This window comes from Hakea prostrata, chromosome 8 (genome assembly GCF_041222555.1).
Source record: "Hakea prostrata isolate BN-2017 chromosome 8, UWA_Hpros_2, whole genome shotgun sequence".
Classification (NCBI taxonomy): Eukaryota; Viridiplantae; Streptophyta; class Magnoliopsida; order Proteales; family Proteaceae; genus Hakea; species Hakea prostrata.
The window spans coordinates 17,858,400-17,930,488 of record NC_142607.1 but is presented as its reverse complement, the minus strand read 5'-3'; the positions used below and the strand labels follow the sequence as shown (position 1 = coordinate 17,930,488).

Genomic DNA, 72,089 nt, shown 5'->3' with positions numbered 1-72,089 from the left:
ATGTAAAACTAAATCAATGAAAGGAAAAGTTCTACATCTTTTACCTTAGTGATGTTCTGTAATGGATCTAGACACTGGAAGTGTCTCTTTGAGTTCATTTTCCCTTCTTTCAGCTTGTGAACTCTATAGGTTATTTCCACGCTTCCAAATCGGCAAACCACAGTGATGGAGATTCATGATTAGCTTGGAGAATTCATAGAGCATAGGAGAGTATTCTAAATCAGTGTGTTTCTATTTGGTTTGCCATCCTTTATTTATAATGTTTTCCCTCAACTCTAATTCCTTAATTAGGGTTTTTCTTAGACTCATCTAAGAGAGGGAAATTAATATTTAGAGTTTTGCTTAGACTCAACTAAATAGAATGGTAGTCATCTTAGACTACATAACCGTCTTGCCACCACCTATGGCGCAAATTGTAGTGGGACCCACCCACTATTATTAACATCACCCACTCGCCACAAGGTGGCGGAGTTATCCAAATGCTCTCATCAACTCTAATCCTTTCAATGCAGAAATGTAAGGTGCGACCTAAGAGAGGTATATAGGGTAGGAGTGCTATATCAAGTCTCCATCTAACCAACATAGCACATCACTCAAAAATTATCTCATTATACCCTAAACAATTCAATTATACCCAGTTCCACACTCTCGATCCCTCATAGTGAGCAATGTGAACTATTCTCATATGATGTACTCATGACTTTGTCAAATGACAAGTCGCTCGAGCAATGAGTCACATCAATGATGGGTATAGAATGAAAAGTTTTCCCATAGCCCTCATGCCATTTGGATTATCCCCAACTACTTTCCCAGTCTTGCCCTGCGAGACCGCATCATCCATGATCCTAAGGAACGAGCTAAACTAGCATCATTGGGTGTCCTCTTCGTGGCATAGTCTAAAGTAAAGGGTACAAGTAGGATCAACAAAATGTGATCTTGATGGCTTACATAGTGACAAAGTAGGGATCCATTCAATCACTCTCATCATTAGTCGACTTCAGCACATGCAACAAACATGCGTGCTATGGCGTAACTCTCACTGATATGGGCATGTCACAAAGAAAAAAACGCCATACGAATCTTGGTTCAGTCGCTACTTAAAGCACCTAACTTGATTCTTCTACAATCAGTCAGACAATGACCAGTTATAAAAGATTCACATTCGGCTACAATCCAGGCAACACAAAAATTTGATTATTCTATGTTTGATCATTGAGGTCTCCTCTTAGTTCCAACTAAGGCGTCTGACATTGGTTTGAAAGCCCCCTAAAGCCTTGCAAACCCTTAGGCTCATCTTGCTCGCTATCTACAAGCGCCAAGGTGAATTACCCGTGTGAGTGGGTCAATTCAATGCCTGGTGACATCTTTATAAAATATACTAACTCTCTTATCATAAACATGCGTCAAATATGCACGTAAAAAATGATTTCATTATGTCCAAAAGAAGATGTCATTAAAAAAAAAAAATCATCCACGTCTAAGACCCATACTCCTAACATGTGCAGAAAACACATCCCTTGGTATAGGCTTAGTCAATGGGTCAGCCATCATGTTGGATGTGGAGATGTGCTTTAAAACAACTTCTCCCTTCGCAATCATATCTTGGATAAAATGGTAGCAGATCTCTATGTGTTTGGCTTTTCCATGGAACTTAGCATCTTTAGAAAAAAGCCAAAGCTGTTGTACTACCAGTGTGTAGGAGCACCACATCATCTGCATGTGAGAATATGACTTCTCAATAATCTTCTAAGCCAAGTTGTCTCTTGAACAATAGTTGAGTATGCAACATACTCAGCCTCCATTGTGGACAAAGCAATGCATGTTTGCTTCTAGCTACTCCAAGTAATAGCTCCACCTCCAAGGACAAAAACATAACCTGAGGTAGACTTTCGCTCGTCCTGATCACTACCATAGTCAGCATCATTGTAACATCTCAACCTCAAATCTAAACCACTATATGTGAGCATGAGATTTGTCATTGTTGTATTATTTTTAATATAATAAAATAATAAATGTTTCATTTAAAATTGGATTTATAAGTGCGGAAACTTTCCTTTGTTTATTTTAGGAAAATGTGTTATATAGTCCCACATTGGAAACCGAGATGTCGGAATTCAAGTTAATTAATAGGTACTGCCTATTAACTTTGATTTAATATCAAAAGACATGCCAATGCGTGTGCAGTGTACGAGCGAGGACGGTGTACCGTCCGAGCGCACGCGCGGCGTGGGTAGTGGGCTGTTTAGGCGTTTTTGGCGCACGCACTTAGCACTTAGCACTTAGCACGCTTCGAGTGAGATCAGATCTGAACCGTCTATTTTGGTCAACGGCAGATCTAGGGCGATGGAAGTAGATCTATAAATGTCATCTTGATGGTTAAATCTGGACCGTTAGATCGTGCGGCCGAACGATCCAACGGCTCAGATCCGAACGTTGGCATTTGTATCCCTACAGAGAGGTGCACCCATACGAACAGAGTCATGAACTGTTCAGTAGAGGCACCTCAATGCCTATAAATCCCCTCTAGTTTCTCAACAGCAGTAGAGAAGAAAATCCGAAGTTTTCTCTGTTCAGAGTTTTGTCTGTGCTTTGCAAAACTCGGGAAACAACCTTGAGTTTGGGCTTCTTTGTATCCTGGGAGACGGTTCGCTGGTACCTCATAGCACCTTCCGTGAGGGGCGAATTACGTCTTAAGGACAACGACATAGTAACGTGCCTAGAAGCTTCAGCTGTCATACTGTTATCTCGTGCTCCTGATTACATTAGGTTTTATTTTTCCAACAGTCATCCCATGAAGGTAATGAAAAATCCTTTTTACTGCTTGACAATGGGTAAGTCCTCGGTTACTCTGGTAACGACTAACCATCCAAATAGCATAGTAGATATCAGAGCTCGTGCATATCATCGCATACATCAGACTACCAACCGTAGAAACATAGGGTACTCTTGACAATTGATTTTTTTCTTATTTATTCTTAGGGCATTTATCTAGGCTCAGTCTGCACGTTTTGTCCATTGGTGTGTCAATGGGCTTAGAATTTTGCATGTGGAATCATTCAAGGACTTTCTCTATGTAAGTTTGTTGAGACAAACCAAGAAAATTATTTGAGCGATTCCTCACTCTCTTGATGCCTTACACAAAGTTGGCTTCGCCCATGTCCTTCATCTCAAATGTGAAGGACAACCACTCTTTAATGGCGACAATCATGTCAATGTTATTCCCTGCTAAAAGGATATCATCGACATATAAAGAGAGAACTAAGAATCCTTTCTTGGACCGTTTTATATACACACAATGATCTTCTTTAATCACATCAAAGCCATTCGAAGTTACAGCATGATGAAATCTAAAATACCATTGTTTGGACGCTTGTTTGAGGCCATATATGGAACGTTTAAGGCGGCAAACTTTGCGCTCAGGTCCCTTGGACTCAAAACCCACTGGTTGATCCATATAGATCTTTTTGTCCAGTTCTTCGTTAAGAAATGTCGTTTTAACGTCCATTTGAAAGAGTTATAGACCTAGTCTTGCCACAATGGATAATATAAGACAAATGGATGTTATCCTCACCACATGGGGAGAATGTCTCATCATAGTTCACACCCTCTCTTTGGGTGTAGCCTTTCATCACAAGTTGTGCCTTATATTTGTCAATTGATCCATCGGCCTTACGCTTAACTTTAAGAACCCATTTGTTCCCAATAGTTTTGCAATTAGGTGGAGGATCAACTAACTCTCAGACTTGGTTCTTTTCCATAGAACTCAACTCATCTTTTATAGCAGCCAACCATTTGTCCTTAGCATGTGATGATAGCGCTTCCTTTAGGGATGCAGGCTCCTCCTCATCAGGTAAGGCACACAAAAGGGCTTCCCTTTCAATCTTAAATCGACGACGAGGAATATGTCCTCTCGTGGTTCTATGTGCATGGAGATCACATTGGTTTATGAGCATGTCCCCACCAAGTACACTCCCACTAGGTTCACAGTCTACATTCGTGCTCCCACTTGGTGCACTATGACTAATATCTTCTCTAGCGACTAAAGGATGTGTTCTATCCCCACCCTCGCCAAGAGGATTTGGTATGTTGTGATCCTCCTCTATCTCATAGAGGTCAAGATCTCTATGCGCATCAAATAAACTAGGGTAATCTGCTTCTAAAAATTTGACATCTCATGACTCAATCTCAGTCATACCTCCACTAGGGTGTTCCCCGTACATAACGTATACCTTAGAGCTATTAGGATACCTCACAAATATGCAATTCTTAGTCCTAGGTCCTAACTTCCCATACTTATGGGAAAGGTGTGAACATACCCAACACAACCCCATAGTTGTAAATGTCCTAGAGTAGGTTTTGTACCTTTCCATAGCTCATAGGGTGTAGATGTAGAATCTGGATCCTCACCCCGCGGGCCGGGCCCGCGGACCACACACGGGGCCCACGGGAAAATTTAATTTTTTTTTTTGTGTTTTTCCAAAAAGTGTTTTCACCGTGGGCCCCACTGCTTTGTGTGGTCAAAAACCGTCCGGGGAGCTGATCCGGACTCGTAGATGTATTGATTGAGATGGTACTCTATTCAAGATATAGACTGCAATCTAAAGTGCATCTCCCAATTAGAGGGCATCTCCCCAAAAACTAATTGGGAGATTTGCTTGCACCATCATGGACCTAACCATGTCCAATAGAGTTCTATTCCTTCTTTTTGCTAAACCATTTTGTTGCGGAGTATTAGGAATAGTTAATTGTCTCACAATTCCTTTTTCTTCACACAATTCTTTAAATTGTTCAGATAAATATTTGCGTCCACGGTCAGTTTGCAGAATTTTTAAATTCCTGCCTAATTGATTCTCAACCTCTATCACAAAACGTTTGAAGCAATTTAATGCTTCATGACGGTGAACGATCAAATAAACGTAACCATATCGCGAATGATCATCTATAAAGGTGATAAAATAGGAGGCTCCATGTCTTGCTTTAACATTCATGGGTCCACAGATGTCAGAATGTACTAACTCTAATGGTTGAGTTGATTTGGGTGCCTTTCCAAAAGGCTTCCGATGAGCCTTTCTAGCCAGACAAAGTTCACATATGGGCAGGTCTACTTTAGCGAGTGAACCTAAAAGGCCGACTATAGCTAACCGTGACATCCTGTCCTTCCCAATGTGACCTAATCTAGAATGTCATTTTACAGATTCTATATTACTGTCAATAATTAAAGAAGAAGAATTAGAGATAACTGGAATCAAATCTAAGTTAAAAAATCCATTGTCAAGAATGCAGTGGCCCTTTATGGCCACTTCAAATAACAAATCCAAAGCATTGTTGGAAAAATTCAAAAGATATCCAAAACTTAAAAGTGTTGAAACCGAAACTAAATTATGCATTATGTCTGGTGCATAGAGTACATCATGGAGGATCAACGTGCGGCTTGCTCGTTCGTAAGCTAAGTTGGACTAATTCAATGCCAAATGTTGGCGCCATTTCCCATGTAGATTCTATGCATTCCCAATAACACTTTGCAATAATTTATGAAACTGTCTCTTTCCCGTGTGACGTTCGTGGTTGCTCCTGTATCAACAATCCAATCTGATTGTGTTAAGGCAACCAAAACATGTGTACTCACAAAGGTACAAAGAAAAGATAAAGATGGTACCTTCTTTGACTCAGAGCAATCATGAGCAAAATGTCCCTTCTTTTGGCAGTTGTAGCACGTTACTTGGACATGTCTTTCTTACACCCACACTTTCCACGTTTCTATTTGACCATTCCCTCCTTAGGTGCCGAGTTTCTGGTACCCTCCGATTCCCTCTCTTAAGTCCTTTACGTTTGGGTCATTTGTCCTTATGTGTACTTGCCTGAGCAACAAGAGCAGTTGTGCAAGTCGCCTCTAGGCACTCCGCTTCCATCTCAAGGTGTTGAGCTAGATCAACATATGTCTTGATGCTCTCAAGGTGAGCAAGTACTTATTTCATTGGTGCTCAGGAATCAGGTGGGGTCCTAATCAAGGCCTGCATTTGTTGCTCATCAGAAAGGTCATGTCCAGCATCTTTTAATTTACGAACCATTTCCTTGATAGTTCTGATGTGCTCAGTCATTTTATGCTTGGGGTCCATTCGGTACATCTCAAACTTGACGATCATACCTGGTTGTCTGGTTGTGGATGTACCACCAAAAGCACGCTTCAGCTCATCCTACATGGACTTAACTATAGGAAAAATCTTATATTCCCCTTGTAGGTCATCTTGTATGACACTTAGCATGGAGAATCGTGCACTTCGGTCTTTCTTAACCCAAGCATCATACATATCCTTATCTCTACGAGACTGGGTAGTCTCTCTTCCTAGGGGAGGATTGGTCGATTTAGTCATTTCTGTGCTAATATGCTCTAGGCTATCTTGGTCATTAAGGTAGTACTGGATTTTCCATTGCTCCTTCTCAAAGTTCTCATGACCAAGAAGTTTCTCACCTATGAGTAGGTCAACAATCACATTTTTAGAGGTCATCTATACTACATCTAGAATGCGAAAAAGACATAGTTAGTATATTTTTCACCACTCATTGGAATTTTTTCAAATTAATTATTCTTAATCCATACTATGGTGTCAATCATCTAACACTGTTCGATGTCAAATCCCATGCACTAATTATGTATTGAGAACAATTAATTTAAATTATTCCAGTAAAGTATACAGCAGAGGAATGGGCATCTCCAATCACATAATTGCACCATAGATATGGGTGCACAGAGGTCCCACTAGAGGAACCCAAAGTTTGGTACTTCTAATGACACATTGAATCAGTATAAGATTGTGATGTGTAGTGTGGTGGCAACCCTATTACATGGCTTCCAAAAAATAATTAAAATTTTCAACCCTTTAGTTACATTTCAAAGAATCCTACTACAATACTACTAGGATGTACCACAGTTTGCATCACTCTTAAATACTAACTCTAGCGAACATACATAAAATGTGTCATTATGGTAACACCAAATAGGATCTCTTCCATGAATAAATAATAAAAAAAGAATTATGATCTATTTTGGAAGAGATTGATTTTGCATCCACCAAATGGAGCGAATCAAAGGTGTAAACTGTCATGGGAAGGTTCCATTGCTAATTAATTTTTTTTGCATAATCATCATAGCAAAGAATGTTAAAATAATATAACAAACATGTCAATAAAGCTAATGATCACAAAAATTGCACAAAAACAAATTTTATGCAAAACAGAGAAATATGCAATCATAAATAACTCCAAGTTAATATCTTTCTAATTCAGAGACTAAACATGGTGCTAGAAGAACTCTATTAGTTCTCCCTTTTCTTTTAATAAAAAAAAATGTTAAGCACACAAAGCAGCGATCATCAAGAACTCCCCCTTTTTCTATAATCTTAAGAAATTTCTACTTGAAGGAAAAGAAAAGAAACTCTCTCATTCAATTTCATACCAAAGATTGGCTAGAGGCCAGACAATTGGTTAAGGATTAAATCTGACACTCATTCATGTCAATGGGGAAAATAAAACTCATGGTTTTCATCTTAAATCAATCAACACCCATGAAACTAGCCATTGCCCCAGCAACCTTAACCCCAACTTGGCTCTGATACCAATGTAAAACTAAATCAATAAAAGGAAGAATTCTAGATCCTTTACCTTATTGATGTTCTGCAATAGATCTACACATTGAAGGTCCCTCTTTGCGTTCCCTTTCTCATCTTTCAGCTTGTGAACTCTATATGTTATTTCCACGCTTTTAAATTGGTGAACCACAGTGATGGAGGTTCAGGATTAGCTTGGAAAATTTGTAGAGCATAAGAGAGTATTCTAAATCAGTGTGTTTCTGTTTAATTTTCCATCCCTCTATTTATAATGTTTTCCCTCAACCCTAATTCTTTAATTAGGATTTTTCTTAGACTCATCCAATAGAGGGAAATTTATATTTAGAGTCTTGTTTAGATTCAATTAAATAGAGGGGTAGTCATCTTAGATTACATACTGTCTTGCCGCCACCTATGACGCAAATTGTAGTGGGACCCACCCACTACTATTAACACTTCATTTTAGAATCTATCGTTTTCTTTCTCTCTTTCTCCCAAGCTTTCTCCCTCAAAGAAAACCAGAAGAGGTACGTTCGCTTCTTTCATGTGTCAATCTATCCATCTATCCAATTAATTTTTCTTTCCGAATCCAATTCATATTTATTCATTTAATATACTCTCATCCTTGATCAGTTGCACACAAAAATGAATTCAAACGGAAACCATGATGGATCATGTTTTAGACTTCAAGAAGATCAAGAAAAAGTACGTAGTGTCTTCTTTTCTTCCGTTTTGATATATTGTTTTCCCTCCCTCGATGTTTGTTATTGTTTTTGATAAGTCAGTTTCCATCGTCAGTTTCTTTGTCTTTTGGTTTGATAACTTCATATTAGGACCTTGCCAAGTTGTGCTAAGGTTGCTTTAGGTCCGCCTAGATTCAGGCTCGAATCGGAGTGCTTGTTGGTTACGGTATAAGAAAATATTAATGGCACCGTATACACAAGTTTGGACTTTTGCAAGTGTTTGATCTTACAAGTGGTATTAGAGTTAGGAACTCACAAGTTCGAATCCCCATTGGTGTTATTTGGGGGGATTTTTAGCTTTGGATCTGGGGAATTGTTAGGATCTCGTGCTAAGGTTGCCTATAATGAGAGTGCTTGCTAGCTATGACATAAGGAATGGGGGATGGGGGAATTGTAGGGACCTTATGCTATGGTTGCCTCGAACCAAAGTATTTATTGGCTATGTATAAGAAATGGGGGATGGGAGGATTGTTGGGACCTAGCCTATTCTAAGGTTGCCCTAGAGGTCTGCCCACATCCAAGTTCAAACCAGAGTGAAACCTTATTATTGTCTTAAAACTATTGCTGCAGTTAGTAAGAAAATACAACTAGAGTTTAAGTGGTTCGATTGATTAGAGTTTCAACTAGATCCATTCGGTAGGGAAGTTGGTGGTGTTTTACCTTATTCAGACCAAGGAAGTATCAATACATGCCACTAATGGGGAGATATAGTTGGGTTCCTTTCTGTTTGTTGGGTTCGAGTCTTGTGTATCACTTAAGTGTAGGTTATTGTAGATATGGTTTACAAGAATTGTGTAGATGGAGTTTACAAAGTTCACACATGGTTAGTGTTTTGGGGGTAATGGGGCATCTCTCTTAAGGAATTTATCAAGCTCCATAATGTATGATATGGGCATAAATCATTCCTTAGGGTTTAAAGTCGATTGCTACAAAACTCCACTGCAATGAGAGAGAGAAAGAGAGAGGAGTTGTTGTTTCATGTATATTGTTGTATTTCTTACATTGAGATGTATTATTGTTAACAAGTTTTCTTTTTGTGGTCAGATAAACTGGGATGTCATAATCGCCAGTGGAACACTAGCACCTGACCTTCTCCCTGAACTACAATGTGTTGATGGATTTCCTTTTCAACCCTATGAGTTAGATCTTGCATTACAATATTTGGTTGATCAACAACAATTACATTCTGTTGCAAAACAACAAATGGGGGAATTACTAGATGATAATAGAGCCTTTAGTGAGTGGTTAGAGAATGCAATATTGGAGTAGCCAGCTACTCCAAATAGTAAAGAAGATGCAGAGGACTTATTGACACCTGACATGGACTTGGAAAAGCAAACATTTGTTGAGGCAGTTGCCCCCTCAATTGGGAACCCAAAATTTTCACACAATGAGAAACTAATGTAAGATATAGAACTTCCACTAAGGTGCTATTTGATCCCACCCCAAAAGATCTCCTTCTAGATTATCTGGGTAATAAAGAAAGTGGCATAAATATTCCTACGAACATGGTAGAAAATTTTCATCTCTACAACGTTGAGCTATGGTTACTACCAAGTGCATACTTGTGTCCATTTCTTGCTTCTCATCATTTAGTTTTAAAATTTTCTTCCTAAAATTGATCAATAACATTGCTTTAATCCAGTTATGTGAAATAGATTGATTCTAACTTTTCATGTTTTTTTCTTCTTCCTATTAATAGGGGCTGATTTACTGGTTGCTAGGGTGAAAAAATCCCTTTATTTCTTTGCCACCCTGAGAAAAGTTCACGAAAAAGGTCAATATCACTTCGTGCCGTCACAAAACAAAATGGATTTTGGAGGTCGAGCAATGATGATAAATGTGTCAAAGACAAACTACAAAGTCGGAAGACAATAGGGAATTCAAAGCAGTTGACATATCATCAGTATGTCGATAGTGCCAATCCCACATCTAAAGGACGCAAAAAAATTGATTGGATAATGCATGAGTATCGAAAAACAAAGGTAAAAATTTGCATTCTTAATCTCATGCCAAGAAAATATAGATACAACATGTCTTTTTGGCTGATGTATCAGATTCTAACTAAATATGCATGTGATGTTGTGTATCAGGCTTCGAAAATGGCAGTATGCGAGATTAAAAGACTGAGAAAAGCTAGTTCTTCAAAATATGGCCTTGATACTCTGATAGTTTGACTATAAAAGTCATGATCCATCAACCACCCTCATTTTCTATGAAAATCTTGTACACAAATTCAAAAGAAATAAAGCAAAATAGAGAGCACTCTTCCCCGTGGATGTAGGTTGGTCACATCGATCAACTAAACCATGTAAAATCTTGTGTCTTTTGTCTCTCTTTCTTTTTTCTTCTTTTTCTCCTTAGGTTCCAATGCTCTACCTTGATTAAAACATTAACACTTCCTTAAAAATGATACTCAGCCAGATTTAGATTAATAGTCATGGCCTAGAATGGTGTGGATTATCACATTTCCCAAGCATCACTAATCTGAATTTTTAGATGGTGTACTAAGCTTTAATGCATTGGTCTAGCATACACAAAATGGTATCCAATTAGACTGGAATTAGTGGTGGAACATAAAAGTGGCTAAGTTTTTATATGTGTATTTTATTTTATGTTTAGCCCTGTCAATTAACTAGGGTCGTATCTCATTATTGATATGGGAAAATATATGATTAGCCCACAGGTGAAGGAAATCTTGGAGTGATTTCTAGTAAACGTGGCATATCATATGATTAGCCCAACACATCATATCGCTTGTTGCAGGAACGGGTTACATATTCTTCTCTTAAAACCTTTCACCAAATGTTTAAGAAAGGGAAGTCCCCACTATAATTAACATCAGATATTTTCCCCCACTTCTTTGGAAATCTGCTTTTATTTTCCCTTTCTGCATATCGTGTATATCTAATCTACAGTTTTTAATAAATTCACTCATGGTAGAAAGTAACGTATTAAAATCCCTCTTGCACCATCATTTGTGAAGACAGGGAAACTTTGAAAAGAGAAAAGCATTAACAACAAGCCATAGTGTAAATCCTAAACAATGAAACAGAACTGTTGTGGTCCTCAATTGGGAGGTGAGCCAATGGATATTCCAAACTTAAGATTAAATGTTATAATATAATCTTGAATGAGGGAAAGAAAATGACTTATAACAACCGCAAAACTGATGCAAAGTTGATGACAGTTGTATAAAACAAATAAAACTAGACTATCAACATTACAAAGAAAATTGCTTGAGGTAATGATCGGTGATGAGAGAATAGCTAAAACAAAGAGGTCAGCCCACACTAACTCGTCTGTGAACACAAGTTGTTCAGTACATTGTGTGTGTGTGTGTGTGTGTGTGTGCACGTAAAGGAATGAAGAAGACGATGAGTGAATAGGTGTAGGGGGTATTTGAGTAATTGAAGCTGTAAATTTAAAATGAGGTGTTGGGGGTATTTAAGTAGTTTAATATTAAGAGGGTATTTGAGTAATTACACGTTCCAGATATGAATTGAGGGTAAAATGGTCATTATACCATATTGAGGGTAATATGGACATTTCACACTTGACTTAATAGAATGTTGGATGGAAAGTCATGAGCGTGCAACTTGTAATTTCAAGAGTGCAATTTGTAATTTAAGGCACTAAAGCATGCAACCTAGAATTTAGGCCTCACTAAAGCGTACAATTTGTAATTTACTCAAATACTTAGATGAAAATCTAAAAACTTTTAGGTAGCATTTTATATTTTATTAATAACATCCGCCCCCTTCTAAGTTCCATAGCTACAAAATGTTTTAAAAATTCTTGTAGCAAAAAAAAAGAAACACTAAATAATCCAATTATATGTTTAGAAGAAAAGCTAGTTTTCATATTACCAACTGTGGCTTAAAGAGAGGGAATATATTCTTTTCCTCAATGGCAAAACTTCTTCAAAAGTTAAGAGTTTTGATGAGTTCGCCTTATGCTCCGTATTCTCTGAGAGTCCATTAGTAAGAAGTCCATCAGTTACCTTTTCTTTAGGTATTTTTTTTATTTGCTCCCCCATTTAAGGGTTGATAATAGGATGAAGCACAAGATTAATTTAATAAATTAATATTAGGAAGTTATTTTGATTATTGTATTTTGGGACTTAATAAAGACTAACTGAGACTATTGGTTGTGGTATATATAATTTAAACCATTTAAGGAAGCCAACAAGAATTTTGACCCAACTTAAGTAAAATATTTATAAAAAACTACTCTTAATTAAAAAAAGTAAAAAAAAAAAAAGAAAGGAAAAAACAAGTTTATAAGTTAGAGTAGTATGATTCCAACATAATTGACATTGTGGACAAGCACACACATGAAGATCCCTCCTAATTTGCATGAGGGGACCATGGTCCCCCTCCCTGGGGAAGCTTCACCCCCGGAGTTTGAAGACAATTCTTTTATGTAGTCTTATCGTAGCAATATTTACTGAGACAAAAACTATTTCAATATCTTGACCTTAAATTACAATCCGACCACTGTACCAAAACTTGCCCCTACCAAGCACTTTGATCTCTTCCGTACAAAATGCCAATTGCAAATTTGAGATAAGATGTAATAAGATCTCTATAAGTGGCAAGTAATTTTTCTTTTTATTTATCTATTTATTTATTTTTATCTGAGGTTTATTTGGGCCAGCTTATGTGCACATTGACTATATCCTCAGGAGAGCTTTCATTTAATTAATATAGGCAATGCTTTGCCTCTGGCCCCAAGGGAATTCAAACTTTGACTTCCTATGTGGAAGCATTGGTCTTTTACCAACTGAGCCACCTCTCAAAGTTGAGTGGCAAAGAATTTCATATCATACTATCATACTACTTTTATAAAAGTATGAACTCATTGGACACGTCTAACATTTCGTTTCCCTCCAATACCCCCATTGTATTCAAGCAATTAGACATTTATATTAGTAATAAATAATGTCTATAATGGTCAATTAAAATCCTTGAAATTATTTGAATCACTTTAATTGTCAATTTTTCCCCTTCTTGTTTTTCAAATAAAATCATTAACAGTCAAAGAAATATGAAGAGTTTCTCCCAAAAACTAAGAAATATTAATTGAGGAAGAAGAAACTGTATTAAAAACATTTAATCAAAATCACGCATTTTAAAGACAAACTAATTCCAACTTTAGTTGTTATTAACAGGTTCACTTATGCATAGGTTATTCAACTTCCATGGCCACGATGATTGATAAATACCTCGTGCATTTGCACGTGACACTTTTACTACAAGGGACACTGTTACATTTCGTTTCTTTCTAATACCCTTTTGTATTCAATCAATTAGACATTTGCATTAATAATAAATGATGTTTATAATGGTCAATTAAAATCTTGAAATTATTTGAATCAATTTTCTCCCTTTCTCATTTTTCAAAGAAACCATTAACAACCAAAGGAATGTGAAGAGTTTTTCCAAACCAAAAAACCGATAAATGTTTATTGAGGAAGAAGAAACTGAATTAAAAATATTTAATCAAAATCACGCATTTAAAAGATAAATTTATTCTAAATTCCAAACATTAGCTGTTGTTGACAAGTTCACTTATGCATAGGCCATTCAACTTCCATGGTTAATACATGATAATTGATAAATACCTCGTGCATTTGCACATGACACTTTTTTTATATTTATATATATATATATATATATATATATATATATATATATATATATATATATATATATATATATATATATATATATATAGAGAGAGAGAGAGAGAGAGAGAGAGAGAGAGAGAGAGAGAGAGAAATTGTTTATTCAACTACCAATATATGCAAAGATCCCAACTACCAATATATGCAAAGATCCAGTCCTTTATGAATGGTACTTAGAATTTTATCCGGTTCATTTCTGACAAGAAAATAGACCATTCATTTCCTTATGAATAAAAAACTTTTTACCTTCTAAATATCAATCATTTGATCTGATAAATGAACACATGTCTCTCATTCATGAGGAAACGAATGGTCTATTTTGTTGTCAGCAATGGACTGGACCCACCCTTCCCCTCCCTACAAAAAAATAAAAAATGAAGAAGAGGAAATCGCCAACCTTTTCCTGAATTCCACGCTTCCATGATGCCTGTGCTTTTCTTTTTTCTCCTTACCCTCTCCATTCTGAATTTGCCTGTCAAACTATTTTTTTCTCTATTATCTCTCCGTTTCTGTACAACCCAGTCAACATCATCTCCTCTCGCTTCACTTTTTTCTCTTTATATCACAATATTCTTTCTCCCTCCTCTCACTTCTTTCATACCATCTGCAACTAAGCAACTACCCTCTTAGAACCCATTACTAAACTCAGACTTCAACTGATACTGAAGCTAACTGGTTAGCCAAAAATGTGGATGACGAGCTGCAACGATGGTAGTAATGGATTCAACATGCATTTTCTGATTCCTTCAACAGCAGGAAACTAATTAGTCCTCTCCTGCCAAGGCCTACTTCTAATACCAATCTCCTCCCATATTTAGGTAATTTTAATTTCTCCAGCTTGAGGTTGTTTCTGAGCCTGGGTCTTTGATTTTGATTTATGTTTTTAAACTGTATCCTGTCGCAGCAGCAACCATTACTGAGCAAAGCAAGAGAGAGTTCGATATTGCACAACTTGTGAATAGAAGATGGATCCCTACACCTGAGCAGTAAAGGGCCTTAAGAAGATTTGTATCAGCTGATCAAATCAAACAAATCACTGCACAGCTTCGTCGTTTTGGTAACATTGAAGGCAAGAATGTGTTTTACTGATCATTTCAGAATAAGAAGGCAAGAGAAAGACAGAAACGCCGTCGTGGTTTGGAATCTCTTCCTGCTATTGATCAGCAACAACAACAGCACCATGAAAGAAAGATTCAGGTACCTATGATTTCATATACCCAGATGGAATATACTCATACAATCTGAGTTGGGGGCTTACAAGAACTTGTTTTCTAAATTCAGAAACGGTTTCCCTGGTTTTTTTTTTTTTTTTTAATTTGTTGTTTATGAAAAGCTTTTCTCTGTGCAGGTTCAATTAAGTAGGAGTGTGGGCTATGAAGTAAAACAAAACAGGAACTGGGTTCTCCTACAAGCTGCAGTACATTTGCAGAGGTATCCTCCTATGTATCTCCATTGTGCGTAACTCTTTTAGCTAGAAAAAAGAGAAATCTAAAAGTAATTATACTTTTTATAGAGCTAATATAAGACTGACTAAAGTTCACAAGGTAGGTTATATGAAAACATGAGAAGGAGGGAACACAGAGAGAGTAAAGTAAACAAAGGCTTCGTATGTTAATGTTGGGAAACTAAAAGGGCTTAAAAGCTGCACTCCTTCCTTTCTGTCGGGCCTGTTGTTATGAAACTGAGCCGTGGCTTTGGACTTTTGTGCCTAGTTTTAATTAATTCACTCTTCCTTCTTAGCTTCTTTAATTTTTCTTTCTTGTGTCTCAAGAATCTGTACTATTGCAAAGAGCTGCCCTAGCAGAAAGTAGAGCAGATAGATGGGTTCAGGTTCAGTTTGCAGAAACCCATGCCACGTGTTATATGATGCCTTTTATCTCGTTCTCCTCCTCGCTCTACTACAGCTACAACAAACCCACAGCTCATGATTACCGAAGAGAGTCTCCGGGAAAACCTTGAGATCAGTTATAAAAACAATGAGGAATTGTGGAGATTCTAACACACTTCAGCTCTTCCCTCTGCATAGCAGTTTGGTGATGGTGTAAAGGAAGCCAAGCTAAATGAATAGAGACTTCACTCCACACCATTTTTTTGAGTTCCTTCCTATGAAGAGTTTTATAAGGAGAATAACTTAGTATACCTTACCCATTTGTCATAATGCATGTGAGAGACAAGATGATGGGTCTGGTTTAGATTTTGTGCATAAAGAACTTAGAACACCAAAATAAATATTAGGGACTAGCATAAAAAAAAAGCTTCTATTTTTAATTTTAGTTCCATAAGTATAATATTTTGTGGAATCAGTTGCAGTGGTTCAAACTGGAACCCTACCACTGGGACTGTTCTGCCCCTTTTTATATATTATATCTGAATAAATTAGACCAAACTAGATGCTTAATCTACCATGATCAAGAGTAGCTCAAACCATAGTGTGATCTTGGTGTAGCCAGTCGGTGGAGGAAACCCTAACTTCCCCCCCCCCCCTCCTTAGGAAACCCTCATTGTAAAAATTTTGTCCACTAGTATATAGCATTCACTTAACTTAATGTGAACATGTAGAAGATCTTTACAAGACATCATGAATTCAGATAAGAAGGTACCCATCAACCTAATTAACCCACTTTCATATCGCATATGTGCATGATATTTCAATTTCTGAATCTTTAGTGGTAGATGAAGAAGTTACTTATCATCACAAGCACCAAGTACCTTATATATGTCAAGCTTGTGTAACTGGTCTAAAGGAAGTTACTTTTCTTGAGTACTATTTATCTGAGATTGCACGGAAGGGAGAGATCCAAATTTCCCATTTGTTTCTAGGGATTTGGTTCTTTCTTCAGTATAGTGTTAACCAGTTAGAAAGAAGAAGACAAGAACAAGAAGAAGAAGAAGAAAATAAATAAATTGACTTGAGAGGATTCAGATAGAGTGTAGAGGGAGAAAAAGTGAAATGGTACTGTTGGGTATTGCCTTTTTTAGGGTTGATAGTTGGGAAGGACCAAAGGTGGGGTCATTGTTTCAGTCTGAGTAAGAAAGCTGCTTGGAGGTGGAAGGAGCTGATGATGTTGTTGTCTTATTGGGGACATAAGAGTGGAAGTGCCGACGAATGAAACAGACCCAACCAAGCTTTTTCTGGAGCGATTAATGTTGAACACTAAAACACTAAGATCTCATAAGATTATGGTCAGTTTTCTAGCAACCTGCAACACCAAATCTCGATCCCACCATTCTTTTCTTCCTCTGGTCAGTTTTTAGCAACCTGCAACACCCAATTCAAACCCGATCTCCCACCATTCTTTTCTTTCTCTTTCTTCAACCTTCTCTTCCACTTGTTGCTTTCCTTTGTCCTCTTAATAATATTACACAGACATTTAGGTTTGAGAACTTGAGAGAGAAAAGGTAAAGAGATCACCACTCTATTTCAAGTTCCAGATGACTTTCAATTGACATGTAGACACCCACAGAGAAAGAAAAGCTCAGTAAGGACCAGTTACTCTTTCCAGGCCTCCATGATGACTCATATCTTCAAAAAAAAGCTTAAAATTTTACCAAATGCCCACACAAATAAAAATAAACAGAGGGTATAAAAAACAGTTTTCCTTCATGAATTGATGCAGCTATCCAATCAAATCACACCTGACATATCCTAGTTTCAAATTCTTTAGAACAGCTAGCCTTTGTCTTTAATAATTGGGGTTTGCCTCATTTGGGAGGTCTCACATAAATTAAAAGGAAATAAAATATCAGAGAATGATATGTGATTTGCAGGAGGAGGAATAAGGAGGATGAGTTGACAGAGGTGAGAGACAACCAGAGAAGAAGAGCTGAGAATCTACAACAACAAAAATTGACCACACCTAAATATACATTTTCATCAAGAGCCTTCATTGGACCGGTACACAGGATGTTTCAGAAACCACAACAAAACCCTAATATCAATCGTTTCTGATTCTTCTGAAGCTTTCAACATATTAACTAAGTATTCAATTTATATACGGAAAGAAATATAAACTAGAACTTGAACCCTAATATCCCTTCTCTTTAATCAGAAATTATTCTGAAACCATACTTACGTTAATTCATCTAACAGTTAATAACCCTAATACCCAAGTCCCAAGAACAATCTAGGGTCGTTTCTCATCCAGAGTACCATGCATGGCGATGATAATCCTGCAAATCTGAAAAGTCATCGATCTGGTTTAGCTGCTGTGCATAACATGGGGGAGGAAAGTAGCAAGGCTTGTTGATCATGGTCATCTCATCAACCGTTGGAAACTTGGAATTATAACACATCTGATTAGAGATTGGAGCTACCATAGCAGAAGGATGATAAGGAATATTACCAGTACTGGATGTACCATAACAATTTCCCATGCCATTCATACCGTTGATCATAAGAGATGAATCCAAAGGATAACAGGGTTGGTGGTGGCAATGGTTCATCATCTGCATCTGCATCTGCATGTTGTGATCCATCGTAGAACTACTACTGTAAGAATCTCTGTAAGGAGCAGCAGAAAGAGGAAGTGAGAGAGGACTGTTTTGATTCAGTGGAGGAACAGAGTATTCTATCAACCCAGCAACATCATCATCCAACACATAGTCGAGGTAGTTCCCTCCTTCGTCGAGATCAATTATAGCATTCAACCCAGTAAAATCATCATCCAACACAAAGTCGTGGTTCCCTCCTCTATTGATATTAATCATAGCATTCAACCCAGTAACAGCATCATCCGACACATAGTAGTTGTGGTTCCCTCCTTCGTCGAGATCAATCCTAGCCTTCACAAATTCCATCTTTGAATCCAATGATGCAGCAAGGTTCTTGAGCTGATCAGTAGAAAGATTGTTTAGACGATCGTCCCAGGTAGGATACTTTGTCTTAATATTTTGTTGTCGCAGCTCTGTCAACTCCCTTCCGAGCTTCTTGATTTGGTCTTCGAAGAATTCTGGAACACCAATGTGACGATTAATCCCTCTTCCATCAGTAGCTGTGCAGTTCCTATTCCTGAATTGATCGATGATGTGAAGAACATCTTCCCTTTTCTCCGGCCAAGTCTCTGCTTCTTCGTTCAAACCAGTACCTTTCATGGGGTATACGATCAAACATGCATCAACACCACAAAGTGTAGAAAACTCGTAAGTTTTCTTTATCAAACCCTTCTTTCTCTTTAGAAAAGTAATGTTGCGTGATCTTTCCTTCCCAATCAATTCATACTTCACCTTTGCACGACCCATCCTTCAGCGACTTCAAGTACTTTTCGATCTCTATGAATTTGTATGTTCCTTCAGCGACTTCAAGTACTGTTCGATCTCTATGAATTTGTATGTTCAGATTTCCTTCTATTTTAACCTTTTTCTCAAAGATTTTTCTGTTAGAGATTCTCTATGAATTTGAATCGATTGTGTTAGCGATTCTGTAATGTATCGATTGTGTTTTTGTATTCTTTTTGGAGAAGTATTAAGACAACCGTTTGAGATTTTAGGATTCAAAATTATTATTTTATTTTAATACTGTATTTTTGAAATTTGAAATTTGAAATTTGAAATTTGAAATTATTCCGGAGGTAGTTTTTAGGGTATTTTAATCCGACATATTTACTCATAAGGCCAATAAATTTACTTTATTAGATTTGTTTTCTTATTTCTGTAGAATTTTAAGACATAAAAGAAACTGAAAAAAAAATTACAAAACGGTCTCTTTCCTTCTTTTTCTTTATTTTGTTAAATTTTTATCATGGGTGGTTTCCAAAGATGGGCGAGTGATGAGTGACTTCTGGGAGTGTGAGGTGAAATATATGGTTTTAAGAATATGTGTAGGGTAAAATGGTAATTGTCATTTGTTTTAGTACAAGCTGAGGGTATTATAGTCATTTCATATCTGACATTAACATCCATGTGATTAAATTAGTTTTAACTAAACTCAAATGTAATTTTAGCAATTAAAGGCACCAGACCCAATTTTAAACCCTACTAAAGGGGAGTCCGGATCAGCGATCCCGTTGTGCTCCCCGACCCTTCCTGACCACAAAGATCAGTGGGGCCCACAGTGAAAAACACTTTTTGGAAAAAATTTAAAAAAAAAAAAACTTTTTTCCACCAGTGGGACCCATTGGTTTTTGTGGTCAGTAAGCTATGAGGGAGCACTCTGTACTTCTCCGATGGGGAGATGATCCGAATTCGCTAAAGGGACCCTAATCTAGGCCGCGACAATTTTTTGGAAACTACACGCTCATCTTTGTCTCGTGCAATTGGACCAAGTGCATTTGGGTGGCAGGATCGTTGGGTCAAAGAACCAAACATCTAACCCATGAATTATTAATTTAGAACATGTGTAGTGAGGTGTTAAAAAACACGAGTTTGGACAAAAAAAACAAAGCGGTGGTTCTTTTCATTTTCATACTTCATTATAGCATATTACTTTGTTTGAGTAGAATAGAATAAAACTTGCTTAACAAATGAAAGAACTAAACCCTATAGATTACTTTTCAATAGAAATACACGAGTAAATGACCTAGAGGGCCTGTTTGGTTACATGAATCTAAGATTTGAATATCTGAATTCACAAATGGAAGATTTATACCCATTTGGTTGTGTGAATTCCTGGATTCATGAAATCTAGAGATTCTCTTTTTTACACTAAAAACGTGAATCTGCAGATTTGTGGGTATGAGGTGAAATCCAAATATTTCACCCTTATTATAAAAGCGTTAAACATTTGAACCATGACTCCATAAATATTTTTTCAGAATGAATCTACAAATTTCATTCCAAAGATTCAAGCTAACCAAGCAGTTAATTTTATGAACTATGTCTCCATAGATTTGAAATCTCTAGATTTTTTAAATCTCCAGACTTAAGTAACCATGGAGATGTTGGTATGAGTCCCTATTTGCTTGATATTTCAGCAATTTGCTTACCGACGTTATTATGTGCAAGGGTATATAATGAACTTCCAAGGAGTGCAGGATGGAATGTGGGGATGACTTAGATTGTGTTATCTTGAAGCTAGACAAGTCTTACATGGTGAAATGGTGGAGGCTAGTTTGCTGGTGATAAGCAAGGGACTAAAACAAGCCAAAGCAAACCACATTGCTATCCTAGGCTCTCCAGGGTCTCCACCCATCTTTAGATTAGATGTGTCTCAATTTAGTAGTAAATATTTTGAAGCGTTGTTCTTTCTTCCCTAGGGTTTCTTTTAGTTATATTCCTAGAAGTGGTAATGGCTATGCTGATTTCCTTGCTAAAGGTGTTTGTAGGTTATCTCTAGATAGATCCTGGTGGAGTATACCACATTTGTTTATTGTGGATTCTTCCCATTTGTATAGGTCTTTTGACTTTAACTCTTTCATTTAATTTAATCGTTACTTGTTTGTTTTGGTCAAAAAAAAAAAAAAACCACATTGCTATCCAGGAGATTTGGTGTAACGAGGACATACTCCAATATCTACATAAGCCACAACAAACTTGGCCCTTGATAATAACACTAGTTTTAGTTTCTATTTTGCTGGATGTCTATGGAACTATATTTTGTAACTTTAAACCTCCAACACTGAAGGATTACTATACAAACTTAGCAGATCTAGATATAACAGACGGTACAAACAATAGTGGTAACCGTAACTCTCTCTAATTAAGTTTATTTCTACTTTTTTTTAGGGGGAAAAAAGAGAGAGACCCTAATGTATATTTTTCAAGGAAAATTAATAGTTAAAGACGAAAATCAAACACTAAAGAGAGTTAAACAAAGGAAGATTGCTAAATGCTTAAATTTCAAACAGCTGATTATCATTAATAAAATGGTAAAAAGCTTGTCTTCATTCTACATTTATACCCATTTAGGACAACATGTCTCAGAAATTTTTTTACGTTCATACTCATTTAGGACAATCTGTTTAAAAAAAAAATTTATTGGAATTCCGCCTAAATTGATAATAACTCATCTATATCCATCCAAACATAATGCTATGCAGATATAACGGAGTCCGGATCAGCACATATAATGGAGTCCGGATCAGCACCCCGTTAGGGGAGCGCTTTGTGCTTCCCGATGGGTTTTCCACCACAAAAACATGTGGGACCCACAGGGTAAAAATCATAAAACATAAAAATAAAAATGAAAACATCACCAATCCCTGTGGGTCCCACATGTTTTTGTGGTGGAAAACCCGTCAGGGAGCACAGAGTGCTTCCCTCACGGGGTGCAAATCTGGACTCTATCCAATACGAATCTTACGTTTGCACAAGAGTATCTACTACAAACCAACCATTTTAGACTCAAAACTTCACATATGCATTGATATTTCATACTAGACTCATTCTTAAGGGATCACTGTTTTGTCACAATGCTGAAAAGATTATAGTAAAAGCACTCAAGTCTCTTCTCATTTCAAGCAGTTCATGATATTGAAGAACAGTTAGCAGTTCATACGCCAGAGCATTTGCAGTAACGCAGCCAACAAATATCAACAATAGATCCCAAGACCAACAAATGGCTTCAGAAAATTCGTTCGCCAATGGTGGTCCTTGTTGACCATTGCTTCCACTATGATCTTTTTCTGTTTCTGTTTTTTTGATGCCTTCTGGGTCTTTTATTTTTTCAGTAGCAATGCATCCTAACATTCTGAAGAAAAACTTAATAGAGAAATTCAATTCAATTCAATTTAACTTGAAGCCAAGATTTATCATACAAGGATATAACAAGTTCAAACAATCCAATTTACATTTCCGAATGCAAGATTCACACCTCTAGGAGGACATCTATTTAATGATAACTTGGCAATTGAACTGCACAATAATCCTGCAAGGAAAAGGTGCATCTGATGTTGCCTCCATGAACCATCATTTTGAAGATCTAAACCATTCAAGGAGTATAAAGGGGCTTTGGTTCCACTTTTCTTCTGATCCTGATATAAGGAATGACAAAGTACACATCAGGACACAAGATATAAGGCCTCAATTCAAAACCTTTTTTTTTTAAAAGAAAAAAGGAAAAAAGAGAGAGCTTGAAGATCTAGAAAATAATTAAGGTTCAAATAGATCTTGAGGCTAGAAAATGATTAGGCAAGTAAGCTCAAGAAAATTCTGCGGTTCTATATGTGACACATTAGAAATTCCCAACAAAGAAGACATCAGCATGTCCAATTACTGTCTGGTGGGTATAGGTGTAAAGACGAGTAATAGTATCTGAACTGCCATTCCAGGAATCCCATGTCTAGGAAGGAGCGAAAGGTGTTCTTTTAATCTTTCAAACAACAAAAGATGATTTTTATATTGGCACAAAGTTGGAGGAGTTGATCATAACTTACCAATTGTCATGTACCCATTTGCAGCCTTCAGTTTCAACAATATGCAGGCTCAACGCATGTCTCGACTTTGGGGATTGGTTCTCAAAGCTGAAACCCATAGTAGGGAATGAGTAAGAAATATATAATTACTTCAACTAGGCAGATGCCAGAATTAGGTATTTATAGCAGGTAACCTTTGATGTATAAGGTCACCATGGATGACAACCAATGACCCGGCTTTCACTTCAATAGCTACAAAATCTTTCTGATCAAAGGCTGGGGATGGGCGATCAAAGTGAACACCCTCCTCATTTCTAAAGAACCTTCTCACCAGGCCATCTGACAAAGTTCACATACAAGAATGTAAAAAATGAGCTTGAAAAGTTAAACATTTAAAAGAGGGGGAAAAAAAGTTAAACAAGTTAAGTAGAGGGGGGAAGCTACTCTTATGAGATCCTGGAATGGCCCAAAGGCAACCATTCACAATGGTTGCATCCTCCAGAGCCAACCACAATCCAGTGCAAGAAGGAGGATCCGTATAAAGAAATGAGTTATCCTGGTGTGGCACTACTTCTCCCCCAATACCTGGTTGCTGCAAATGATATACACATAGGTTACTTCAAAACCATAACACTGATAAAATAATATTTAAGCACATTAGTTTTTCCCATTATATAATAGGAATGACCAACTAAAGAACTTCCATGTTCCAAAGCAATGCATGAACAGAAATTCATAGATGAAAAGTTAAGTGGTCAAACTGATGGGCATTTATGACAGATTCATCAATATTTCTAACTTACAACTATTCACAGAGACGACATAAATTACCTCGTATACATCATGTACACATCAGCATATTCCATCATATTCTTTATCAAGTCATATATCTAGAACATTTGATTATAGAAACACTCAAAGGATGCAAGGGAGACAAGACGGAAGATTCAATGGTAGGTAACAACTCAATTCAACCTTCCCAAAGTAATGGAGTCAGCAAATCTAGTGAAACTACAATATTCAAACACAAACTTCCATGAGGTTTGTAAGTTTGTAAATATTATCACAAGTTACAAGTGCTCGGATGGCTTAGCGCTACCTAGAAGCTACACCTAGCCGCCCAGGCATCTATTTGTAATTATGGCTTCCATTTATTTACTCCTTACCTTATTAAAGTGGTATCTAATCATTTGTTTTGTACTTTTTTTTTCCCATTTTGAGGGTTTCCAGGGGCCAGGGGGGGGGGGGGAGACAAACTTGTTTGTCCTAAGATATGCATGTCTTTCCTTGCCATTTCTCAGAACATTAGTTTTCTATTAATGTTTGCTATTTGTGCTAAACATACAACTTCTCCATACTGGTGCAGTCAAAACACATCACTCCTTTATACTGGTGTAGTCAAAGGCCTTTCTAGTTCATTCAACATGTTTATACCACCTCAAACGACCTTTCTAAAGTTATCATGTGTCAGAAATACTCCTAAATTACTTCCAAAATATTTCACAAACAAGGATATGCAGGGTTGAACCATTCTAAATTATCCAACATCAACATGAATAAAGAGAGAATAGAGAGGGTATGCTATAATATCTTACAAAAACAAACCAAGCATATTTGTTCTATGCCATGCTGTAATACTACTTCAAGCACATAGATGAAATACATGAACTCACCTTAAATATGTACATAGATTGAATGATCACGGGTCTCTTATAACCCAATGATAAAAACAAACTTGATATTTTCTCTGAGCAACAGAATTTGGAAAATACCGGATCAATCTCATGTAGAGCTGCATGAATACCACAATAATTTGAGTTTAAGTCTGTAACAAATTATCCCAAAGTAAAAAGCACTCACCAGAAAATATTCCACTACAGCCTGTAAATCCATATCGATCAAGTAGGGATAAAAAAGTCTATTATGCATAACAGGTAAATCCTAGTTCTAAGGCTTAAGAAACAAAATTTTTGCATGCAAACCATGGCCAACTTTGTTAATAGAGAGCTGTTTTGGCTGCTTCAGGTTTCCATCATCATCAAATGCTTTCTCTGCACCAGATGTACAAATACCATGGCAACAAAATAAGCATGTAAACCTCCAAAATATTATAAGGCATTGGTAATAGAATACATAATAAAGAAATATAAGTCACATAAGTAACAAATTTAGAATTTACAGAACGCATGTAAAGCTTTAAGCCATGAGAATGTGTGAACGAAGGAGGAAAAAGAGAGGATGAATTTTAAAGAAGAAAAGAAGGAAACTAATGGCATTAGCGTTTGGCATAGCTTTGTCATCGGCTCTGTTGTTTTCGGTTTATAGATCTTTTTGTTCTGCATCTTTTTTTTCTTTCCTGCTTCTTATTAGTCAAGATCTTTCTTTTGCCTACCATTTTTTGTTTGCTTTCCTTATGTTAGTTGATACCATCTATCACCAGTATTTCACATCATATTCCTTATATCAGACCTGCTATTAGCATCTTTTACATGTCATCAGCTTTTATGTTTTCTGCTCTGCCTTTATTAGTTGATAGCATATAAACATCAGTTTTGTCTGCTCCTACTACCTGCTTTGTTTTCTCCATTGCCTATCTTTGTTCGCTATTTTGTTTTTCCGTCCTGATTTTCTGGTTCTGTTGGACTGTGATTGTGCTTAGCTCCTCTCACCTTGAGATTTCTTTTTTAATGTTGTCTCATTGGAGTGTATTTCTGATAGCTGCTCTCTAGTTCCCTTCTATGCTTCTATTCTTTTGGTTCTTTCTAATGTTCTTTAGCTGCATTTCTTCCACATCATTCATCAATACACGTTTGCTATGTGCCTGGCAATTGTGTCTCTTGTCCATTCTCTGGATGAAAACTCCTTGGCATGATTTAATTCCTAACATCTCCACAAGATGGCCTAGCTCTCATCTGTTATTTTTGGATTTGTTCCTCGCAAATTAAATGTTTGAGGCCCAACAACCTGCTGGTAGGGCTTCAAATTTGTTTCTCTCCAGTCTACGGCGCCTAAATCATCCCCCTTGTCTTTCTCTTGTTTTTTTTTGGTTCATTGTGTTTCTCTTGTACTACCTGCTCCTTGCTGGGAACTTTTCCAATCATCTATCTTATCTTAATAAATCACCCTACTGTTTTGCCCAGACAGGAAAAGAGGGAATTTGACTTCAATTTGATTATTAACCAAGCATCAACAAGCATTTCCAGGAAACTCAGAAATACAAATCCAAGTAACTTAAATAGAAGAAATCTCCAGTAAATAACGCATGCCCCACAAATCAAATGAAAGTATATCATCATAAAATTTATCGAACAATGAGAGCGTTCCAATTCCAAACAAGAAATTTCCTATCCAACTCACAACAAATAATGGAGTAGCATAAGGAGCCGTACCATCGAAAAGAAAAAAATCTTCTCTGCGCTCTCGTAAAAGTAATCATTGGTCAACTTCTTCTGAGACGAAGAAAAACGAAACCAAATACTTACAAGATTTGAGGATTTAGGTTTACTGCTTTTCTATATTTTCAAACTAATATCTATTGTCACCCTTGTGTTACCTGGTTTTTGGGAGAGAAAATAGAGACGGAGGAGCAGTCAAACTCATTAAGTAACTGGTCCATCTGCTTCCTCATGCCATCAATTTCTTCAGGATTGGAAAACGAGTCAATGACCAGAAATCCTGAACCATTTTCAAAATTTCAATTTCGTTTAAACTGCTAGCAATAAATTTTAAAAACAAAAATTACTCTCTAGATTTTTAGGCGAAAGGGTTTCACCAGTTGAAGCTCGATTCTACCTTGAGAATGGAAAGCTTCAAGTGGTCAACGTTTACTACCTAGATTGAGGATCGAGGATGAATCAGTGTAATAAGTAGTAGTGAGTCACCTTCAAAAGCAATCTAAATTTTAAACCCGTCTCCTGCGTGGCGGCTCAGGACACACCTGTGTGGTCAATTACCTCTGTGTTTGGTTCTGAATTTCAGGCCTCGCTTGTTTGGTACATAAATATGGGTAAGAAAAATAAACATAGGACCCACTTGAAATGGTGGTAGTAGAATAGAAAAAGAGAAATCAAGTATGCGATTTGGTAATGTTTCCGTTCTAGAAGACTGGTTCTTTTATAAAACTCACTTTTACATGTTTCCATACTAAAAGACAGTATTTTGTTTGAAAATTAGCGTTTGATAAAATTGTTCTAGGAATAGAAAAAGAACAACTATAGAACATGATGTTAGTTTAATAAATTTGTTATGAAAAATATGTTTCTATCATAAAAATTCACTTTTAATACTAAAAAATAATACTCGATCATGCTCCACTCATAAGACCTCTATGGAAGGATTAAGGAGTGGAATAACTCTCTTCTCTCAGGCCGAAGGAAGGGTTGTATTGGTCAAGTCTGTGGCAGGGTCCTTATCTACATATGCAGCATCACACATTCACACTTCTCACTTCCCAAGTCCCATCATGAGGAAGTCAAGAAGATTATGGCAAGATGTATCTAGGGCCAATTTGAAGATGAGAGGAAAATCTATTGGGTTTCTTGGTATAGGCTATGCAAAGCCATGGATCGAGGTGGGCTTGGTTTAAGAGACCCCTCTCTTCATAACCAATCACTACTGGGCAAAGTGGCATGGCGACTTTGGATTGAACCCAATTTTTTATGGGCCAAGTTCATTAAGGCCATATAATTTCCTAGGTGTGATTTCCTTCAAGCCAAGGTAGGTAATGCTCCCTCTCGGACTTTGAAAAGTCTATCGATGGAAGGAAGGTTCTTCTTGATGGGTGGAATGCAGCTCTCCCCCTCAGCTTGCTGCTTTATTGATTCCTGAAGGAATTCCAGATCTGGAAAATATCCTAAATCTGGTTATATGCAACAACAACAACAACAACAACAATAAGCCCTGTCCCAACTAAATCTGGTTATATGCAATCTTCCAAATATAGAAAGTATCCTACAACAAAAAAAACATAATTTATCTACTTAAAAATTGCTTGATAATCATGCTACAAGCAAAAAAGGAAACAAATAAAATTGATAGAATAGAAAGCACATGTGAAAGACATGTCATCAAAGACTGTAAGACTGTGGGTCATAAGCCATGTGCACACCCACAGTTATGACCCCAACTTGTTAACAAAAACCAACTGTGATTCTTGGTTTTTAGTGCATTGACACTACAATTCCTGGTCAACATCTTATCCTTTAGCTTTTGGTTTTTTATTACTAACCTAATTTTAATCCTTCATCTGATCAATTGTGGCTTCTGGTGACCTGTTTTCTATCACTTATTTTTTATTTTTTATAATTCAGATGAGAAAAGCATAAGAACACCTGGGGTTGAAGGTCCTCCAACACCAAAAATCTTCAAAAGGTGTGAACATCGGCTCTTTTTTTGCATTTTAGAAGTAATGGAACATATTTTAACTCCATATGTCATTTAAGCTTGGAAAATCTGAAATTGGATAGCTTTTGTGGCACTTTTAAATGCGATTGGAATCATTGGTTCAGCTGTGCTCGGTGCATTATATGCATCGGCAGTTCGGCACGAAGAAGGAAGCTACTAAAGCAACAATTGCATCTGTATAACCTCTCCTCAACTCCATATTGAAGATGTCATATGTTCTTGTAATCAAGGAAGAAAATTCGACCGAAACAGGAATTTCGACCTTGCAAAAGGCCGAAATTTCGACGTTTCGGTCGAAATTTCGATCGAAATTGGACACTTTTTCTGAAAATTGGAACTTCAATTTCGAGCCTCATATGGACTCAAAATGATTTAGATTCTTGTATACTACCTATTTCAAGCATAATAAACACAATGGAACTAGTATTTTGTAAAAAACAAAACTAATGAAAATTTATCATTCAAGTATACTAACAAATGACTGGTTCCGAAAAGTGCAAAATGTATTGCATACATGCATAGAATCAACAACATACATGAATTGTTTGGTAGAATGGTTACATATACAACAAGTCAACAAAATAAAATGACCGACTAGATCAAGTGATGGTGTCTCAAATATATTAAGCTAAAGCCTATATATCATATATACATAAAATAAAAATACATAATTTTAGAAAATAATTATTAAAATAAAAAAATGAAAAAATAGTAGCAAATAATAAAAAGATAAGTTTAATAAAACACAATTATAGATCATAGTCCTAGGCTAAACATATATTAATTTCAAGGCAATACAAGATCATTTAAGGCATGAACAAAACAAAAATAAAAAAAGGGGAAGTTTGGAACTGTTGGGTGTGGCTCATGCTTCATATTCTATTGTTGCTGGAGTTTCCTTTGTAGCTGTTGTGGCTTAGGAGGTGTTTGGAGGCAAAAAATGAGCAAAAGTGGTGTTTGAAGGCAAAGGAGTAGTGAAAATTAGGTGAAAATGGGATAGAAATAAAAAAAAGCTAAGGAAAAACAAGTTGGAATGCTGATATGTCGAAATTTTGGTCGAAATGGTCGAAATGGTCGAAATTTCGGTCAATACAAAACGATATGGATACATTTCGTGCCTACTACTACATTTCGTTTCGATTTGGATTTTTGCAGGCATTTCGGTCGAAATTTCGACCATTTCGATCGAAATTTTCTTCCATGCTTGTAATTGTCATTCTTACGAATTTAGAATTCTCATACGTGTCACCAGATGCTTCATCATAATGGATAAGGTGATTATAATACTTTGCATGGTTTTGAAATGCAGCGAAATGCCAGAATGAGTAAAAAAGAAGAAACCATGGAATCGCTGAAGAACAGTGCTGAAAGAATGCTAGTGAACGAAAAAGAAGAACGAGTGAAATAAATAAAAAGGCAGAGGAAGAACAGCAGCTATTGATAGATGAACTAGCTTAAAAAAAGGGGGGTTAACAAGCTTACAGAAAGACCTACAAAGTGAGAAAAGGTTAGTCAAGGAGCTCAAAGACCAGATGGATAGACTTCAAACTGACCTCAGGAATGCTGCTGAGGACAAGAAGTTGCTTGAAGCTAACCTAAAGGAGAAGTTGTACTCAATTGAAATCTTGCAGGAAAGGATAAACTTGCTATCTCTGGAAATGAAAAAAAATGAAGATAATTTAAAAAATCTCAGTTCTTCACTTGCAGAGAAGGAGATGGAATGTAAGAACTTGGATTCTATCCGGAAGCAAGCCAAGGCTGACTCAGCAGAATCAAATCAAGAAATGAAAGCTGTCAAAGATCAACTATTTAGGACTCAAAGAGAACTAGAATTAAAGAACTCTGCTATGGATGATCTGGATGAATAAGTTCCTTAATTACTGAAAGAGATGACAAGAGGAGAAAAATTGATGCTCTTCAGCAGGATTATAACAATCTCAAGTTGTCTTCTGAACAGAAGGCTGCCTCAGATGCTGAACTCTTGGAGAAAATGGAGCAGGAACTTCATCAGCACAAAGAGAAGCTTGAGCTTGCTTTTAACGAGGCTTCGCTTCAAGCTTCAAGGCTTCAAGGCTTCAATTGCCAGTTTGATCCAAGAAAGAGAGGCATTGGAGAGATTGCTGGAGACTGAAGCCAGCAATGTAAAAAACCTGACACATGAGCTTCAAATCACACAGGAAACTCTTGGGAGTGTCAAGAGTTGAGGTATCTAACATGTCAAAAGAATTGAAACAGTCAAAAAAGTTATGTGAAGAGTTCTCATCTGAAGTTTCCAAGGTTAGGTCTGAATTCACCAATGCGCAGGACTCATTAAAGAAAAGCTTGGATAAGGCGAGGTCAAATGCAAGTGTTGTCAGGTGAGCTTCCATCAATTTCCAAAGAATTTTTCTGCTCAAAAAATCCATCCGATGGGATCATGGCCATCAAACTTCGGGAAATCCACGCAAGCTGCTCTGGTTTGGAATGTATGGTGACTTGAGGAGGCGCTGGAAGCTGCTGGTGGAGTGCCTAATATACCTCTGTTGTCAGCCTTGATAGATCCTTGGTTTGCTCTAGCCTCCATTGCTGTCAATTTAGCCATGATCTCTGCAAGAATGAGTCGCTACTCTGTCAGGTTATTTCGTTGCTCAAACAAGGTGTCCTTCTGCTCTGCCATGGCGTCTTGTATAGAGCCAATCTGGGAGGCGTGATCAGTGGATGCGTGACACAGTTGACAAAGTAGTTCTTCAGCTTGGCGTGCACGAGTTCCTTCGTCCATGGAGATCCGGCAGGTCGGACCAATGATAGAACAGAGGAAATTTCTAGATGAAGATAAGAAGAAATGGGAAAGTAGCAGAGACAGAAGAAAGGTTAGAGATAAGACTAAGACTAGGACTGTTCCAAGTACAATATTTTGTTCCAATCTGGGAGGCGTAATTTTTGTTCCAAGTACAATATTTTGTGGAAACAGTTGCAGTGGTTCAAACTGGAATCCTACCACTAGGACTGTCCTGCCCCTTTTTATATATTATATCTGAATAAATAAGACCAATAAACTAGATGCTTAATCTACCATGATCAACAGTAGCTCAAACCTTAGAGTGACTTGGTGTAGCCACAGTTGGTGGAGGAAACCCTAACTTCCCCCCCCCCCCCATTTTAGGAAACCCTCATAGTAAAAATTTTGTCCACCAAGTATATAGCTATCACTTTAACTTAATGTGAGAAGATCCTTACAAGACATCATGAATTCAGATAAGAAGGTACCCATCAACCTAATTAACTCACTTTCATATTGTATGTGTATGATATTTCAATTTCTAATTCTTTAGTGGTAGATGAAGAAGTTACTTATCATCACAAGCACCATGTACCCTTGTCAAGCTTGTGTAACTAGTCTAAAGGAAGTAACTTTTCTTGACTACCATTAATCTGAGATTGCACGGGAGGGAGAGATTCAAATTTCCCTTTGGTTTCTAGGGATTTGATTCTTCAGTATAGTGTTAACCAGTTAGAAAGAAGAAGACAAGAAGAAAATAAATAAATTGACTTGAGAGGATTCAGATAGAGTGTAGAGGGAAGAAAAAGTGAAATAGTACTGTTGGGTATTGCTTTTTTAGGGTCGATAGTTGGGAAGGACCAAAGGTGGAGTCATATTTTCAGTCTGAGTAAGAAAGATGCTTGGCGGTGGAAGGAGCTGATGATGATGTTGTCTTATTGGAGACATAGGAGTGGAAGTGCCGATGAAACAGACCCAACCAAGCTTTTTCTGCAGCAATTAATGTTGAACACTACAACACTAAGATCTCATAAGATTATGGTCAGTTTTTAGCAACCTGCAACACCCAATTCTCACCCGATCTCCAACCATTCTTTTCTTTCTCTTTCTTCAACCTCTCTTCCAATTTTTGCCTTCCTTTGTCCTCTTAATATTATATTACACTGACATTTAGGTTTGAGAACTTGAGAGAGAAAAGGTAAAGAGACCACCACTCTAATTCAAGTTCCAGATGACTTTCAATTGACATTTTGACACCCACGAAGAAAGAAAAGCTCAGTGAGGACCAGTTACTCTTTCCAAGCCTCCATGATGACTCATATCTTCAAAAACAAAGCTTAAAATTTTGCCAAATGCCCACATAAATAAAAATAGGGTAATTTTCATCTGGACCCCCTGAGGTTTGGTCTATGTTATTTTTAGTCCAAAAAAATCAAGACTTTACATCTGCCTCCCCTGTACTATAGAAAAAGTCAATATAAGGACAAATTAATACTTTTATGACTAATTTTCCCTTTTTATTTTTTACTTTTTATTTAAGTAGAATTTTAGCAAGATGGATGAAGAGATTCCCCTTCACCCATCTTCTTCGTTGATTGAATTGAGCAAACGGCCTTGCAGACAGAAATGGTTTGGGAAATAACATGTTGGAAAACATACAACCATTGAGAGTGCTTGGCGAGGTGGGGTATGATTTTGGAGAAGAGATCGCGCTGTAGTAGGTTGAGTCTGGATTCTCCCACGATCTAACGAGCAACAGCGGTGACTATATAGAGATCAGACCCACGGTGACGACCGAGTAATTAACGGAAGCAACGAATGATTCTTTTAAAGATGGGGTTCTATGCATTGTAATTAGTGGAGAAGAATCAAACATTATCTACTAAATTATCTCAAGGGATTTCTAATTTTACAAGAGAGAGGCCGCGGATTGCTTCCTTCATCATTCAAGTTCTTTGTTCAATGGGAGATAGCAAGAGGTAAAACCCCGGTGGAGGAACTAAATATCTAAAGTTTGTTTTGGTTGCAATTGAAAAGGCTCAAATCTTTGGTTTTGCTCTTTTGATTATCGCAAAGATAATAGACAAGCGAAAAAAGAAAAACGGCATGGATGATCGAGAGTCCTCAAGGAAGAGAGCATTCTTCTTCTTTCTCTCGATCACTATTTAAAAAGCCTCATTGGCTCACTCTTTGTCTCACTTATCCAAGGGCACGTTGAGCTATGAATCTCTCTCACTACCAATTTTGGTGCAGCGTCACTGATTTGTATAATTCAGAATGGGCAAACCGGGGGCTACCTCTTGGCCCGACGAAGATGGGGTTGCAGAACACCTCGGCCCAGGCCGACGGCCGCAACACGCGAGAGGACGTGGTGGTTGGGACAATCTCTACGAATTTGGGGTGAATTGATGTTAATTTTGATTCTGCAAAACTGGGGGCGCCTCCGTTATCTTCCGTTGCTCGTCAGATCGTGGAAGAATCCAGACTCAACCTGCTACAGCAATGTCAATCTCTTCTCCAAAATCATACCCCACTTCTAGCCAAGCACTCTCGATGGGTGTATGTTTTCCAACATGTTATTTGTCAAACCGTTTGCAATGCCGTTTGTTCAATTCAATCAATGAAGAAGATGGGTGAAGGGAGAATCTCTTCATCCATCTAGTTAAAATTCTACTTAAATAAAAAATAAAAGGGCAAATTAGTCATAAAAGTATTAATTTGTCCTTATATTGACTTTTTTTATAGTACAGGGGAGGCAGGTGCAAAGTCTCGATTTTTTTGGACTAAAAATGACATAGACCAAACCTCAGGGGGTCCAAATGAAAATTACCCATAAAAATAAACAAAAAGGGCATCAAAAACAGTTTTCCTTCATGAATTGATGCAGCTATCCAATCAAATCACACCTGACATATCCTAGTTCAAATTCTTTAGAACAGCCTTTGTCTTTAATAATTGGGGTTTGCCTCATTAGAGAGGTCTCACATAAATTAAAAGGAAATAAAGTATGAGAGAATGACATGTGATTTGCAGGAGGAATAAGAAGGATGAGTTGACAGAGGTGAGAGAGAACCGGAGAAGAAGAGCAGAGAATTTACAGCAAAAAAATTGACTAAACCTAAATATACTTTTTCATCAAGAGCCTTCATTGGACCAGTAAAAAGGATGTTTCAGAAACCACAACAAAACCCTAATCTCTGTCAGTTCAGGTTCTTCTGAAGCTTTCAACATATTAACTACGTATTCAAAATATAAAATTTATATACGGAAAGAAATATAAACTAGAACTTGAACCCTAATATCCCTTCTCTTTAATCAGAAATTATTCTGAAACCATACTTACATTAATCCATCTAACAGTTAATAACCCTAATACCCAAGTCCCAAGAACAATTTATGGTCGTTTCTCATCCAAGGTACCATGCATGGTGATGATAATCCTGCAAATCTGAAAAGTCATCGATCTGGTTTAGCTGCTGTGCATAACATGGAGGAGGAAAGTAGCAAGGCTTGTTGATCATGGTCATCTCATCAACCGTTGGAAACTTGGAATTATAACACATCAGATTAAAGATTGGAGCTACCATAGCAGAAGGATGATAAGGAATATTACCAGTACTGTATGTACCATAACAATTTCCCATGCCATTCATACTGCTGATTATAAGAGATGAATCCAAAGCATGACAGGGTTGATGGTGCCAATGGTTCATCATCTGCATCTGCATCTGCATGTTATGATCCATCATAGAACTACTACTGTAAGAATCTCTGTAAGGAGGAGCAGGAAGAGGAAGAGGGAGAGGACGGTTTGATTCAGTGGAGGAACAGAGTACTCTATCAACCCAGCAACATCATCATCCAACACATAGTTGCGGTGGTTCCCTCCTTCATTGAGATCAATCATAGCATTCAACCCAGTAAAATCATCATCCAACACATAGTCGTGGTTCCCTCCATTGAGATTAATCATAGCATTCAACCCAGTAACAGCATCATCCAAAACATAGTAGTGGTGGTTCCCTCCTTCGTTAAGATCAATCATAGCCTTCACAAATTCCATCGTTCCCTTCTGACTGTATTTCTGATAGCTGTTCTCTAGTTCCCTTCTATGCTTCTATTCTATTGGCTTGCTACGTTCTTCTTTCTAATGTTCTTTAGCTGCATTTCTTCCACATTGTTCATCAATATATGTTTGCCATGTGCCTGGCGATTGTGTCTCTTGTCCATTCTCTGGATGAAAACTCCTTGGCATGATTTACTTCCTAACATCTCCACTAGATGGCCTAGCTCTCTTCTGTTATTTTTAGATTTGTTCCTCGCAAATTAAATGTTTGAGGCCCAACAACTTGCTGGTAGGGCTTCAAATTCGTTTCTCTCCAGTCTACGGTGGCTAAATCATCCCCCTTGTCTTTCTCTTGTACTACTTGCTCCCAGCTGGGAACTTTTCCAATCGCCTATCTTATCTTAATAAATCACTCTAATGTTTTGCCCGGACAAGAAAAGAGGGAATTTGACTTCAATTTGATTATTAACCAAGCATCAACAAGCATTTCCAGGAAACTCAGAAATACAAAGCCAAGTAACTTAAATAGCAGAAATCTCCAGTAAATAACGCATGCCAACAAATCAAATGAAAGTATATCATCATAAAATTTATCGAACGATGAGAGCATTCCAATTCCAAACAAGAAATTTCCTATCCAACTCATAACAAATAATGGAGTAGCAAAAGGAGCCGTACCCTCAAAAAAGAAAGAAATCTTCTCTGCGCTCTCGTAAAAGTAATCATCGGTCACCTTCTTCTGAGACGAAGAAAAACGAAACCAAATACATAAAGATTTGAGGATTTAGGTTTTCTGTTTTTCCATATTTTCAAAGACTAGTCATAATCTAATGTCACCCTTGTGTTACCTGGTTTTTGGTAGAGAAAATAGAGACGGAGGAGCAGTCAAACTCATCAAGCAACTGGTCCATCTGCTTCCTCATGCCATCGATTTCTTCAGGACTGGAAAACGAGTCAATGACCAGAAATCCTGAACCATTTTCAAAATTTCAATTTCCTTCAAACTGCTAGCAATAAATTTTAAAAACAAAAATTACTCTCTAGATTTTTAGGCGAAAGGGTTTCACCAGTTGAAGCTCGATTCTACCTTGAGAATGGAAAGCTTCAATCTGCTCTGCATTGAGACTTCCAATAATCCCCATCTCTTTACCAGCAACGTGATTTGGGAATACTGGCAAGGAAGAACAGAAGGTAGTCAACGTTTACTACCTCGATTAAGGCTTGTGATAAGTAGTAGTGAGTCATTTCAAAAGCAATCTAAATTTCAAACCCGTCTCTTGCGTGGCGGCTCAGGACGTGCCCATGTGGTCAAATTACCTCTGCGTTTGGTTCTGAATTTCAGGCCTCGGTTGGTAGGTAAATATAGGTAAAGAAAAATAAACATAGGGCCAGTTGAAATGGTGGTAGTAGATTATGTAGATTAAATAGGGTATTTTCTTCTTAAGCTTTGCACATTGTGTGTCCTATGATGATAATGTTAGATTATGTATGAACTTTTCTAGCGAAGAGATTAAATTTGCTTTGTTCAAATGAAAAGGAAAAAGTCACCTGAGATGGATCATTCTACGAAAAATTGGGATATTCTAGGGGAGGACTTCGTTAAGGGCATTCAAAAATTCTTTAATAGAAGTTTTTTATTAAGAAGTTTGAACAATACCATCATTTCTCTTATTCCCAAGAGAAAATACCCTCAAGAGGTTGGCCATCTAAGGCCAATTAGTCTTTGTACCGTTTCTTATCGAGTTATTGCTAAATGTTTAACTAACCGTTTGAAAATCCTCTTGCCCAACATTATTAGTGAAACTCAGAGTGCTTTTGTAGCTGGATGATTCATTTCAGACAATGTGTATTTGGCTCATGAATGTCTTCACTTCATGAAGAAATCAACATCTAAACATGATTATTTGGCTCTTAAGCTAGAATGTGTAAAGCATATGACAAGTTAGAATGGAATTTTATTGAAAAATGTTTAAAGTTTTTGGGGTTTCAGGCAATGTGGGTGCGGTGGATCATGCAATGTATCACTACCATTACTTTTCAAATTAAAGTTATTGGTCAATTGTCGGAGAAGGTGGTTCCACACCCTTGTGTTACTTGGTTTATCTCATAATATTTTCAATTGTATGATTTTTTGTCCTGCAAGTGAATCAAATGCTCATCATATAAATTTTATTCTTCAGGAATATATGCATGTTTCTGGTCAACATATAAATTTGGCTAAATCATCTGTGGTGTTTAGTAAAGGTACAGTTTGGCCAGTTCGGAGAGCTGTAACTTCTATTCTTCAGCTTGGTGAGGTAAATTCCCATGGTACATATCTTGGTTAACCATCTACTTTTGGTAAATCTAAAAGTCAACTGTTTGTTTCTTTTCGTGAAAGAATAGCTAAAAGATTGGCTTGTTGGAAGGGTAAATTATTATCAAGTGCTGGCAAAAAAATACTCATTAAAGCAGTTGCTCAAGCTCCCCCAACTTATGCAATGTCAAACTTTTTATTACTGAAATAGGTAACAGATGGGTTATCCCAACAAATTAGACTTTTTGGTGGGGCAGGGGCTCTCAGAGGGGTATTTCCTGGGTATCATGGGATAAGTTGTGCAAATCAAAAAAGCATGGTGGTTTAGGATTTCATGATTTATATCTCTTCAACAAAGCACTTTTAGCCAAACAAGCTTGGCGATTACTTCAGAATCCTGATTCCTTGTGGGCCAGAGTTATTAAATCCAAATATTTTCCAAACCACTGATTTTCTTGATGCTAGATGTACGTAGGGATGCTCTTGGGGTTGGTGAAGTTTACATGATGGTAAAGAAGTTCTTAAAAAGGATTTGATTCGAAGTATAGATAATGATCGTCAAACTAAGGTATTTTCTAACCCTTGGATCCCTGATTTACCTTTAAATCATATTCGGAGAGATTCCCCTTCTAGCAGTCCTTTATGGGTTGGTGAATTAATCCACTAGCCTTCACGATCCTGGGACTATTCTAAACTGCAGCACTGGTTTTCAGCTTCTAAGATAAATGCAATTCTTAAGATTCTTGTTTCATCTGAGGCCTTGCAGGATAGATGGATGTGGAAACATACTCGGACAGGTAATTTTACGGTTAGATATGCTTATTTTGTGGAGTTAATAAGTTATTTGGGCTCATATTCTCGAGGCACCGTTTCTGCCTCTATGACTTTTTGGAATTCACTTTGGAAAGTAAAGACGTTGCCTAAGATTAAGATGTTTCTTTGGAAAGTAGGTCATAATGCTCTTCCTACAAATTTAAATTTGTTTCAAAGAGGTGGTTGCTATACTCCTTTATGTCTTCATTGCAAATGTGCCCATGAATTGATTGTTCATATTTTATTTCATTGTTCTTTTGCAAAACTTTGTTGGAAAGTCTCTCCACTTAGGTTTGATATCGAATATTTTCCATGGCCATCACATTGAGGATTGGTGGAATTTTATTGAATCCTTTTTTCGGACTACTAGTAATTTAGATTGGGTGCATATTATTTGGAGTGTAGTAGCTTGGTTAATTTGGAAAGCAAGGAATGTTTATTTGTTTGAAGGGATCGAGCCTAGCTTAAATACTTTCTTTGGTGCTTCAATGGTTTGTTGCAGGATATTAATGGTCTTTATTTTAAAGTTGCTTATACTTCAGCCACATCTGGAATGCTTGGTTCTAATATGTTGATTGCTTCATCAGAAGTTGATGATACCTATTTTTTCATGTTTTCACAGATGGGTCATGGGATCCAGCAACTTCTCGTAGTGGTCGTGGAGGTGTTATCAAGACATCCTCTGGGTCTTTTATCGCTGCTCGCATGAAAGCAGGATGGGCTCTATCTGCATCACAGGCGGAGTTGGAAGCGATGTATGACATCCTTCAAGTTGCTCTTATTATAGGACTAAAGAATATCAAGCTCTTCTCTGATTGTAAGGCAGTGATTTCCAGTTTACATGGTGATTCCACTGCTCTGGATTGGCCTTGTTCTAACTTAATTCAGCCTATCAAGAACCTTTTGTTGGGGTTTGACAATTGCATTGTATTTCATATTTCTCGTGCAGACAATGTTTCTGCCGATTTGTTAGCTAGAGGGACTGTTGTTTGGGTATGTCTAAAATTTGGTGGATGCAGCCACCACGTGGGCTAGAAGATTTGTATAGTGTATCTGTCAAGAGGATCTCCCTAGACTTGTTTCTTTGAATGAAGTTTAATGTGTTTGGCCAAAAAAAAAAAAATGGTGGTAGTAGAATAGAAAAAGAGAAATCAAGTATGCGATTTGGTAATGTTTCCGTTTTAAAAGACTGGTTCTTTCTTTTCTTTCTTTCTTTTTTAAACCATAAAAAACTCATAAAAGCTATGATTACTATTACATGTTCTACCATTCCCATGGATCTTCCTCTCCTAATGCTGCTTCTGCTAGGAGTGTAGCGCTCTTTAGTAATTCTTGATTCTTATTGGTGACAATTTGTATGTCTTCTATCGTGGGTGCCAAATACATTAGATCCTAGAGAGCTTCCAACAGCCATGATTTTTGTGGATTTGGTATAAATTCTCTGAGCTGCTCCCAGTTTGTTTCAATACCATCTGGCTGCAACTTGTAACTTATCACAAATCTCATCCCCAATGCTAGCCCTTTGGCTACCGTCGCATCAAAAGTGTATCCCGCGTATTTGCCACTCCAGCAGTAGATTAATTCTCATCGGTGAGCTACGCCACAACAGCAGGCTGGTTATTTTATGAAACTCATTTTTACATGTTTCCATATTGAAATACTGTTTTTTGTTTGAAAATTAGCATTTGATAAAATTGTTCTAGGAATAGAAAAAGAACAACTTTTTTTTTTTTGGTATAAAAAAAGAACAACTATAGAACATGCTATTAGTTTGATAAATTTGTTATGAAAAATATGTTTCTATCATAAAAACTCATTGTTAATACTACATACTAATACTTGATCATGCTCCCCTCTTAAGACTTTTGGAAGGCTTAAGGGGTGGAATAACTCTCTTCTCTCGGCCAAAGGAAGGATTGTATTGGTCCAGTCTGTGGCAGGGTCCTTATCTATGTATGCAGCATCACACTTCTCATTTCCCAAGTCCCATTATGAGGAAGTTAAGAAGATTATGGCAAGATGTACCTAGGGCCAATTTGAAGATGAGAGGAAAATATATTGGGTTTCTTGGGATATGCTATGCAAAGCCATGGCCCATGGATCGAGGTGGGCTTGGTTAAGAGACCCCTCTCTTCATAACCAATCACTATTGGGCAAAGTACTTTGGAGTGGACCCAATTGTTTATGGGCCAAGTTCATTAAGGCCATATACTTTTCTAGGTGTGATTTTCTTCAAGCCTGCAAGGTAGGTAATGCTCACTCTTGGGCTTTGAAAAGTCCATCGATGAGAAGGAAAGTTCTTCTTGATGGGTGGAATGCAGCTCTCCCCCTCAACTTGCTGCTTTATTGATTCCTAAAGGAATTCCAGATTTGGAAAATATCCTAAATTTGGTTATATGCAATCTTCCAAATATAGAATCCAATGACAAAAAACATAATCTATCTACTTAAAAATTTCTTGATAATCATGCTACAAGCAAAAAAGGAAACAAATAAAATAGATAGAATAGAAAGCACATGTGAAAGACATGTCATCAAAGACAGTGGGTCATAGCCATGTGCACACCCATAGTTATGACCCCAACTTGTTAACAAGAACCAACTAGGATTCTGATTTTGCTGCGAACGACAGAGATCAAGCCACATCATCCAATGTTATAATAACCGTTGATTTGAACATGTGAGTTTTGGTTGTTTTAAGTGAAGTAAAACCGGTATTTTGGTTTGGCTCAACGTGATTTTAAACCACATCGATTTTAAATGACTGAATCGAGGCTTTCTGAAATGCCAAATCGAGGGAAAGGTAAATTTTCGTCGTTCTTCTTCATTCCAACTTGCGAACGAGAGAAGCTAAAGCTGAGGTAGTAGGATGGTTAGGAACTTGATTTCTCAATGGAGAGGTTGTGGGTTCAACCCCTACAGCATATGTAATATCCCTATCCTAATTTCCCTATATATAAAAAGCACCTTTGTACCCCAAAAAAAAAAAAAAACAACTAAACTAAACTAAACTTGTGCATATCAGTCTACTTGGATGACAAATTTTTATAGATCCTATTGGTATCTTTGTTCAAAACCCTAAGGAGAAAATATCATATAGCATCAACCATCTAATATAAGCAAGACCGGTGTGTACCTATAAGAAAGCTTCCTGTGTTAACGCCCCTTCTTTGGCCAAAGCATCAACAACTAAGTTAGCTTTCCTAAGCACATGTGATGGAGATATTGTCAAAACTCAAAAGTATCCGCTATTTTGTGAATATCATAAATAATAGGAAATATCTTCCATGGTACCTCCAATGTATTTTTATGAAGGATGGAAATGATTGCTTGGTTGTCACTTTCCAAGGCTACAGTATGCAATTTGAAATCTTTTGCCCATTGTAAAGCTTTGTGCATAGCTAGAGCCTCCAGAGTTAGAACATCATGAACTGAAGATCCACTTCCAAAACTAAAGATCATCTTGCCCTAGCAGTCTCGTGCAATTCCACCAAAACCAACAAGATTTTTCTCCTCAAAAAAGGAGCCATCTACATTGATTTTGATAGTCTTAGAGTGAGGGCTTACCCATTTAATGATTGGTATACTGTGCTTGAGCCAATCAGAGGAACTTTATTTGTACTGTAGATCTACACACCCTTCCAAATCAGGAATCTAAGCTGAGAATGCTGAGGAATGCGGGTACCTATAATATTCGCCATATAAGACTTCCATAGAAGCCATAAAGCAAGAAGAGACGGGGGGGTATTATCATCGGTATCCCTGCTCGATGTGGAATTTAGAAACTATATAACTTCTCTAATGGTACCTGAAGAAAGCGAGCCATGAAAATGCAAATCACCCCAGACCTGCCTTGCATATGGACAATGAAGGAAAATGTGATCAGGAGATGATTCTTGGGCACCACAGAACAAACAATCTTCAGAGCATGAGCAACCCCTTATGCGAAGTAAATCTTCCATAAGAAGTTTTTGGTGCAATAACTTCAAGAGAAAATGAGTGGCCCTTGGATGGAGCGGAAGTCTCCAAAGTTTTTGCCATGGGATTACGTTCTCTGATGAAAGCCTTTGATAATTCAATTGAGCACATGCAAGCCTATATGCCGATTTAACTATGAAAATTCCTGATGTTGTCCATTGCCAGATAATACGATTAGGTAAATCCAGCTGGGGAAGCTGAATGGTCAGGATTTTGTCTACGATTGGACGAGACCACCATGTTCAAAGGACTACATCACGATTCCATGTATGAGTACGCTGATCAATTAACTGAGCAATAGTAGAGGGGCCCGTGGAAACAAATGGAAAACAACCCACATCCTACAGAGTATCAGGGATCCAATTTGAAGTCCATGGATTGATGATATCACCATTCCCTACTTGAAAAAATAAACCCTTCTTAAGCAGATCTCTACCCATGAGAATGGATTTCCATCCCCAGGAATAATCGGAGCCTACAGTATTTTTGCATCATATGACAACCCCAAAGGGATGACTGTTTATGAAAGAGTTCCCATGCCTTCCGAGACAGAAGTGCTAGGTTGAGAGCTTGAAGGTTTCGAATGTTGAGTCCACCTTCAGATTTTGGAGCACAAATAGTTCTCCAATCCACAATGTAAATATGTTGTTTGTCTCCATTAGACCAATAGAAGTTACGCATAGCTTTTTCAATATCCATCACAATAGTTGTTGGCAATTTGAAACAAGACATAAAATGAGAAGGTAAAGCTACTAGAGTAGACTGAATGAGAATTGCTTTACCAGAAGAAGAGAGCACTTTTGACTTCCATCCTTGGAGCCATTGAGACACATGCGCTATCGAGTATCACAAGTGTTTTTTCTTTAATTTCCCAAAAAATAGAGGGATGCCCAAATAGATGTCCAATTCAGAGGTAGGGGGTGATATTGAAATGTGTGGATAGTATCCTCTTCATGCTTGCTGAAGTACTTGGACTATAGTGTGCCCTTGTTTTTTGAACATTGAGTTATTGCCCTGATTGTGAGCAATACTGCTGGATTATTTGGCCAAAAGATCGTGCCTCAAATTTGTTGGCATGACCAAAAAGGATAATATCATCCGCAAAGGCAAGATGAGATATGCGTTCATCCCCTTGTGCAATGGAAATACCATGTAGTTTCCTCTGTGTTATCGTAGTTTCTAGATGAGAAGATAAGAGCTCTGCACATAGAATAAACAAATAAGGGGAGAGTGGATCTCCTTGCCGAAGCCCTCTAGAAGGAGTAATAGTACCAAATATGGTTCCATTCACCAACAAAGAATATTTGACTGTTTTAACACAGAACAATATCCAATCTATTCATTTGGGGGGGAAACCATAAGAGAGCAAGGCCTGAGAAAGAAAACCCTAATCCAGCCTATCGTAAGCTTTGCTCATATCCAGTTTGACAGCCATAAGACCTTTTTTCCCTTTTCTTGTGTCTCTGAATTTTTGTGAGAAGCTCATGAGCAATTAATATATTGTCTTGAATATGTCTCCCTTTTATAAATCCATTCTGTTGAAAAGATACCAATTTGGGAATAATATGCTTCAATCTTTTTACCAATAACTTAGAGATGATTTTATAGCTCGATGTGCACAAGCTAATTGGACGAAAATCACCCACTCCCTGCAGGGTTTGAGGACTTAGGGATGAGAGTAATGAAAGATAGCATTATGAGACAAGGTAAAAGTACCTGTATGATAAAATTGAGCTACCATCCCTTCAACATCAGATTTAACAACCTCCCATGCATTTTGATAGAAAAGGCCAGGATACCCATCAAGAGCTAGAGATTTCAGGCCATTCATATCAAATATTGCCGCTTTGATCTCCTCACTAGAGAAAGGGCGAATCAACCATGATTTGTCCTCACCGAAAACCCTATTAGCAATTAGGGCAAAGTAGGAGGCTAAGTTTGTAATTTGGGCCGAAGAGAATAGTTGCTTAAAGTGACCTTCAAAAGCAGTTGCAATGTCTACATGCTCCACCAAGTTTAAACCATGATGGGAAAGTTGCCTGATTTTTGCCTTGCCCGCGAACCTTAGTACTCTGATGAAAAAGCAAGTATTGCTGTGAAACCCAGCCCTAACCTTGACCCGGAAACTTTGTTATTTGTAGGTCCAGGGACCCGAAGTAAAGCAAGAAGTCAGCTTTGGGCCATCCCAGTGGAGGACTTGGTATCTGGCTTTGAATCCATGAGTGTTGATGACGAGGTTCTATTTATGGAAACTGAATCTTGATGAAGATCGGATTAGTTGATGGACTTGGAGTGCTCTCTATCATGGTTTGAAGGCATTTCTACCTATTAGGTAAGTCACTTGGTGTGTGTGCAAAACCCCTTTAGGTTTGGATTTGATCCGAGCCTCAATCCCGTTTCGAAGTTCTTTGAACCGATTGGCGACTCATTGGTCGATGGACCACGACCAATCCAATCGACCAATGGGTTCGTCTTTGGTAATTAGGTCTTGCTTGCTCTATTTAAGTCCAATCTCGAGTCTACTTCGTATTTTCCGCCTCCAAACCTTTGGAACGAACCAAAGACCCGCAAGTCATCTCCCTTGCGCCTTGGTGTTTATCTTGACGGATCTTCGTCAAAACTCGTGTTCTTACACAAAAAGGTATGTTTACACCCTTCTTCTTCTTCTTCATCCTTGTTTTCTTTCCTTTTGAGTTGAGACAGAGAGGAGATGCTGCATTCTCTATTGCAAACATCTCCGAACTTATCTCTCATGATCTTCCTAAGGATTAAAGGCAAAGCAATGTCCGTAATCATGATCATTGCAAGCTTTGAAGGAATCATGATCTAAATCATGATCTCGTCTTCGTTATCTTTGATTTAAATTCTGATGTTCTTAGATCTATTATATTGATCATATTAGTAGTCAATCGCTGTGTTTTCTTTACATAATCCATGATCTATCAATCTCAGTGTCTCTCCTCTATCATACCATGCTTTCTTCAAGAATCATGACTGATACATCTATGGTAAGTTTTGTTTCCTTATTTAGATTCATGTTCTTAGATCTATTTTCTTGAAGATCTAAGTATGCCTTCCATGATATCTTTATCAAAATCAATGATTCATTCTCCTATTGTTCTTGTCTATGATTTGTATCTTGAATTCTTCAAGAACCATGATTGATCTAATTATGGTAACTTGTTGTTTCCTAATTTGTAACTTGAAAACTTGATTCAATTAGTGTTTTGAGGTCCTCTATATGTTAGGATACTACCAATGTAGTTTACCCCTTGTTTAGTACCCTTTTGAACCACCAAATTCGGTTCTTTAGTCTTAAAACTCTGATTTTGTAGGCCACTGTCTCCATTGGTCGAGATTGGTCGACGGGACGAGACCAATCCAATCACCAATGAGTACAGACAACTCCGATTTGGTCTGTTTTGGATGTTTTGATATCTTTTCTTTTAGGGATCTTTCCTAATATGTTGTATACACTTGTCTAGGACCTTCTTCTCAAGTTTGTCAAGATCTTACTTGATTTCTTAAGATTCCTTTGCAAGTTATAAAAGGTAAGGATGGTTACTTCCTTAACAACATAAATTGCATATCTTAGTTTCTATATTTGAATCTTGTTAATTTATTTCTTTAATTAGATTCTTATAATGTTATACTACTGTGGTACTGTCTTGATATCAGTAGCATTACTTGTTTATATTAAATTGACTCATGTATGATTTACTTACCAGTTATACACAAGTTGAATGTAATTATTGATTTCTTTCCATATATGAAGTTACCATATATGTGATGTTATGGATTGATGCTTGTGTATGCTTAAGTATGGTTTGGAAAGGAGAGGTGTTCCTTTTGACACTTCGTCCTAGGACTACTACGGGAATATTATGGGATGTTTCCGGAGATGCCCTTTGGACACCTTCCTAAACCGTTGGATGACATATTTAGGACTGTCTAGTAGTGTTTGGCTAGGATGTCCCGTTATGTCGGACCCTAATCGGAGGGGTATTGAGACCGAACGACCCGTGGTAGCAATGGGGATTCATGGGCGCTCAAGACCGGTAACCAACCCGTGAGAGGACGAGGAATCACATTGTGGGGACCATTTATTGGTAGGGTTGCATATGGTTAGACTTGGGCTCACGGGCGCTAAGACCGGTAACCAACCCGTGAGAGGACGGAGAGCTTCCCGTTTACCATATGTGGATAACCAATAGGGTTGATGAGTCCGTAGTCGGGGACTATGAGGACTCTAGTGTGAAGGATACCGGAAAGGATCGCCAAGGGCGAGGAATGGACGTATCCGGATCCGACTTGATGTAGCCGAGTAGAAGACTTGCATTTGGCTAGGCTTTAACCCCGACATGCGCCGGTACTTAGACCAATGGTGATGTGAGAGAGTGGTGACCTATACCCCCAGCCATGGAATATCCCGAGGGATGAAGGACCCATTGCCAACCGATGATGAGTGAATGAGACTTTCCTAAAGAAGTACGGTGCTATGACTTAAAGCATGTCCGCCAATAGAGACCAGCATACATAGAGTTAGATTCATACATTCATTGTTTGTCTCATACCATATTGCATTTATGTTTGTTTTGTAATCCTGCCATTTATGTTATTATGGATTTAACGCCTTATCGAGTTTCTTTGAAGCTCATTCCTTTTGTACAATGTTTGTTAGACTACTCTACGTGTTCCGAGTATCATGACTGCTCGTATGAAGAAGCGCAAGGAGAAGAGGCATATCTCCAGGAAAGTGATTGCGGTTACGACAATTACACCGAAGATTCCCGAGTGGTTATGCTCCGTACGATGCTTAGTCCGACCAAAGAGTGGAAGCGCCTTGTGCCATTTATGAGATTTATACTTATAGGGATATTGTCTATAAGATTGAGAACAATTTAGTTACCTATTGTACCTGCTATTGGGATTAGATTTCATTATGTTTCTTCTCTTTTAGAACTACATTTCCGCTGGTTGTAGAGTGGGATTTCGCCTCACTTTACTTATTTGATTTAGACACTCTGATTATATTTAGTACTCTAATTTATATATGATTCATTCTTTCCTTATTTGGATCTATGGTTTATCTTCCACACATCGATTATTATTGTAAATACTCGATACCGATCTTGGCGTGGATCACACTCTCGGGTATGCCAGTTAGGGTACCGGCTGGGAGGATGTGACAATTGCGGTCTCCAAACTGTAACCAATCCAGCCGAGACTTTTGGTGCCATTTCTCCGATAACTATTGGAGATTATATTTAAGAAGAGCCACCCTCCTCTTTTCCTCCACATACCAGTTTTCATCTCTATCATCCAGGGCTATGGGTTCATGAGCTGCAATTGAAGTTCTGATGGATTCCTCTCTGAATTCCAGACGTTTCACTGTTGTTTTGTCCCATATCTTTAAGGATGATGCAAATCTCACAAGTTTTCGATTGAGAATGTAAGAAGAAGACCTAGAAACTGGCAACCTCCAAGAATGGTGAAGTAGATTTGCATATGTATCTTCATGAATCCAAAAGGCTTCAAAATGGAAATGCATGTTTAGGAAGTTCACCTTAGGCATTAAATTGATAAATAGAGCTTCTGGGAACTGTGTTAGCCACTCCATATTGCACAAAACTGTATCCAGAAATCCTTCAATACGATGAGGGTCTTTTTGCTTGTTAGACCAAGTAGATTTGTTACTTGTATATGGAACTTGAAGCAAACCCAAGTCATTCATGAAGGACTGAAATGGAATCAAATCATTAGTAGAAAGGCCTCGACTGCCTTGGTGATCATTTCTATCCAGATAATCATAGGTTACAAGCTGAATACATCTACGGTTCCATCCGTTGCTACTGGGTACATATGGTTGTCAATAGTTCATGTCATCAATTCTTTTGGCTATGTATCTTTTGGGATGCAAGATATATTGAATTCATTCTTGAAGTGTTATCTTGTTTTCCCCCTCTCCCCTCAACATGGCATTCTTTGTTGAAGAATTGAGCTTGTAGGTGCAAGATTGTAATTTGAAAGCAATTCACACCATTCCTGGGCAGGAGTTGAACTCTTGATTCATTACTTAAAATCTCAAGTCTTTAAGAAAAAGCAAATTCAAGGCAACACAACCAATGCTTAAGAATGGAAACCTTACAAGGATCATTGTAGGTGTGTTTGTGGTTGTTGCACTTGTGTTGTCCGTATTTCTTATTTTTGAGCATCTGCCTACAATCAGCCCGAGGTTTGGTCTTGAATCCCCTTTCATGTATTTGATGTTTGCAGATCCTGATTCAATTTCTTTTAGCTGTGTGGACATGTGTGCAAGCTTTGACTCTTATCAATCAGTGACTCAGCTTGGCCCCCTTTGAAGTCAGCAACATGTTTGCACTTAAACAGGGGCAAATCTCAAAATTCATGAATGAAGTACCTTTATATATTTGGCTGATCTGAAATCTATGAGGCTCATAGTCAAAAACCTATAGCAGACTAGAACATCTGAGAAATCTGCAAATCTTGATATTCATTTTTACTCATGTAGCCATATGGTTACATTAACAAGCCAAGCAATAGGCTGACTTGCTTTTCTTAGTTCATTTGTATTTGCAACTGTTTAATTTGATTCCCCCCCCCCCCCCTCTTTCACTCTGATGTAGAGTTAAGCTAACAACGTTATCTGCCTTGCTATCCACCTATAGGTATTATGAATTGCTCATTGAAAAAGCAGTCTTCATTTAATGGTTGTCTAGTGGCCAAGTTGAACCGCAGATCTTTAGATGACTTCAGAAATTTTGTTTTCCCAATTTGGCATTTCTTAGATTTGCTTGTTTTTCTGATTCCTAAGTACCTACACCTTAGTTGCACTCAACCCTAAAACTGGCCTCACTTTAATATGACGTGCAGTTCCCTCTATTGTACCAAGAAGGTGTGCAGAATGTCATCTTCAGCTGGCATCGAATATTGGGTTGGATTTTGAATGCATTTTCAAGTGTTGTAATCATCTTCTTCTTCTGCAAAAAAGCTTTGGAACTTCAGGCCTTCTATGTGGGAGGTTAGGTCGTTGGGTTAGAGATCATGGGGGCAACCATGTAGTCCCATATATAATGAGATTATTCAATGGATTAGAAAAAAAAGTGTAACAACCCCCGTTTTTCTAACCCGGAATCTGTATGGTCCGAGAACTCGAAGGTCTAGTCGGATTAATTTTGTGGAGTGTTCAGATAGAAGTCCATGATCCATATCCAGAACCCATGGATCTGGATTCTCTTGTTGAAGAATCTGCCTTACTAGGAAGTTGGATCTCTGGTAGAAGGCAAGTGGTGTTTGGAGATGTCCGGAATGAAGGTAAGACCTCCCCATGTGTTAATTAGGGTTAGGTTGAGGTTGGGGTTCATTCCCTTGAGCAAAGCACCCTTGTACAGTAGTGTACTAGGGGGCGGTTGCTTAAGGCGGTTGATTGAACCAAGCGACCGCCACAAGCGACCGCCCGGTTCTGCTTGTGGGAAATTGCCCTATTTTGCCCCCTATTTGTTATAAATAGCATCCCTCGCCCTATTAACGCATTATTATGTTCGGGATTGCTATTTTGGGCGATTAGGCGGCAGTGGAAACGTGCTGGAAGGTGGGCGAAGTGTTGTTAGTGATCTGGAACCTTTTCCCTTCTATTCTTGGTGATTTTGGTTAAGGTAATGAATCTCCATTTGCAATTCTCTTCTTTTTAACCTCTAATTGATTTGAACCCATCCCCATTTTGTTAGTGGTTACCCAATTGATTTGTTGTAACTCCCTTTCCAATGTTCTTGATGAGATCATGTCCAGAAACAAATCCCTGCATTTGTTAATGGATGGATCTAATCAAGGGGAATGATTTGGGTAATAAATCTTTGTTAATTTTAGGGTTTCTTGTTACCCCTTTGTTATAGACCTATTAAGTTTGAATTTTGAACTAAGATCATCCCAACACGGATTGAAATCGGATGATCAAAAGTCTAATTTTCGGAGTTGGAAACGGGGCGGTTGCTTGTGGAGGTAGCTTAGGGCACAAGCAACAGGCTAGTTTCCAGTGACTGTGTAGGTTTGATTTTGGATTTGTTTTGACTCTTGACTCTTATACATTCTTGTAACCCTGCATATAGGTGTCCTCTGTTTCTACTTAAAGTTATATAATTGTGTTTGGATTGCAATTTAAAGGACTCCTACTAAATTACAGGTAAGGACATGCATTTTTATTTATATGCAATTACTTATACATGATGATTCAGCTGTTCTATTTACTGTTCTTTGATCATGTAACTTGATGTTATTGTATAAAGCATGTGAATCTTATTGTATACTTACTTCATCTTTTATGACATTGACACAACTGTTCATGGTATGATAAAGAGTGATGTAGTGTAGTTGTGATGGAAGGGGTATTCCATTGGGATATCTTGGCTGGAGATATCAGAGGGCTGTGGTATGGGACACATGCTCACTGATGCCTCTAGCACTATCATGATTACTGGATGACATACCTAGGAGAGTCTAGAATTGCATGGCTAGGTACCCCACATGCTATTACCCTTTCGGCAAGGGAATTGAAGCCGGGTGACCCGTGATAATGGTGACGTGACTCTGTTTCATCCTACAGCGGTAACCAATCCGGTGCGGAGACTCAGTGGTCCACTATTGGTCATGCAATGGTAGGGTTGCATATGTTAGGGTTGGACTCATGGACGTCCAAGGAGCGGACCGGGTGTCGTGAGGAGTCATGAGAGCATCCGCCCCAATAATATGTAGATGACCATAGGGTTAAGGAGTGGAGTCCAATAGCGGTAGCCAATCCGTGAGGGTTCTCACTCCTAGGTTGTGAAGGATACTGAACCAAGTTGGTTGGTGCCATAGGGGAAGTATCTGAACTTCATATAGTATGTTACCATTATGACTTGCATTGGATTAGAAACCCCGATTAGAAACCCCAACATGCGCCTGTACTCATTGCCAATGGTCGTGGTGAGAGAGTGTTGACTTATCCCCAGCCATGGTTTGAGAGCCAGTGTGGATTTACCCCTTTGCCCAGGATCCCTACAGAGGGAACCAGTCCTTGCCGGATCAGAGTGACTAGACCTACCCAGAGGAGGGCTAGTGTATATCTTAAAGCATGTCAGCTGTTAGAGACTTGCATAGTTAGATCTTAGTAGCATTCATATTTCTGCATACCATCCATATCATTTCATATATGCATTCGTGGATTGTATTGACATATACATGAGAATTGTCTGTTCCTTATTGAGTTCGTCAGAACTCATTCCTTTCATTGTATATATTATATGAGTTATACAGATGGTGGCACACCGTTGGAAGTTGGAGATGATTCATATGAAAGAGCCTTCTCATATGAAGCTGATGTGGCACAGACAGTGGTTCATGAACTTGCAGAGCAGCAAAGCCTTCTGAAGATGCTTGTGTGCGCTTATAGCACCCATTGATGGCTGACGGAGGCAAATTGCCAGGATTTTGATGATTGTATGGAGAAAGGTTGGAGGACCCCCTTTACGTGCTAATTAGAAAACCAGTTTTTAGATTTAGAAAAGAAAACCAGACAAGAGGATTATTTATTTTGCTTCCGCTGAACTCGATATTACATTTGATTCTTCATTCTTTCCTTTGATTCTTTCTTGGATATTTATTGGAGTATTTGGACTCCTGTAATCTTTTTATTAATTATTGCATTTATTCTTGTTCTTGATTGTCTATACTTGTGTTTATTATTATTGATGGGTAAGACCGTGGATCCTGTGACGGTTCACTCCCACAGGTTGTCGGGCAAATAACCGAGACCGGCGGGTGGGGTGTGACAGAAGGGCAATATGAAGAAGATCCTGAGTACTCCCATATGGTGTGACAGAGTTCAGTCCGAACTGCAGTTGGTTTCACAACAAGAGTAGAATCTAAAGCAAGACTCTTAAGAGACAAGCTTCATCACAAGATCTAATTACTCATACCATGACTTTGAACCTGTAAATATGGATTCTTTGTAATTTTTATAGGTAGCTCAAGAACTATAAATTTGAAGGATTTGTTGTTGTCCCATTCCATTCATCTGTAATTTTCCCCAAGTAAATTTCAACTATCCCTCCATCCCTTTTGTAGTGTGTTTGTACATAACACATGAGATTAGATCATGTTTTCTCAATTCTTTGTCCTTCGAAAGGTCTCAAAAAGAAATTTAAAAGGCATTCAAACAACAAAAAGACAAGACATGGCAGTTATGTAGCTGGAACATCTCAATACTAAGACATTGAGAAGACAATAACATGAACATCTCAACTACAATCCGCTGCTAACATTTAACCTGACATGGCAATCATATAGCTAGAAGTGTTGGAACACCTACAAAGTTAGCATACTAAGGTAATTGGAAACAGAAAGATTTTGCTTTGTTCAAAATGGCATCAAGAGTGCCATAAAAATTTGGAGCACGTACCTTATATTTGTATTATCTTCATATTACAAGGTTGATGAAAATATTAAGGGATAATTATTATTGCCCCCTTGTACTCTGATTTTATTACTACTTTATCCCCTCTACTTTTTAAAATTGCTAATCCAACCTTTAACTTTGTCTAAAATTACTAATGCCCCCTTCCGTTAAGCTCAGTTAGTTTACTGATGATATGGCATCTATATATTTTTTCAAAAACCCAAAAATAACCCTACTTCTCTTTACTTATTTACTCTTTTGCAAGTTATAATACTATCCTTAATTAACTATGGAGAAAAATTAACTTTAAATTAAATTTTCTTTTCTAAAAAGAAACTACCGAATAAAGAAAATACTTGATTTTTCTTCTCTAAAAAGAATTTGCCGAATAAAGGAAATATGTAATTAAATAAAACTTAAAATAGAAACTAAAATATTAGGAAATATCAAATGTAATTCAAAGTTGAAAATTGAAAATCTCCTAATATATGCTAACCATTGTACAAAGTGTGTGGTCCCACCAAAGCCAAAATTTATTGTAAAATATAAGATTTTAAGGATATAATTGACATTCAATATAGTTTATAAAAATGAGGGTAATGTCATATTTTTTAACTTATTAATTTTAATGAAGGACAAAATAAACATTACATATTTGATGTTAACAACCACTTAACACCGTTAGAAGTGAGGGGGGCAACAATAATTTCATAAAGAAAGAGGTTTGATTAGTAATAAAACCAAAGTACAAGGGGGCAATAGTAATTATCCCAAATATTAATACTAGAAACCCAAATAGTGTTTGGTATGTATTTTTTGTAATTTTTTATGGAGGCCAAACCAAGCAGAGCCTGTATGTACATGTTATTATGCACTTACATTTAACAATTAGTTTAACTGTGTTTGAAATACACTTCTAATTTACACGAATTCTAATTTACACGAATTTGAAGCAACTTAGTAAAGCATTCGTGGAGGTACCTTGGCACACACAAATTCAATGGCAATTTTTTAAACCAACGCACACCAAAGGAATGAAAAAAATTTACAAATTAAAACGGCATGGTGCCGTTTCACATGTGCACAGAACGACACAATGCAGTTTTGTAGGTCTATGAAATGGCACCATGCCTTTTTAAATTCTAAAGGGGTCTCAATATTTAGTGAAACGACACCATGAGGTTTCACAGACCTGCAAAACGGCTCATGCCATTTTAGATTCAAAAGGACCTCACACATTTAGTGAAACAGCATGGTGACGTTTCACGGACCTATAAAAAGGCACCATGCCATTTTTACTTCTAAAGGGGTCACACATTTAGTGAAACGACATTGTGCCATTCAAAATGGCGCGGTGCCGTTTAAAATGGCATGGTGCCGTTTCACAGACTTGCAAAACGGCACCATGCCGTTTCAACTTCTAAAGGGGTATCACACATTTAGTGAAATGGCATGGTGCCATTTAAAAGGGCGTGGTGCCGTTTAAAAGGGCATGGTCTTGTTTCACAGACTTGCAAAACGGCACCATGCCATTTTAAATTCTAAAGGCACATTTAGTGAAATGGCATGGTGCAGTTTAAATTATGAGTCGGGATCATCTCCTTGTCGAGCGAGCACAAAGTGCTCCCTGACGACTTCCCGACCACAAAAACAATGGGGCCCATAGGTGAAAAACACTTTTTGGAAAAAATATATTTAAAAAAAAAAAAAAAAAAACTCAAAATTTTACTTGTGGGCCCCCCTTGTGTTTTTTTGGTCGGGAAGCCGTCGGGGAGATGATCCCGACTCTTAAATTCTAAAGGGGTCTCGCACAATTAAGGAAACGGCATGGTGCCGTTTAAAAAATTTGCAAAACGGCATCATGTTGTTTTAAATTCTAAAGGGTGGTCACACATTTAGTGAAACGACATGGTCCTGTTTCACAAACTTGCAAAACGGCACCATCCCGTTTTAAATTCTAAAGGGGGTCACACATATATATTTGGCTGCATGTCTTGTTCTCGTGCTTCCTGTAAAACTTCCCAAATAGCTTGTAGCAAGTGATGTAGCATTTGTCCTAATGTTGCCTGTCCCTTTTGTACATCTCGAATTCTCCCTTCCCATAGTAATCCTACTTGCCATGGCCAGCTATCTCGATTCAGTTCATCAGATATCCTGCACACAGTAACAGTGGTAAGTTTCCAAAGTTATTGTATAAGTGCATACATTTAATGCAAGTGTTCTGGTTTAAAGTAGCATTATTGGTATAATCAATGTTTTTTATCCCAATATTGAGATCTTTCATCCATCTATTGACATTTCCAATTATTTGAGAGGGGTTGGTCATCTTTTTGCTGTATACTTTGGCATTCCTTGCTAGCCAAATGAAATATTTGCACAAACATGGGTAAATAGGCACAAAGGGAAAGAACCTAAGATGTTTCCACCAATTACAATCAACCTCCAGCTTCCCTTCTTATACAATTAAGCACTGACCAAGGATCTAACCCATTGAAAGGCCATATATTTCCAGTGTAGACATCTTTTTCCCAAATCATATCATTTACAATTAGTTTAAGCTAAGTATTCTGCAAACTTAAATGAAATCAATTCATTCCTGCAGACCAGAATGAAATTAACTGATTCCACATCCTAAACTCAAAAGACTTCAAACTGCATTGTGCAGACACAACAAAGGATACAAGCTGAGTGCAATCTGCACAATTCATTGGACTCAATATTTGCCCAACAATGGCACACCACTGATTAAACCAACCAACAAAATGAAGCGAAAGAGCATTAGATTCATCCCTACTGTGAAGCATCTTCAGAGAATCTGGTGTCAAAAGGAACAGGAGAATGAGCATGACCACTGGTAGCTCCAGAACCATGTTGGAGTTCAATAACAAGCCACCTGACTGCTTTACTCATCTACTCCAACCGAACAGCACTAATAGGTGGAAGACCAGTACTCATACCCTACCCAGTCCTCCCTGCCATGTCATCTTAATATTAAACTGCCTTCTGTCATACTTCGTTATCTCATACATCCAGGACAGTAATTCTGGGTGAGTTGTTCTACAGTAGACACAAATTCCTTTGAGCCTACCACCTTCATAGTCTGCACACTGCGGTCCAGTTGTAATCCTTCCATAGTGTTACCATCTGGTCTGCCATCTTCTGTCAACATCAATAAAGGAAGCATCATATAGACATGTCAGAAGCACAACATGATAAGAAAATCAGAAATCTTGATATTGAATATTTATGAAATTGTAGAACTCTCCCTGATGGAACTTACCTGAAGCTATAAGATAGGGAGCAAGCTGCAACTCAACTCCTGCCTATCCAAATGAAGCCTGCAAAATAAACCACAAAGACAAGCATAAAAAAGCCTATCATCTAAAACAGCTTTACATATCAGTTCAAAAAGAAATGCATGTTCTGTAGTTCGAAGAAGTATTATAGATGTCAATAGAGGCAATATGTTGAAGTCTCAATGTATAGTTATTGAGTTCAATCCAAAACATTTAGTCTGGTTCGTTATAGTCTTTTTCTAGGGACCATTGACCTAACTAAGGGCAACCACTTACGCCAAAAAATACTTAAGATTAGAACAAACGCTGATCCACCATCCAGGGACCATATGAACCATGATTTTCCCATGTTACAAGCCTTTAGACCTCTGGGTTTAACTTGGTTTTGTTTAGTCCAAGTCATTTTGATCTATTTTTAATAGTTGGTTTTACTACTACTCGGCCCTTCACAAGAATTTTGAAAATATAAAGCCCCATTGACTGTTCTACATTGATTTTTTTATCAGAAGACTTGATTTAGGCTGCTGAGAATTTAATCATACATTTGGAAGCTGATTAACCAATGCAACTTAGGTCCTAGGGTTCCCAAAACCCCATATTTGGTTGCTTCTTGTGGTAGATGTATTCAGCTTGTACCCTATGATGAAGACCAATAAAAGAGCATACCCAGTGCAAGAGGCTCCTACCACTGTGGGGTCTGGGGAGGATCATAGTGCATGCAGCCTTATTCCCACATGGTGGAGACACTGTTTCTCAAGTATCAAACAATATACTTAAAAGTAAAAAGGGATTAGCTGTATATACAGAAAGTTTTTAACCTATCCATTCAATGTTAAGTGTGGATAAAGGAGGAGGTACCTAGTGAACTTCTTGAGATGATTGGAAAGGTTGCAGGTTCATATTTGTTTGTAATTAAGTGTTTCTACCACTACCAGTATGGACAATGTTTAAGGGTGAATTGCCATCTTAGTTTGGAGATTCCACCTTAGCTCTATAAGGCAGCTTTTTCTGTAACTTTCCTCCATCTAGTACAAAGCTTACTAATCAGAAAAAGACAAACATGCTATTTAAAAAAAAGGAGTCAACAGGACTTGCTACTTAACAGCAGGGCATTATTAACAATAGATTAACAACAAAAATAGAACTGTAGAAATGAATATACATAGTTTTGAGCAGAGATGCCAATCGGATCTGTAAAAATCTAAAATCAAATAATGTCAACAGACATTACCGAATGCTTGTCATCCAAGTTCCCACAAAAATTGGATATTTTAGGATCACCGATCCATATAAATTTCAGCACAGATGATCAATGGAAAATGTTAAATACCAGTTAAAAGACATCCATTAATCTCCAGCTACTTATCAAGCAAATCATCTTATTTTTGTTCATACATATAATTTTTATAACAGAAACTGCTTTTCATTTGCTTTAAACTCTGGGAAGTTTCAGTACAAATGGTTTTTATAGGAGTTTTATTTGTATAATAGATACTGATGAGAATTTCAGAAGGGCTAGGTACTTGCATAACTATAATTGATGCATACCGGTGAACAATCAGCCATTAGAATTTCCATGAAGTTTGTGTTACCAAATCATATTGGGATGAGAAAATATTTGCAAGGATAAATGACCACCTGATTCCAACGGTAACGTCTCATATCTTTTCCAAGACATATTTCGACCTCAAATAGGCTGATATGCATATCAGAGTGATATCTCTCAAGTTGCAAAATCAACCCACACAGCTGAAACCATAAAATTTTCATATAGACCACAACATCTCCAAAACTCAGAATAATTTCAATTCATTGACAGGCAGTTCAGACCCAGATATAGAAGAGACGTATTTCGTGGTTGCAACCATCAAACTAAGAAACCAACGCAGAGTATAATCCACTCAAGCATCACAACTAAAATAAACTCAACATCGCAACACGGATCTATGACTTCAACCCTTGTCCCTAAAAATAATAATAATTCACAGGAAGGAAAAAATGTGACTGCAATTACAGAGATTTTACTCCACTAACCTCACGTACTCAGCAAACTCAAAATCCGTCAACTCCTTGGCTTTGAGCCGGACCCAGATGAAGGGAGAGGAAACCAGCCAAATAGAGTGAAAAATTAAAGGCAAATTTTCTTCAGTCTGCGCATTTAAGATTTGAGAACCAAACCCTCACCGTTTGCAGCTCTCTCTCTTTCTCGTTTGGTTGCAGGACAAAGCTTCGCAGGATGAAGAAGAAGAATGAAAAGGAATGCATCAAATGCAAAAGTTGGAGTGTCAAGAGTTGAGGTATCTAATATGTCAAAAGAATTGGAACAGTCGAGAAAGTTATGTGAAGAGTTCTCATCTGAAGTATCCAAGGTTTGGTCTGAATTCACCAATGCGCAGGAATCATTAAAGAAAAGCTTAGATGAGGCGAGGTCAAATGCAGAAGTGTTGTCAGGTGAGCTTGCATCAGCTAAGGCACTTCTGGAAAAAACTGAAGAAAAGCTCCAAAGGGTGTCTAGTGAACTAGCTGCTGTAACCGAAACCCGTGATAGCTTAAAGAAGGAACTGGTTGACGTTCACAAAAGAGTGGAACGTGTTGCTCATGATTTAAAAGAAGAGAAGCAGAAAGCTGATTCTTTGAGAAAGGAACTAGAAGAGTCAGGAAAGGAAATCCTAGAAGCCAAGGAAGCAAGAAAGGCACTGGAGACAGACCTGGAAGCAGCCACCAAGTCACTCAATGAAATGAATAGAAATGCTCTAATACTTTCAAGAGATCTAGAACTGGCTAACTGTAAAGTTGCCAACTATGGAGAAGAAAATGATATTGTTTATAAATTTCTTGCTGAGCAAAAATCTGTCAGAAGAAGCTCAAGAAAATGTGGAAGATGCTCACAACCTAGTGATGAAGCTAGGCAAGGAAAGGGAGAGTTTTGAGAAGAAAACAAAGAAGCTGGAGGAGGAACTGGCTTCTGCAAAGGGCGAGATTTTACGGTTGAGGAGTCGGAAGAACTCAAGAACTCTTGTAAATAATCAACATCAGGAAAAGAATACAGATACTGATGCTCCAGATCAGCATCAGGAAAAGAGCACAAATAATGCTGCTGCTTCTGTTGCTGTCAAGAGAATTACTAGGAGGAGGAGGGGTGTGCCTCAGTCTGATGCTTCCTAATAAGTGAATAAACTCAGTTATCTGTTTTTTGTTTTTGCTGTTTGTATCATGCTTTCTTTTCATATTCTTTTGTAGAGCTCTTTATATAATCAGGCCTCTTGATATAAGTAATGTTCTGCAAACATCACCTCTTCTTCTATTGTGCATCCTGTTTTGATCAGCAATGAGAGATCCAGATTGGAGATATACCTACAGTGCTGCATGAATATGTTCAGAACTCTATTACATTCCCTTCCCTTCTCCATTAAAAACATATAATTCTTCCACAAGGAAGTCTATTACATTCCCTTCTCCATTAAAAACATATAATTCTTCCACAAGGAAGAGAAAGAGAAGTGTACAGTTATTGATAGAGATCGTGGAGACCATCCGATGGTAGTGTACTTGCTACATGTTCTTCAAGCTTAAAATTCCATGGGTTGCTCAATTAGTAACTCTGTTTGAACAGTTGTTGATGGGATCAACCAAACTTCTGTTTGCAAATAAGAGAAGGCAAAAAAAAATTTAAAATTTAAAATCGACCACAGTGGGAGTCGAACCCACGACCTTTTGATCCGAAGTCAAACGCGCTAATCCACTGCGCTATGCGGTCGGATATGTGATTTCAACCTGAACAAATACAAGTTCCTAAGATTGACCCTGTTACAATAGTCTAAAACTCTGATGCATAGAAGGGGCCTCAATAACACCCTATTGGCCCGAACTGAGCAAAACCTGCCTTCAGCCTGGACCAACCTCAACTCACTTTTTTTCAACCTCAAGGGTGGGCTCAGTTACAAATTAGTCAGCCTCAATAGGGTGGTCGGGTTCAGGTTTAGCCCGGGCCAACTTGGCCTAGCCCTACTTGACTCTTTGTTAGTTTAATTTAATTTGAAGTATATTTAAACTGGCTTTAAACAGTATCCCACTAAGCCTAAATATCTTAATAGACTCCCATGAATCCAACATTTCCAAATCAATTGTCGTACATGCTCTTTAACTCCATCCCTCCAAATGTGGCTCAAGAGACTCCAAGTCTTAGATCTCCTAGTCTACTTTTCAATTCCATCCTTTGTTTACAATGTATGATTTGTTAGTCATATTCAAATCCATTGTTTATAAATAAGAAAATGAGTCTTTGTGTTTTTAACTATTGAATTGACACTTAAGAAGTTATAAAAGTTAGGATAGGATCACGGTAAATCAAGGCCAACCTAATCCTATTAGGGATAAGGTAGGTAAAACAAGGCCAACCCAACCTTACCTCACCCTATTAGGTAGATTAGGGTGAGTTGGGCTTAGAGATCAATACCCAACAGAGTTGGGGAATTTTTAAACACTGACAAAACTAGGTGGTTTTTGAGTTTCAATTTAGTATCTAAGGTAAGGTTAGGGTTCAAGACTGATTTGATCCAATTTGGCACGTTGACACCCCTACATGTAATCACCATACTAACAAAATTTACCACATTTCGAAGCAGCAACCAAATTGAAACCCCAACAAAAAAGAGAGCAATTGAGTATGTGTATTTCGGAATAAGGTGATTGGAATTAGAGAAATATGGAATAAAGTGGCAAAATATTAGATATTGGTGGATTGTAAACAGAAAAGGAGACAGCCAAATTGAAAACAGGGGAGGCAAGGAACAAAATTGGTAATAAACGAAAACGGGAAACAGACATACCCAGAGGCCAACCCTCGAGAGCGGAGCGGTGATCAAGATGCTGTGGAAATATATTGAAAATATCTACAACCCAGGAGTCCAAAACCAAAAGAATAAAGGCAAACGAAGGAAAGAAGGGGAACAGTGGCGGGAGACAAAAGAGAAACCAACCACGAGAAGAGAAGAAGCGAAGCGCCACTCCCATGCTGAAGAAGAAGACCCCCTCTCTCTCCCTATGTTCATCATCTAAACGTGATAATGAGAGCAGTCCCGGGAGTAGATGAACCAGCTACATAAGATGCGACCAGGATGTGGAGTGACCAAAGAGCAAGCCACAAACAGGGCCAAGCCCGGGACAAAGCGCGAAGAAGGGCATACAGGAAGACCACCTAAACGAAGGGAGTTAACGGGGGAAAAGCATGGGGCAAACCCAAAAGCACATATCATAGTAGCGTTGCATAATAGTAGATTTAGTTAAATTTAGTTTGTTGAATCAATCTAGTGACAGCCTTTAGTCCCCAGCGACCCCGACGCAGATAGTATAGAATTTTATTTTTGATTGGTTAGCGACACGATCAATTTCTGAACTCGAACAAACTTTATATCACATTTGATATATCACCTAAGGGTGTCAATTCAGCATGGTACAGTACCGAATTTCAAACCCTCATATTGAACCGTACCTTACCGAATTTATATGTTACGGTATGAAAACGGTATTTTTAAAAATAGTTTGGTACTGTTTTGGTATAAAATCAGTACAAGAAAAATAATATAGTTTGGTATATGGTATGGTATAATTTCGGTATAAGAAAAACTCATTCTTCTAATCTTCTTCACTTACAAACTAAGAGTGTTTATGGTATTGGTTGTGCAATATGGTCATTTAGTTAATATTTTAACTGTTCAGATTTACAATATATGAAGAAGAAGGACAATATACTTATATTCTTCATAGACTATACTTTCAATCTAAACTTTCTTAATTTGAAGTCTATTTTTCTTTTTCTCTTAACAATTGGGCCCAACCTAGGAATAATGTCACGATTGACTGAACTTTAAATTGGGCCCTACCTAGAAGTAATGTCAAGATGGACTGAGCCTAAAATTGGGCTCAACCCAACTTAGATTAATAAGGGTGTCAAATTCGGTGCGGTAATTCGATATGCGGTACGGTTTCGGTATATGGTAATTCGGTACATACCGATGGTATGCTACTTAAAACCGAAACCGTACAATACCGAATTCCAATGAAAACATGAACTGAGGTTTTCTAATTAAAATAAGATTATGTTTCCTAATAAGTCTAGAGTTTTATTTCTATTTGTTTTACATTTCCTTTTCCTATTTAGTATAGGACTTAACTAGGTTGTAACTATAAATACCCTATTGGGGTCTTATGAATAATATACTTTGATGAGCAATTCTTCACATTACAACATGGTATCAAGAGCCTAATTTCGATTAGGGAAGAAAGAGAGAACTAGAGAAATTTTCTCTTGATTTCCCGCTACCGCTATCGCTGCTGTTGTCTCTACCGCCGTCGCTGCTCCTTTTTTTCTTCTTCCGTTGTTACTGTCGCTTCCGCTACCGCTGCTATTGTTCTCCTCCAGTTTGAGGGGCTGAAGAGAGGATGCAACGGTTTCGAACCTTTATAACACATGCAGCAAACATTCTAGATTAATTTCCTTCGATTCACAGGGGCAGCCTTTATTGTAAATTTGAGTAGTACTGGGGCTGTTTTGCAAATTTGAATAGTTCTAGGGACTTTTTGGAATTTAAAAAATTTTGAGGGACTTTTTCATAATTTTGAAAAAGTTCAGAGACCTTTTTGCAATTTCAAAAATTTCAAAGACTTTTTTTCAAATGTAGAACAGTTTCAGGGAGTTTTCTACAATTTTGAATAATTTCAGGGACTTTTCTGCAATTCCAAACAATTTAGGGGGTCTTTGTGTAAATTCCAAAAAAAAATCAAGGAGTTTTATGTAAATTCAAATAGTCACAGAGAGCTATTTGTAAATTTGAATGATTTTTCCTTGCGATGGTGATCCCATATCTCCCTTATCTGGTACATCTGAAGAGTCTCCCATGTCTTCCATTCATAGGGATCGTGAGTTTTCTCTGCTTTAGATGACCACTATAAAACTTAATGGAACAAATTATCTTAGATGGCCTCATTCAGTTTCCCTTGCTGTTGGTGCTCGTGGTCTTACTGACCATCTTAATGGGACTTCTACAAAACCTTCCACACCTATCTGCAACTTTCCAAGTGGTATACAGATAAATGCTTGGTCATGGGTTTTCTCATCAACTCCATTAAATCTAGCATAGCAGAGAGTTATCTCCTCCCTCTTGATGCGACAACAATTTGAAAAGTTGCTAAAGATACATACTCCAGAGTCGGCAATGATGCACAATGCTTTGAAATTAGACGAAAAATCAATCAGTTACAGCAGAAGGACCTTACTCTTTCTTAGTATTATAACACTCTTCGGGGATATTACCAGACTTTAGATTTCTATGGGAAGTTTACACCGAAGAATGCTGAAGATGATATTGCCTATCAACAATGGGAAGATAAACAGAAAGTTTATGATTTTTTTGGCAAGATTGAATAAAGAATTTGATCAAATTCACGCACAGATCCTTTCTAGAGAGCATTTCCCTTCTCTGGCTTAAGCTTATGCCATGGTAGATACAGAGGACAGTCGAAGGACAGCTATGATATACACTCAGACATCTGATAGATCTGCATTAGTGGTTGGTTATGGCAATAATAAACCTAGTTCTGGTGATTTTCGCCCTCCAGTAAAGTGCGAGTATTGTGGAAAAGAGCGTCATACAAAGGACAAGTGTTGGAAGTTGCATGAAAGTCCAACAAATTCCCATGGAGGAGGTAGGAACGGAATCAAGGGCATCAATCAAGCATGTGCAAATTAAGCCAATTCTGACACCCTGAGTACTCCAACACCTCTTTCCTTAGATGAACTCCAACACCTTCACCAGTTGATGTCCAGACTTGACTCATCTTCTCCAGTACCGACTTCCAGTGCGAGTATAGCCTCTGTCATTGTTCCCTCTGTTGATCCACAATTCTTCATAGGTATTTTTGGTTGTCACAATGTCAATTTGAATTATCCCTCTTGGGTAATCGACTCTGGGGCAACCAACTATATGATAAGCTTATCTACTTTGTTTCATACTTATTCATTTGTCCCTTTTGCTCAGGATGTTTGAATGGCTGACGGGTCTCTCTCTCGTATCTTTGGGAAAGGATCTATTATCTGTTCGGCTTCTCTTACCATATCTAATGTCTTGCATGCTCCTAAGTTTTTGGCTAATTTTTTATCTATTAGTAGCCTTACTCATGATATGAACTGCAAAATAACCTTCTTTCCTTCTCATTGTGTGTTTCAAGACCTGGAAACAGGACTTACGATTGCAGTGGTAGGCAGAAAGAGGGGCTCTATTTAATGGATGTGTCCCCATCAGCTCTTTCAACAAAAAAGGGGGGCTTGTACTCTAATATCAAAGTATAGCCCATAAATTTGGTGAGCCACTGGTACTGTTCTGGGGTTTGTATAACGTGGGTACATAACTCCTGTAGACTTTTTTAATCGGTCTTGATAACAAACCGGCCCAATAAATATTGGTGCCACTTAGCCATGGCTTGGGTGATGGCGTACATTTCACGAGCGTATGTAGACGCTGCTTGTAACTTGGGTGATAACTTCTTACTATAATAAGCAATCGGGTGGCCATTTTGGGCTAACATGGCTCCAATGCCACACCCTGAAGCATTGATCTCCAATATAAAAGACTGAGTGAAAATCCAGCAAGGCAAAAATGGGGGCTTGTACCAATGCGTGTTGTAGGGCTTGATAGGCTTGCTGGACTACTTCGATCCATTTAAAAGGCCCATGTCTCAGCAAATCCGTGAGTGGGCTGGATATCTTAGCATAGACTTTAATAAAACATTTGTAGTATCCTGTGTGGTCCAAAAAAACCCTCACCTCTTTTACATTCTTTTGTATGGGCCACTCCAATACATGGGCTATTTCCAGAGACCACACGTCCAAGGTAATCAATGGTAGTCTGTCCAAAAGAGCATTTAGACAACTTTGCAACAAGTTTGTGGGCCCGTAGAGTGTTAAAAACCTCCTTCAAATGCTGAATGTGGGTGGCCCACGATGAGCTATAAACCAAAAGGTCATCGAAAAATACCAAGACAAATTGGCGAAGGAATGGGAGAAATATATCGTTCATCATAGACTAAAAGGTCAATGGTGCATTGGTGAGGCCAAACGGCATAACCAAAACTCGTAATAGCCTTCGTGAGTCCGAAAGGCCATTTTGTGGATGTCCTCCACCCGTACATGTACTTGGTGATACCCCAAACGAAGGTCCAACTTAAAAAATAATGGGCTCCATGTAACTCATCGTAAAGTTCATCGATGGTTGGTATGGGAAAGCAATCCTTCATAGTAATAGTGTTTAAGGCCTTATAATCCACACAAAATCTCCAAGTGCCATCTTTTTTTAACCAATAACACGGGCGAGGAAAATGGGCTATGACTTGGCCGTATAGTATACAGATGTAGCATGGCCTGAAGTTGTCTTCCCAACTCATTAGCACAATAGAGGGTCTAGCATATATCCATGAAGCGTCTAAGATTAAAATTATCCATAGATATATAAAGGCAAGTAATATACTTTTGGATGAGAGATTACGGCCCAAGATTGCATATTTTGGCCTCACAAGATATGTCCAAGGTCCGAGTCATCTCAGCATCGGCATAGCTAGAACTCTATAGGAACTTAAAGTTTTCTCAATTACAGTCATATAATCTCCCATTACTCACCCCTCCTATGCAAGATTGTAGATTCCTCAGCCGTGCATGTAATGTACTTGAATGATTGATTCAAAGCACCCCGATTAGAGAAAATTCCTCAAGGCTCTCTTTAACTAAGTTTCCATCACACACCGAATGAGATGAATTGACCAGGTTTCATGAATCATTAAATCAAGTTTAACTTTCTTGTAGAGTGTCTAAAACAAGAGAGATTCAATTTGCATGTACACTTCTTTGTTACTGGTTGAGTGTTCAGTGTGAGAACTAGAGGAAGGCAAACCACGGTCTATTACAAAATGCTCAGGCCACTCCTCGCTATTCCTCCTCTATATTGCTCTTAGCAAAATTCATGTATAGGGACCGGGGGAAAATTAAATGATATGTGCTTTTGCACATGGCAAGGGGAAATATAATAAAAGGTTCAATTGAAAATAGTAAGAATTACAAAAAAAAAGATTATAATTTAACTATAATGCCAAAGCAACAATAATTTCCAAAGCACACAGTGGTTTTCCCTTGGTGAAATAGGGAATTTCCAATGCTAATCCAATTTAGCCAGATTCACATCCCCTACAATTATCAATCTTGCAATTCCCTGCTGTTAAACATGTTATGGTTCAAACCACCGAACCGGAATGAACCATTCGAATCAAACCAAAAGTTTAAACCTAACCCGAATGGTTCATGTGACACTTCTCAGTTGGGCGCTTCTCGAGGGGATGCTTGCTGAGAAGTGGGTATTGTAGTGACACCCAACTGTCATAGTGGAACTTCTCAGCTAAAGTAATGCTGAGGAGAGATCCAGAGTATCTCTGTCCAGACGTCAATCACCGCATTAATTTCAACATTGAATGCATTGAGAATCATTAAATGTTCATCGCAGGCAAAGAAGCTTCTCATTCATCCAAAACCATCCTCGAGTGCAGCGTCCTCATGTTTTGTCTCCCCAATTAGGGATTCATGTCACATCCATATCAGTTTGATGCTGACCCTTTGATTCAACATTGAAATCTCAAGCTGTCTAGTAGATCAATCGGTTAGCTTGCTGATCAAGTTTCCATCAAGAGGCCATTTCCACCCTTCATTCAAATACATGGAGATCGTAGGCTATGGGGCATCTACCCCCTTCTGAGGTATGGACTAGCTATATATGTCATCACTATGCATGAATGAATTGTAAGACTTTGAATCTCCAGCCATTACTCTTCTACAATTACTCCAAAAGACATTCTCTTCCTTGTCTTCTTGGACATTTATTCCTCTAGAGGAACACTCTAGTTTTCCCATCGACTAACTTAATCATTGGAGGTGGCTTCCCGTCCCCAGAGGCGGCCCACTCTCACCCACTCTCATTTTTGTTTTGCCTTCAGGAGCCAAGTCTGGACCAAGAATGAACCAAGGTGCCCACTGTGAAATCCCCTAAATTTCTAACCCTTTAACCCATGGTTACAAGACCGTGAACCCGAAACTCGAGTGGGTGACAACTGTAGGCCACTTGAGTTGAGCCCAAAGGTTTGGAAGTGGACCCAATGCTTGTGGATGACCCTATTGGTGACTCTACACCTCTCCTAGAATTTAAAAGGAGAGAGAAGCTTAGTTATGAAGGATTTAAAAGGTGATATTGGCACGTCCATAAATCGATGATGGAGAATCCAAATGATGAGGTAATTTCACCCAAGCATAGATAATCGAAAGACCTTTCTTTCAAGCCGAGAATCATCAAAATCGGACCTTGGCTGGCCCCTCAACTAAGGCCCGGTCGATAGGACCAGTTGAATGGCTAGTTGACAGCCCACTGCCCAGTTCGATGCAGAATCGGGTTTTTACTTTTTAAAACCCTATTTTAAGTTCATATTCTCTCATGCTTGCATTTTATAATGGTAGTGCGAGGCTGAGGCTAAAGGAGGAGGAGAAACCAAGGGGAAGAGTGGATTCTAACCATATGGAAGCGTGCCGACACCCAAATCATGGCGAAATCATTAGAAAAGGTGAGATTTCTTAAACCCTTTTCTTCAAGCATGGTTTTGTGGGGGTGTTCTTCACTTTGAATGTGGGATTTGGGTAGTTGATGCATGTTAGGTATAATCAATGCTTTTATTTAGTCATATTTATGTTTCACTTTAGTTCAGAAGTGGTTTGTGAGAATCGTTGCGAACGATTTCACGTTTTGACTCTCTGAGACGCTTGCGAGCGATTTAGAGAGCCAAATTTGGGATTTTTTCTATTTTTTTTATGTATATTATTATTATCTATAACGAATTGGATCAAATTGAAGTTACCTTTAGGACTCTATTGCTGCCAATTAGGCATTCCCAAAGTTTCGTTTCGATTATGATCATCAACTCGTGAGTGTGACTTTGTGGAACTTTGGAGAGCTTATACTAACTAGAAAGGTGATGAATATACTTATCTTGCATGTTCAATGATGTTCATTAAATTTTCATTATTGATATATTGCCTTATTTTAGTATTTATTATCTTGTGATTATGTGTGTGACTTTGCACAAATGAAAGGTAAGAAAGTATGTTTATTTCTATTTCTCAATATTCTTTGAATGATGATATGAGAATGTGTGTGGGATAGGTTTTGAGACTTAGATTATCTTACGTCTATTTACCAACTAGGGTTGTGGGTTTACCCTAGTGAATTTACATGAGTATGCATCTAGACCTAAGTACATGAATGCTAGGTGTCTAGAAGTGTTTGGCTAGATAACCTCATGAGTACAACTACCCTTCCGGTAGGGGTATTGAAACCGGTTAACCCGTGATGTCAGTGGATGGGTCCATCAAGCAGGCCCACTGTCATCATGAGATGGTGGGGTTGCATATAATAAATAAGGGCTCATGGGTGCTCAAGACCGGTAACCAACCCGTGAGAGGACATGGAGAACATCTTGTCCATTATATGTGGATGACCATAGGGTTGAGAAATGGAATCCAACAGACGCCTCCCGTTGAGGATCCCATTTCTAGGTGAAAAAGGATACTGAACCGAGTTAGTTGGTGCCATAGGGAAAGTATCTGGACCATATGTAGTATGAGACCGTATGACTGTGGATTGGGCCTAGAGTAATCCTTGACACGTGCCAGTTCTCATGCCAAACGGTGAGAGAGTGGTGACTTATACCCCTCATGGATTGATGTGACTTGACCCAAGAATCGCGGAAAACCCAATAGACGTCTCTTGTTGAGGGAGAGTGAATGAGACCGCCTAGAGGAGACTGGTGTACGACTTAATGCGTGTCTACCATAAAGACTCATGATAGAGTTAGGAGCATAATATCATAATCATTCATATATTATATCATTATCATTAATTACATTACCGATATTCATGCTATATGTGTGGTGTGAAATCTTGTGAACGAATGTATGATATGATGTTGAGTTGACTTCACTGAGTTCCGTTGAACTCATTTCTTTTATATGTTTGTTTCTATTAGAATATACTGGCAGTTATGAGGACTCCTTTTAAACGGAGGATTCGTTGCCGACAAACTTTTTGGAGTGACTGAAGAAGATGTAGACTCGCATGGAGCTTCATGCCTGTGCTAGGACTGTTCTTATGGGGTTGGATTCCATTAGAGAACCAATTTAGTTTAAATTCCGCTGCAAACAAACTATTCTTCTTTCTCACTCTGATATCCATCTTGATTAACTTTAGATAATGGATGATTGTAATCTATTGATAATTCAGATTTGATAACTTGTTATTTACACTTGATTGCTTCTTGTCCTTTTAATTATGCTATATGATATGTTGTATGGAATTGTCACTAAACCTAGGTCTTGTGATGTATCACCCCCACGGGTATTTTGGGTATGACCGGATTCGGCTGGGTGGGGTGTGACACCTATAGTTCTCATTTGAACAACACATGCAACTAACCATTAGGATCATCGTATGAATTTTGGCATCTAATAAACAATGTTAAAACCCATATTAGGAAAGAACTAATTTTTTCCCCCTAAAATTTCTCCCCTATATTTTCTCCAGTTTCCTCACACCATGAGGAAAGATTTATATTCTTACTTTCTCTTTCAATAATCTCTTTCCTCCTCTTTCTCCAATTCAGTCATTGTATTCTTATGCATGTTCTTTGCTGCAGATTCCACAGCTTTTGAACCTTCATGTTAGGCTACCAGGAATAATAATATGGATATATGGGCAAGTTATTCCTCTCTTATTAAGGAAAGTGATTGTCGCCTTCTCTTACGCCAATTAATGCAGCAATCTTTGTGGATTTGCACAATTATTCCAAGGCATGAATTGGAATTCCATCATTCAGAAACATTGTCAGACACATTCAATGGGCCTTCACAAGTAGGCTCGAGCTCAAGTTGCTAGAATAAGTCCATTAAGCACTTTTTGAACTTCTTTGCTCGAGCTCTTGTAACTTGCCCAATTGGTGCTTGAGTTGGATCCTTAGACATCCTGTTATGATTTGCACCATAAACCTACTTGTTGTGATCCAACCCATCCCATATGAAAGAAACACATGCATAGAATAAAAGTCTCACAAAACAAATTGTTTTAGCAAAACTAAGACACTAGTAATTACAACTAAAAAATGAACCAAATTGAAGCAACACAGTAATTTAACATGGCTCACATACTAATGCAGTGTGCTACATCCATAGGCGAAAAGGAAGAACTTTTAGAATCTATGGAAGAAGATTACAATGAAGATCTCTCACCAAGCGCTAGAACAATGTCGTAGAACTCTCACCCAAAGGTGGAAATCCCTTAATCTCACAATGACTTCTACATGGAAACATAAGGTACATATTTATAGAGTTCCAATTGAGTAAATAGGATATTTTGGTTACCTAGCACTTCTTACCAAAAGCATCATAGTTTAGTAGAGGTGTAGATAGCTACATCTATTAAACATTTTCAACGACGGGTGTCCAATAGACAAGCTCCATGGGTACATTAATTTAGGAGAGAGCTTGACCAAAAAGCCTAATGTTTGCAAACACTTTGTTAAATGGATAGCATTAATTAGAGATTAATGCACCTTGAACTACGAATGGAGAAAAACATTATTGTTATTTAGGGGAATTTTTTTTTTGGGGTTGGGGTGGGGAGAGAAACGAATACAATATTGTTCGATAAATCATTGATCCAATATAAACACATCTTCATTGTGACTTTTGCTTCTAGGGTTTTTGCTTATGATCCAGCCTTTTATTCCATCCTCTTATTCCACCAAGACAATGGAATTTGTATTTTGGGAAATTGTAAAAGAAATAGCTTCAATAAGGATAAGTATATTAGCAACAAGAACAATAATAAAAACGAACTACCAAGTCAATAAGAGTAAAAGGATCTTCAAATTCAATAAGAGTGAAAACCTCATGGTTCCAAAAACCATTACAAATTTCAACATAATTGTTAATCTTTTACTAGATGATGATTAATGCTTCTATATGTTCAATTTGTAGAAATTAGAGATAATACTACTTTCATGATAATAGAATGTGTTCATGTTTTGGGCAGCTTTTGAATTATTGTCACTAGGAACCTTATTCAACAAAATTTTTGAAGCGACATCTACCCCCCCCCCCCCCAAAAAAAAAAAATTTGATGTGAGATGCAAATTGACAAATATTAAAAAGCAACAACATACATCTTAAGTCTAAGCAATGTAATATATTATTGAACAAACATTATGGACTGCACTCACTTAAAGAAATAGTGAATGACAAAAAGAGACATAGGTTATGAAGAAAACAATATTAGAGAACAAAGACAATGAACCTAGCAAAAAGAAAGAAGAAGAAGAAAGAAAAAGGAGGAGGAAAATGAAAAAAAAGGATTAGAAAGTTAATCTCCATTACAACCTCAAGGAAACTCTAACTGTAAATTAGCATTATATAGAAAAATCACTTGAAGCTTTCTATGAAATGATATGAAATGACGGTAAAGTATAGTGATGCGTGTGGTTGCACAATTAATAGTAATAATGAGATGCATCATATTCAACTAATTTAGGAAAAATGCATTTATGACATTAATCAAGATATGTATGTTAG

The 72,089-nt window shown here is 37.8% G+C and overlaps 2 protein-coding genes, 1 non-coding gene and 1 pseudogene across 4 annotated transcripts; 1 reads left to right on the top strand and 3 right to left on the bottom strand.

Moving 5' to 3' along the window:
• The first annotated feature begins 14,763 nt into the window (after positions 1–14,763).
• Positions 14,764–15,995, top strand: LOC149007343 (WUSCHEL-related homeobox 1-like; annotated as a pseudogene).
• A 2,165-nt stretch (positions 15,996–18,160) lies between these two features.
• On the bottom strand, positions 18,161–19,274 carry LOC149007342 (agamous-like MADS-box protein AGL36). Its single transcript, XM_089164716.1, is given in 3 exon segments — positions 18,161–18,187; positions 18,189–18,628; positions 18,779–19,274. Coding segments are annotated over 3 exon segments (963 nt in total).
• Positions 19,275–22,558: 3,284 nt separating this feature from the next.
• PAHX (phytanoyl-CoA dioxygenase (PhyH) family protein) lies at positions 22,559–36,852 on the bottom strand. 2 transcript variants are annotated; one of them, XM_089164992.1, is made up of 10 exons: positions 36,821–36,852; positions 36,638–36,721; positions 36,399–36,520; positions 36,229–36,289; positions 25,306–25,374; positions 24,997–25,115; positions 23,768–23,915; positions 23,518–23,662; positions 23,345–23,431; positions 22,559–22,942 (listed from the first exon to the last, which is right to left on the bottom strand). In XM_089164992.1, the coding sequence occupies exons 2-10, from the start codon at positions 36,690–36,692 to the stop codon at positions 22,900–22,902; spliced, it is 849 nt and encodes a 282-aa protein (XP_089021118.1). In that variant the 5' UTR covers positions 36,693–36,721; positions 36,821–36,852; the 3' UTR covers positions 22,559–22,899. The 2 variants fall into 2 exon arrangements, with proteins under 2 accessions (XP_089021118.1, XP_089021116.1); XM_089164990.1 differs by lacking the exon at positions 36,821–36,852 and having other exon boundaries at positions 22,560–22,942; positions 36,638–36,791.
• A 23,217-nt stretch (positions 36,853–60,069) lies between these two features.
• Positions 60,070–60,143, bottom strand: TRNAR-UCG (transfer RNA arginine (anticodon UCG)). The gene has a single exon. It is a non-coding gene; the product is annotated as a tRNA-Arg (tRNA).
• Between the last annotated feature and the right edge of the window lie 11,946 nt (positions 60,144–72,089).

What these genes read in the sequence shown, in the direction of transcription:
- PAHX (XM_089164992.1), bottom strand. Translation starts at nt 36,692, where the DNA reads ATGGGGATTATTGGAAGTCTCAATGCAGAGCAGATTGAAGCTTTCCAT. An exon ending in AATCTATGTACATATTTAAG is followed by an intron (nt 23,916 to 24,996) that starts GTGAGTTCATGT and finishes TATCATTTGCAG; the next exon opens with CAACCAGGTATTGGGGGAGA. An exon ending in GGTGACCTTATACATCAAAG is followed by an intron (nt 23,432 to 23,517) that starts GTTACCTGCTAT and finishes TATGGGTTTCAG; the next exon opens with CTTTGAGAACCAATCCCCAA.